This window comes from Nicotiana tabacum, chromosome 3 (assembly GCF_000715075.1).
Source record: "Nicotiana tabacum cultivar K326 chromosome 3, ASM71507v2, whole genome shotgun sequence".
NCBI lineage: Eukaryota > Viridiplantae > Streptophyta > Magnoliopsida > Solanales > Solanaceae > Nicotiana > Nicotiana tabacum.
Window position 1 is genome coordinate 53518918 of NC_134082.1, and position 72089 is coordinate 53591006.

At 38.3% G+C, this 72089-nt stretch overlaps 1 protein-coding gene and 2 pseudogenes across 1 annotated transcript; all 3 read right to left on the bottom strand.

The window, feature by feature from the left end:
* Nucleotides 1–23340: 23340 nt before the first annotated feature.
* On the bottom strand, nucleotides 23341–24089 carry LOC142179433 (putative F-box protein At5g55150; annotated as a pseudogene).
* On the bottom strand, nucleotides 23341–25204 carry LOC142179434 (F-box protein SKIP23-like; annotated as a pseudogene).
* Nucleotides 25205–36652: 11448 nt separating this feature from the next.
* Nucleotides 36653–37462, bottom strand: LOC142176336 (uncharacterized). The gene is made up of 3 exons (XM_075243521.1): nucleotides 37195–37462; nucleotides 36802–36978; nucleotides 36653–36684 (listed from the first exon to the last, which is right to left on the bottom strand). The coding sequence occupies exons 1-3, from the start codon at nucleotides 37460–37462 to the stop codon at nucleotides 36653–36655; spliced, it is 477 nt and encodes a 158-aa protein (XP_075099622.1).
* Between the last annotated feature and the right edge of the window lie 34627 nt (nucleotides 37463–72089).

Genomic DNA, 72089 nt, shown 5'->3' on the forward strand with positions numbered 1-72089 from the left:
CTTTCGTCCACTGGAACAGAGCACCCTTCTAGGTCAGTCTGGTCATAGGGGCTGCAATCGATGAAAACCCCTTCACAAAACGACGGTAGTAACCCGCCAAATCGAGGAAACTGCAGATCTATGTATCTGAGGATGGTTTGGGCCAACTCTGCACTGCCTCTACCTTCTTTGGATCCACCCGAATACCCTCACTCGATACCACATGGCCTAAGAATGCCACGAAATCCAACAAAAAACGGGTGTGTTTTCGGGTGGTTTCAGATCATTTCGGACTATTTTGCAATAGCTGATGTTAGTGTCTGGTATTGTTCTTCGCATTCGCGAGGATCCTCTCGCATTCGCGAAAAAGGATTTGGCTTCAGGAACTCCGTTCTTCGCGTTCGCGAAGAGATCCTCGCATTTGTGAAGAAGGAAATCTCTGTTGCACAGGTCTAACTTCGGAGGCTTATATCTCGTAATCTATAAGGAAATTGGAGATTATCCAAAAATGAAAACTATAGCCCTTTGTCTCTAGTTTTCAGGAAAATAAACCATTTAGTATTTGGATTTGTGTACAAAGAGTTATGGCTGGTACACTATAGGCTGTCCAGGAAGATGAAGAAGAAATTTGTATTGCAAAAGGCTAACTTTGGCAGCTTATATCTCAAAATCTATAAAGAATTGGCAGATGACAAAAACATAAAAGTTGTAGATCTTGGTTTCTAGTTTTCACATATTAAACTGTTTGTCATTTGGAGTTTTTTACAAAAAGTTATGGTCATTATACTAGAGGTTGTCTAAGAAGAGTTTGGATAATTATTTTTGGGAATTCTCTTCTTCGCGAACGCGATAGGGGTTTCACAAACATGAAGAAGAGTCGTATGGGCAGTGTATTGTAAATAAATAGGTTTGGCTCATTTCATCTCATTTCCTCCATAGGAGCCAACCTAGGAGCGATTTTGGAGCTCCATTTTCATCATCCATGTCAAGGTAAGTGATTCTCACCTATTGCAAGTTAATTACTTGGATTATATCTAGATTTTAACATGCAAAAAATATGTAAATTAGTAAAAATTTTGGGATTTTGAAGAAAACCTAGAAAATTTGTATTCTTGGATTTTAACCACGATTTTGGACATGAAATTGAGAGCCAATCATATATTTGAGTTCGTGAGGTTGTGGGTAAACTTTATCTTCAAAAAATTTCGAAATCCGGGCACGTGGGCCTAAGGGCGATTACGTCAACTTTTCGAGCAGAGTTGGGATTTTATATAAATTAATTGTTATGAGTATTAGGGTGTATTTTCATTAGTTTCCCATTATTTGGCTAGTTTTGGAGCGTTGGAGCATCAGTTTGAGTCATCCGAAGGGGCTTGGAAGCCGGTTATTGGACTTCGGAGTGAGGTAAGTCTCCTTTCTATCCTTATAAGAGGGAATTGTCCCCATAGGTAAAATAATTGGTTATGTGCTCCTATATTAGGGGGCTACGTACGCACGAGGTGACGAGAGTCCATACGTAGCTACTATTATGTTTAAGTCCGGGTAGTCTAGGACCCAAAAGCATGCTATACCTGAAATATTTGTAATCTTATTGACAACTGAAATTGCCTAAATCATATCGAATTTATAAAAGAATTTCTAAAAAGGGTTAAACCTCATTTTCTTAAATCGTTAAAAGAGAATTGAATTTTCCTTGGATAAATGTTTCTTGATGAATTCTTAATTGATTGTTTGAATGTGTGTATCTATGAGTACCTGCATCGCACGTATGATTCGCGAGCGAGGTAACTCTATTATTTATATTTGACCGCGTCGCACGTATAATTCGCGAGCGGGGTAATAGATGCATCTACGGTTCGCGACATTCGACCCTCTGACAGTGCACAATTTAAATATTTATTGGATCGGGCCGTACGACCTCGACATAATTTGCGCATGCTTGTAATGCTTTCTTGAGATTTACAAATTGATATTGCCTCCCTAGTCTGAGATATATTGATAAATAAATGATTATGAATTTGGAGACTTCTAAATATAAAAAAGAATGTTTACTTGTTTCTTGACTTACTTGAGTTTACTGCCGTTTTTAATAAATCCATGATTATTCGTATTATTAATATATTATTATTGGACCACTAGTAAGTATCGAAGTCGACCTCTCGTCTCTACTTCTTCGAGGTTAGACGGGATACTTACTGGGTACACGTTGTTTTTGTACTCATACTACACTTGTTGTGCATTTTTGTTGCACAGGCACATGTATGTTTAGTGGCCTAGTTGGGCGCAACGGCATGGTTGATACAGAGACTTAGGTGAGTTGCACCTCTCGAGACGACCCACAGCCAGCAGAGTCTCCTTCAGAGTATTGGTATCATATTTTCTTTTCTGTCCAATTTGTATGCCGGAAAGTTATTGAATTACGTTATTTCCTAGAAACTGCTCATGTACTTGTGACACCGGGTTTTAGGATGATTATGGGGTATTCTATATTAACTTCTAAATATTTTTTATTTATTTGTAAAGATTATCTTTTACTAGCCAAATTAAAGGAAAATCATAGTTTTCACAATTATTTAAACGAAAATTTAATTAAGTATTTATGGTTGGCTTGCCTGACATCAGTGTCTGGTGCCATCACGAACCTTAGTGGATTTTGGGTCGTGACAGTAGAATTGCTGAAAGCCACTTCAAGAATTGCTGCAGAATACAAAAGAAAGATGGATGCAGGAAAATATATTCTCATTTTTCTCCTATTTGAATAAGCTTTTCTGCACATATTGTAGAAAAAATAAACAAAGGGTGTTTGGGTATTTTTTTTTTAAAGGAAATACGCCTAAATTTGTCTTAGTGCTTTCTTAAATAGCATAATGACCTTTGAAGTTTATGGAGTAATAATTTTAATTTGTTCGTCTCTCGAATAACAAAATAGTTTTTTATATGATATATCAATATTTTGCTTGAGTTTCAATAAAATATTGAATTAGTAGAAATTAAAAGTTACAACGTACAAAATCTCATGTTTTTGCAAATTAGAAAACCTGCACGAAAAATAGTAATTAACATTTTTATAATCGTCCCAAAATTAGCTAAGCAGGAAAAGAAGTAATATACGCTAGAGAAATAGAAAGGATAAAATCTAAGTATCGATCGTATGATGTACTTAAAGAGTAATGATCATAGTATTAAACGAGTTCTTCATTACTTACTTAGCCTAATCTGTATTAGATTTTGATGAACCGAAGAGAAGTACTATAATATTCTGTAATAATCCGGCCGGTCGTTTCATGAGTTACCGCTTCGTTTCCCCCATTTTTGCTTCTTGTTACCTTGTTCAGCTGTATTATGTGTTATCGGGTTGGTTGGCTCGGGTTCGTACAGGTTTTGGTAAGATTTGAGACACTTAGTCTCTTTAGAGTGAGCTTAAGTTGGAAAAGTCAACCGGATATTGACTTATGTGATAAAGGGCTCGGATGTGAGTTTCGATGGTTCGGATAGCTTCGGGAGGTTATTTGGGACTTAGGAGCGTGATCGGAATGTGTTTTGGAGGTTCGGAGTAGATTTAGGCTTGAATTGGCGAAATTGAAATTTTGGCGTTTTCCGGCTGATAGGTGAGATTTTGATATAGGGGTCGGAATGGAACTTCGGAAGTTGGTGTAGGTCCGTTGTGTAATTTTTGACGTGTATGCAAAATTTCAGGTCATTTGGACGAGGTTTGATAGACTTTTTGATCGAAAGCAAATTTGGAAGTTTTTGGAATTCTTAAGCTTGAATCCGATGCAAATTTGGTGTTTTGATGTTGTTTTGAGCGTTCCGAAGGTTGGAACAAGTTTGAATGATGTTATGGGATATGTTGGCATGTTTGGTTGAGGTCCCAAGGGCCTCGGGTGATTAAACGGATCATTTCAAGTTGAAAAGATTGCAGAAAAACTGTTGTTGGTGTTGCAGGTATTTGACCTTCGCGTTCGCGATGCATGTCCTGCGTTCGCGAAGGGTTGAGATGTGAATCTGGGAAGTTTACCTTCGCATTAGCGAAGTTGGTCCCGCGTTCACGAGTTTCTTGCCGCATTCGCATAGAGGTAAGTGAGCAGATGGTGTCCTGAAGGGTTTGTTCTTCGCGTTCGCGTACGGGGAGTTGCGGTCGCGATGAAGGAAAAAGGGCTTGGGAATTGGAGATCTAAATCTAGGGATTTGAGGGGTCATTTGTGGTTGGATTTTGATGTATTTGATATGTATGAACTCGTGGGAAGACAAGAAGTCTATTGATGTAATTTTTATCGAATTCCCCGGGGATCGGGTTTGGTCAATTTCGGGATTTATGTTGTAATTTGATTACTTTTGAGTGGGCTTTGTTCCCTTAGCATATTTTGATAGTTATGTACTGATTTTGGTTAGATTTGGAGCATCCAGAGGCCGTTTCGAGAGGCAAAGGTATCGTGTGCTAGAGTTTGGACCGGATAGAGGTGAGTAATGATTGTAAATATTGTCTTGAGGGTATGAAACCCCAGATTTCACATTGTTGTGCTACTTTGAGGTGACGCACACGCTAGATGACGAGCGTGGGGTCGTGCACCATTGGAAATTGTGACTTAGTCCATCCCGTATGATTGTTAAACCGCGTATTTGATTGAAAACTATTTGATATCATTGTGTTTTGGAAAGTATTATCATGTTTTGGGATGAATACCATATATGGGCCTCGTGCCAACTGTTTTGGACCCTTAAGGGATTTTTACTACTATTCCTTACTGTTTTGACTTCATATTTGTACTCAGTCATGCTGTTTTCTACTGTTTTCATAACTCAGCCATATTTACTCTATTTTGATATTTTAAATGATATTTTTGGGCGGAGCATCATGTTATACTGTTGCCCGATTGGCATGAGAGATTTCTGACTGAGTGAGGTTAAGGGCCTATATTGTGAGGATATTATGGGATCGGGCTGCACGCCGCAGTAGTGTGGTATTGATTTATGATTGCGAGGCTGAGGGCCTGATTTGTTACGCCACGATGTGGCTTGATATGAGGCCGAGAGCCCGTTTGATTATGCCATGAGATGGCTTGTTATTGTGCTTGGGCCGTAAGGGGGCCCTCCCGGATTCTGTACACCCTCAGTGAGCGCGGGTACCCAGTATAAAATGTGTTATAGCCCGAGGTGCTGATGTTGTTCCATGCTATTGCCCGAGGGGCTGATACGAGTGATTGTGTGATAGCCCGAGGGGCTGATTCTGTTGATACTTTGCCCGAGGGGTTGGTTTTATGTGTTTATCTTTTTTCGCTGTTTTTCGTTCACTCGTTTAACTTCTAAAATATGTTTTAAAGAGGTTTCTACTAAACTAAGGTGTTTTGTACAAGTTTTCACTGTTTTATTGCATTGTATTGGTTTTATACTGCCTATTTGTAGCAGTTTGCTGTGTTTTCTTATCGCTCAGCTTCCTTTACTTTTATTACTCACTGAGTTGGCGTACTCACATTACTCCTTGCACCATGTGTGCAGATTCAGGAGCTTTGGGTCCCGCTAGCGAGGGCTGATTGCTTCCAACAGGCTGTTCAGAGTTTACTAGGTAGCTGCTCGGCGTTCGCAGCCTAGTGTTTCTCCTTCCTATCTTTATTTTCCTTGTACTAGATTATGTAGACTATTTGTACTCTTAAACGAATGTTTTCGATGCTCATGACTGGTGACATCCCAATGTCGGACTGTGTTTATTTCCGCAATTATTCTGTTTCACCTTATTTTGGAATTTATCACTTATTAATGACTTCAATTGAATTGTTATAACTATTTAAATGGATAGGGCATTTGTATCGGCCGTCCTTGTTTTACGATAGGCGCCATCACGGCCGAGTCCGGATTTAGGACCGTGACACATTCTATATTAGATTTTGATTAACCAAAAAGAAGCATTATAACTTTACCTATGATTTATCAAAAGAGTGCTTTTGTCTTAAGTAGTAGTAATAAAACATAATGCATCGGTTAGTAGTTGTTGGGCTAAATCGGCCCAAAGATACTCTTAACATGGTGTGATATTGTCCACTTTGGTCCAAGCCAGCATGATTTTCCCCAAAAAGCCTCACACTATTAAGAGATCCCTAAACCTTATATGTAGACTCTCAATCTTTTCAGCTACCAATATGGGACTCTGTTCACACATCCAACAATCTCCTCCTCGAACTAAGTTCCTCGTAGCCTAGTACCACGATTCACGGGTCAATTTTCAAGATTCACTGTGTGCCACCCACATTGTTAGAGTATTATGGCAACCGAAGCCCGCAACTAGCTTCTTCTTGTGTGTACACCGCCCTGCACTATCACTCCGCCATCGCCATACTCGTTTCGCTGAACCTGGGCTCTGATACCAATTATTGTGAAATATCGTGAGTTAACTAGTACACAATCACACACAAAGCAAATAGAGAAGAAAAATCAACATAAGGATTTAACGAGGTTCACTAAGCCTAATCCTCGGGGCAAAAGCAGAGAGAGTTTTCCACTATGAATGAGAAGAAAAGCACAATACAATCTATAGAATCCCCAACTACAATCCCTATATATAGATCCCAAAAGGTCCCAAATGTATACGAGAAAGGTTTTCCAATTTGACAAGGACTATAGGTTTTCCTTTCCCAAATCTATTAGGACAATGGGTTTTCCTAAACCTATAGAGACTATGAGTTTCCTAAAAATACAAGAAATAATTCAAGACACAAATAACAAATCTTCCCCTAGGCTTGAATTCTCTTCATCAACAGGAACAACGTTTCTTTACATTGCCCTCAGCCCTCGCAAGGGCTCTATTCATTGCCGCACACATCAACCAAAGTCTAGGCAACACCTAAACTTGTTAAGAGACTCAATCTCTTTAGCCATAACACTCATCCGTCGATTTGGTTCTGCACTCTGAATGGCTTCTGAATAGCTATAACACTCAAATGCATCAACGGTGTGTGCAACTGCCAAAGCAAATCCCACTGGATTCGTATATCCAAGAAGATTCCCATCAACTACGTTTGCAAATCTTTGCGGTCGGTTGATCACTCTCTTCTCTCTGCATGTTGCAATGCTATATGGTCGTTGTTGCGCATATGCATTAACATTATTATTTTGATCAATATTTTGCACCTCCTCCACTTTCTCTACTTTAGAACTACCGGGTTGAGCTAGTGGAGATTCAATTTCTAGCTCTATGCGGTCACTGACACGACGATCTGTTTCTGCTATTGCCTTCTCCCTCTGACTGTCCAGTAAGGTAGATTCATTGAATGTTACATCCCTACTGATAATTAGCTCTGGAGTCTTTTGATCTGTGCACCATAACCTATAACCTTTCACTCCAGTTGCATACCCTAGAATTATGCATTTTTTTGCCCTTGGCTCAAGTTTTCTATCCCTTACATGAGCATAAGCAGGACAACCAAATATCCTTAAATTTGAATAATCAGCAGGCGAACCGAACAACCTCAAAAGGAGTTTGAACTCAATAGCTATGAATGGAGATCTATTGACCAAATAACAAACTGTATTGATTACTTCAACCCAAAAATCTTTACTAATATATGAGTGTGAAAGCATGCTTCATGCCCTATCACAAAGTATTCTATTCATATGTTCTGCAACACCATTTTATTGTGGTGTTCTGACACAAGTGCGGTGTCTCACTATGCCCTCCCTGCTGCAGAAATTATCGAGCCCAGAATTGCAAAATTCCAACCCATTGTCAGTTCGAAGACGCTTAACTTTTCTTTCCATCTGCCTCTCAACCATCGTCTTCCATTTAACATGTCGAAAATGCCTCATCTTTTGTTTTCAGAAAATACACTCACACCATCCTTGAGTAATCATTAATCGAAGTCATAAAATACCTGGCACCACTCTTGGAGGGAACTCTGTTTGGACCCTACAATCCAGAGTGTATATAATCTAACTTGTCTCTGGTCTTGTGCTCGGCCTTCTTGATGAACTTTACCCTTGTCTGTTTACCAAACACACAATGCTCACAAAAATTCAAAACTTGATTTTTACCCATTCAACAAATTCTGCTTACTCAATAAAAACAATCCATTATCACTCATATGGCCAAGTCGCAAGTGCCAGAAGTGAGACCGATTCAGATCACTTTTCCTAGAAGCTACAACAGCTTCCCCTTCAAGCACACTGGCCTGAAGATGATACAATTTAGAATGTGGTTTACCTTTCATGAGTATCATGGAGCCTTTACACACTTTAAGTATTCCATTCTCATAGTGAAATTTATACCCTTGATCATCTAAAGTCGAAAGAGAAATCAAATTTCTCTTTATCCGAGGAACATGCCAACACTTAGTGTTTCTGATAATTCCGTTAAACATTCTCAATTTGATGTTATCAACCCCCTCTACTGGTAATGGATTATCATCTCCCATAAAGACAGTCCCACTCATTTGTTTGTAAGTTGCAAACCAATTCTTGTGTGGACACATGTGAAAAGCATCAGAATCAAGAACCCAAGAATTTTGCCCATGACTAGAACTCACAACACAAACTTCCCCTACATAGTCACTATCATCAGAATTATTGCCAGTGTCAACAATATTTGCCAAATTATCTATTTTCTGCTTCCCTCTTTTCTCCTTTAGCTTAGGACAATCTCTCTTGTAGTGACCTTTCTCCCCGCACTCATAATAGTGTTGTTTCCTTGCTCTATACTTTGATCTTGCAGTTGACTTTTTCCTGTTAAAGTTCTTTTGTTGTGTTCTTCCTCTAATCACAAGACCCTCGCCCTCAATTCTGTTGTCTAGAAAATTCTTTTTTAACTCTTTAGATTTGAGTGCATTACTAACATCATTTAGTGAAATGTTGTCTTTCTCATATAGCAGTTTATCGGCAAAAGTATCATAAGACTGTGGTAAGGAACATAACACAATCAAGGCCTGATCCTCACTCTCAATTTTGATATCCACATTCTTCAGGTCCATTATAATTGAATTAAACTCATCAAGGTGAGTTTTAACAGGTGTACCTTCGTTCATACGGAGACTGTATAACCTCTTTTTCAGGTAGAGGTGGTTTGTCAGCGATTTCTTAGAATACAGATCTTCCAGCTTCTTCCATACCGTTGTTGCATAAGTTTCTTCAGCAATTTCCCGAAGAACTCTATTTGTAACCCTCATGAAGATCGCACTCAAAGCCCTCTCCTTCAGGTCTTCCTTCTTTATCTCTTTCATATTTTCAGGAAAATCCTCATCAATTGCTTTCCATAATCCTTGTAACACCAGAGACGATTTCATCCTAATCTTCCATAGACTGAAACTAGAACCTCCATCAAATTTCTCTACTTCGTACTTTGTTGAAGTTGATGAAGACATCTTAACCCTAGATTATATGTAGAAACCCAAACCTTGCTCTGATACCATTTTTTGGGCTAAAACGGTCAAAGATACTCTTAACATGGTGTGATATTGTTCGCTTTGGGCCAAGCCCGCACGATTTTCCCCAAAAGGCCTCACACCATTAAAAGATCCCTACACCTTATATGTAGACTCTCAATCTTTTCAGCTAATAATGTGGGACTTTGTTCGCACACCCAACAGTAGTAATATAAATAGGATATCTAAGAATACAGATGAACCACGTCATGAAGGTGTAAAAGACGTAAGAATACAGATGAACCACGTCATGAAGGTGTAAAAGACGTAAGAATACAGATGAACCAATGATTCTATCGATATCCTCATCTGTAATAGTACTATCTTTGGAATACACCTAAACAAATGGTCCACTGTTTCATCTAGTTCTTCCCACGTGTCCCTGGGACAGTAACAAGAAATGATGGACTATTCATTTGTGGGTGGGCTTTGAAAATGCCTACAAAGTTCCTTTTATTTACCAAATTATTTGATGGCAACAAAAGTTATAGTACTGAAAAGCAAGGGCAAAAATATAAAAGTTTAAGCTGTTGGCGAAGTCCTGTCAGCTTCACCTCTTCCTAAGGCACTTCTTATATTATGTACTATATAGGAGAAAGAATGATGAAAGACTACGCACACATCCACAAAAGTAAGATAATCAGTTAAACTAATGAGATGGCGTGGCGCATAACAGAGCAGATATATGTAAATGCTTCCCACAACATCAAAGTGTGCTTTGGAAGTTTTAAAATGCTTTACATGAAATTAGAAGGAAGCAGGAATTAACTGTAAGTAAAGTACAACACGAATAGAATATAACCTGGTATCTATCTCCCAACGAAGCCACAGCAGAAGAGCTGGGAGCTATGCACTATTATCATTTCAAGAGTTGCAAGTGAGATTTAAAGCTCTCTTACAAAGTGGGACATGGTAATCTTAGATTTAAAATGATTGAAATCTACAACAGAGTTTCAGAGAAATAAAGGTAAATCAGGGGAGTATTCACGTCGGCTTACCACCATATTATCTAACAAGTACATTCTTCAACTAACTTTTTATCATAAATGCATGCATGCAGGTACAACTACTCAGGGACATTCTCCTTTATGAATTATCTTTGAATAAGCAAAGTTTTTCATAGTTTGAATCGCCTTCAATATTCATAGTTTGCTGATTTTCGTACTCTACAATTCCGGTCTATAATGCTATTGTGTCGCAGTAGCTAAATTTTAGTTTCTTATGCAATGTCAGTATAAAGAGAGGAATGAGTAAAGGGGTTTAGTTATTTTTCTTTTGAATTTCATTTTCCAGTGAGGGCAATGGAGCCATCTAAACTCCCAGAAGAATGCAGCAACAATCAGCCCAATTGGCGATGTTTACTGGTACAAAGAAGCTGGTAATTAAGAAACTTCAAGGAAGGGAAACTAGAATCTTGATTATGACAGCTACATGGTGGCCCTGATGACTCTATGAATTCAGGTGTGTCATCAGGTACAAGTTATCAAGGCGCATACAAAAGGACAAGGATTTAGTAAAGCCGTAGGGAATTAGTGCGAGTCCTGGCATGCAAAAAAGGACAGTAGGAAGAAGGAACAATAAAGAGTGGTGAAGAAGAAACTGTTTAAAAAGGCAAACACAACAACAGACTTAACAGTGACCTGTACTTAGATGAAGCAGAAGCAACAGCATAAATCTATAAGAGTGTCAACAGTATGTCTAACTGCCTTTCCTTTTGCTACTACTTTCTTATATTTCTAAGTAAAATATTATTTCTGGGTCATATGGAGGCAAAAATTAGAGATTAATAGGAAAGGAAAGTAAAACAACCGTCGACTTTTGAAGTTGCACGGTGTCATTGCAGCTGTTGACTTACTTTAGGAGGTTTATTCAAAAAGATGCGTAAAGATACAAACACGTATTCTGAACTGTTAGGGATATAATAGATATGTCTAGATCTAATATCATATTTGATGATTTAAACATATTTTTGTGAACTTTATTTGATATAAAAATATATGACATTCTTTTATCATAGTTATTATTAGCTGTTTGATTAATTTGATAAGGTCCTTGATTAAATTTTGAGATTTGTCATCGTGATAGAGATAATGATAATGAGAGTAAAGTCTCTTATAATTTAATCTAAATTTGTTTTTGATCGTAGGATTATTAATTTGGACATTAATAATCCGGCTAGATCAATATTTATGTGATCGTCTTTATTGGATAAAGATTAATTGATCTCATTAACTAAATCACATAGATAGATGATGCATATAGAGATATGATCATTGAACCGACTCATTGGATAATTCCTAATGGTTAGAATTACCATAATTGTCAATAGGATATTCTCTTGAAGAATGTGATGTAAAAATTTCCTTTGACCTAAGAACGACATAGTAATTGACAAGTTATTTATTGTGCTTTGATACCAGACACCTATGGCCCTAGGGCGACAATTGAAAGGATATTGGGTATGATTAAATGCTTGTAGAATGAGTGATTGATCAAGATGGAATCTGTCAACTCTTGGTAATGAGTTTAAGCTCCATGTTGTCATGAATTATAAACGACCAAATTAAGACTTTGGTCAGGGCAATTGAATGAAAGAAGAAAAGAGTTTCTTAGGTCATTCAATGGTCGATTATACTTGACATGAACACATAGTTGGTCGCCTATTAGGATTTGACAGTTGAACCATATCCTAGGGTGATCCAGAGCTATAAGGACAGAAGGAATTACTACATTATTCTTCTACTGGTTCTTGAGAGTAAATTGTATACTTCATTATATCCGGTCGTTAAGGAGTGTTGCTAGACACCACCCTGAATTAGTATATTGATGTGATCAATTTACTACCGGTTTAGTATTGAACCTATGGGGTCACACACTAACGAGTGTTCTGATCTTTGCTGAAGGATTAATTAACATATTATTTGATAATTAAATTAATGAATTTAATTAGTCAAATATATTCATTTATTAGTCCAAATAAAATATTATTATATTCTTTGCTAGCACAGAGGGTATAATTAATATGTGAACAAATTAAAGTTTTCTATTTGGAATAGAAAATTAAATTATCTCTTGGTTAAAATATATATGTGATATATATAATTAATACTTATTTTATATAAGATATGTTATATAAAATAGTACTAATATATTGATGGAAACTTGTGAAATCCAATGTTGAATTGGATTCATGTTAAAGTCCATCAAAGGACTAGCGGCCAACGTGCACATATAATTCCATTTAGAATGGTATATATTTTTTCAATGGAAATTTTTTACAAACTCTATTTTTGGAACTAGAATTGTACCCAAAGTAATTCACCACCTTAACCAATAGGAAATAGGTTTAGGTGATGTCATAAAAGGGGTTATGGGAAAGTGCCGCAGGTATTCCTTTAGAAACAAAACACTTTGCGAAAGCGTATGATTAAAAACAGTTCTTTGAAGAAACCAAAAACTAAGAGATATATTCTTGACAGGAAAATCAATTTTCTTGTCGCATTATTTGCTGGATTTTTGAGAAAATTTCAGCGCAAGTTTTACATTGAATTTGTTCGCAGTTTCATTAATCAAAGAGTTGATAGCAAGGGTCGGTCTCGGTGTGGATACACATAGACTCTTCGCATTATCGAAGAATTTGAAACGAGACTTTCTTCACCAGGTACGTATTAGATCCGATCTATTAACATGTAAATAAATTTAAACACGAAAAGATTTGCCAAGGATTGTTATTGTCTTTCGCTGCGTGTTACGAACACCTATATGCAATCCTTCAGTGGTATCAGAGCCGTGGTTTATTGTGTCTAAAATTTATTTATGAAATATTTTAATATTATATTTGAAGAGTTCAAACCATAATACATGTGTCTTGTGCAATGGTCAAATTGTTTGAATGTTGATATTATTTTATTGTGGATAAAATATGTATTCATATAACTATTAAGATAGTTCATAACTTGAATTTGAAATTTTGTATTAGATACGACGGGAATCTATAATAGGTTACATGATTCTATTATTATTATTTTAATTGTTATTAGTTCATGCGATGTTAATTAATAATGATATTCTAGCATGAATTACTTTTTTGTGATATATGTGATATTAGATAAACATGTTAGAAGAATGTTGAATTTTATTTTTATGTCAAGTGCTTGTTCATTACATATTTTTGAATTATTTATTACATGTGATGTAAAACAATTTAGGACTAAGCATGTAGACAATTTGAACTAAATTCACATGCTATAAAAGATTTGATCTTCATGTTATTAAAAACTGTTTTAGTAACAATTCCCTCTTACTAAAATTTGAGTTCTTAAATAATAAAATATAAGATGTTTTATTATAGAGCTATCCATCAAAGTAAATAGTTTTACTTATTTCTTGTTTATAAGGAGCGGCCTGACTACCAGGAGACTTATAGTTCAAGAATATATTAAAATTATTTATTGCATTAGATGCATGGATTGAAAGAGTTATTCAATTTTTTACTAGACGCCTGGACTACCCGGGGAGTATAAAATTTAATAAGTTCTTTGTTATCATGATAGTTGAACTCAACCATGCCAATAGAATCGACCTGATTACCAGGGGACTATTTGACATAGAGCAATTTAAGAAAATTGTATGGGGATACAATTGGTAAGAGTACCTATCTTTAAAATATATATGAGAAACAACTTGACTTCCAAGTCCTTTACTCCACTAACAGAAATAAAGATTTCGTAAACTATAATGAGGGTAAATAGTTTAAATAATTAGTGGAAATATCATTTAGATAAAAGTCCATGTCTTTATGATATATGCAAATATGTTCTTATATCGTTGCCTTTTCTTTTCTATATTTTAGATTTCTCAATATGTCTGTAATATTACTGCGTGAAATACTTGAGACGAATAAGCTGGTAGGACCAATCTTTGATGACTGGTATAGAAATTTGAGAATTGTTCCTATGCATGAAAAGCTCATTGATGTGATCGATAAGCCTGCAAAGATAATCCCACCAGAGAATGATGTTCAAGGCACCAAGGTTTATCAGAAACACTTGGAAGAATGCCTTGATATTAAACACATCATTCTCGCTTTTATGAGTTCTGAACTCCAGAGGAAACATCAGAATATGGATCCAACTGCAATCATTGAATATCTTAAGAAGATGGTTGATACACAGTTGGACATTGAAAATTCTCCAGTTGGACCCCTTGTCAATCATATGATTGTTCTTACCGAAGAACATGAAAAGTTGGGGTACAAGCTTGGTAAAGAGCTTTCTGAAGATTTGATCTTACAGTCAATATATGATGCTGAATGTTTTCATTATAAGAAGAAAGGGCATTGGAAGAGAAGCTGCAAGGAGTATCTTGCAACTCTAAAGGACAAGAAAGAAGGTGAGACATTAATGAAAAATGTTTTCAAGGTTTCTTTAGGTACTACTAATTCTTCACTATGGGTATTAGATACTGGCAGTGGCAATAACGTCTGCAATATATTGCAAAGGTTCAAGATAAGTAGGAGACTAAAGAAAGGAGAAGTTAATCTACAAGTTGGAAATAGTGCAAAAGTTGCGGTCGTAGCTGTAGGATCAATTTGTTTAATAATGCCTACGGGCAAAGTACTTATGTTGGATGATTGTTATTACGTTCCTAAATTTGTTTCGAACATAATATCAACTTCTATATTAGACAAACGTGGTTTTCGCATTAATATAGGCAATGATATTTGCTCTATTTATTATAGTGATAATTTATATGGGAATGACTATCTCCAACATGATATTATGTCTTACTTAATGTGAATGCTAATTCGATTATGCATGTTTCAAGTCTTAAGAGGACAAGAGATGATCAAGTAAATCATACATACCTTTGGCATTGTAGGCTTGATCATATTTGAGAGAAAAAAATTAACAAGTTGCACAAGGAAGAGTACCTTGACAAATATGATTTTGAATCATATACAACTTGTGAATCTTGTCTCAAAAGAAAAATAACCAAATCTCCATTTACTGGAAATAGAGAAAGAGCTTCTCAATTATTGGGACTAATTCATACAGATGTTTGTGGACCCATAAAAATTCAAGCTAGAGGTGGATATTCTTACTTCATCACCTTCACTGATGATATATCAAGATATGGATTTGTGTATCTTATGAAACACAAGTCTGAATCTTTTGAAATAATCAAAAGGTTCCGTAGTAAAATTGAGAAACGGACCGATAAAAGTATCAAAGTACTAAGGTTTGATAGAGGTGGAGAATATCTTAGTGAAGATTTACCATATATCTCAAAGAGAATGGGATTCTCTCACAGTGGACACCTCCAGGACCACCACAACATAATGGTGTGTCTGAAAGGAGAAATCGAACCTTATTAGATATGGTGAGATCTATGATGGGGTTCACTGATATTCCAATAAATTTATGGGGATATGCTTTGAAAGAAACAACATACTTACTTAATAAAGTTCCCACTAAGTTAGTCTTTACAACACCATATGATATATGGAAAGGATGTAAGCCTAACCTTAAACATATTAAAGTTTGGGGTTGTCCAGCTTATGTTAAGAGACTACAATCTGATAAACTTGACTCAAGATCTGATAAGTGTAGGTTCATTGGGTATTCCAAGGAAACAATGAGATATTAATTCTATTACCCTTCTGACCATAAAGTGTTTGTGGCCAGAAGAGCAATCTTTTTGGAAAGGGAATTTCTTTTAGAAGGAAATTATAATGGAGAAATAGAACTTGATGAAATTCAAGACACTAATGAATCAACACAATGTAAAGTCATGAGACCCAAGTTGAAGAACCTTTATTGGATGTTGAAGTTGCCAAGAAAGTTGCCATCTTCAACGGTTGAAGTTCAAGAACTAAATGAAGTTCAAAAATAGGTTAATAAACTAGTTCCAAACCAAATTGAACAACAACCAAATCCAGCACAAGGTGAACAGGTTGTACAAGTACCTCTTAGAAGGTCTACAAGAGAATGTCATGTACCAACTAGATTAAATTTAATGGTACAAGATGATGTATCAAATGAGGTTGATCATAATGATGATGACCCTAAGACCTATGAAGAGGCTATACAAAGTTCTGATTATGAGAAGTGGCAAAAGGCCATGGAATCTGAAATGAAATCTATGAAGGAAAATAAAGTATGGACTTTAGTTGAACTTTCAAAGGATATAAAACCTATAGGTTGTAAATGGGTTTTTAAGAAAAAGATTGGAGCAGACGGAAAGGTGGAAACCTACAAAGCCCGTCTTGTTGCCAATGGATATCGTCAGAAAGAAGGAGTCGACTACGACGAGACGTTCTGTCCCGTGGCAATGCTCAAATCTATTCGGATTTTGCTTGCTATAGCAGCATACTATGATTATGAAATATGGCAAATGGATGTGAAAACAACTTTCCTTAATGGTGAGCTAGAAGAGGATGTGTACATAACACAACCTAAAGGTTTTACATCTTCGTCGGATCATAATAAAATTTGCAAGCTACAAAGATCCACTTATGGACTAAAGTAAGCTTCTCGAAGTTGGAATATTCGTTTTAACAAGACAATTGAAAAGTTCAAATTTGTTAGATGCGAAGAAGAACTTTGTGTGTACAAAAAGATTAGTGGGAGCACAATTATATTCTTAGTGTTGTATGTTGATGATATATTGCTCATAGGGAATGACATACCGACATTGCAAAGTACCAAAGATTTAGCTATCTGAACAGTTCTACATGAAAGACTTGCGAGAAGCAGCTTATATATTAGGAATAAAGATCTATAGAGATAGATCGAGGAAGTTGTTTGGACTTTCCCAGTCTGTATTGATACCATTTTGAAAAAGTATAACATGGATAATTCCAAAATAGGCTATCTACTGATAGGCACTGGAATTACTCTAAGTAGGGAGGATTGTCCTAAAACACCTGAACAGAGAGAACACATGAGTAGGATCCCATACGCTAGTGCAGTGGGAGCTATCATGTATACCATGACATGTACACATCCTGATATGGCTTATGCACTTGGAGTGACTAGCCGATATTAGGCAAATCCTGGTGAGGAACACTTGAAGGTGGTGAAAACCATTCTTAAGTACTTAAGAATGACTAAAGACCAATTCCTCATTTATGGAGATTCTGAATTAAAACTTGAAGGTTATACTGTGCAAGTTTCTCTTCAGATAGATGATAGAAAATTTGTTTCTGGTTATGTATTCACCTTAAATGGTGATGTAGTGAGCTGGAAATTTTCCAAAGGGGCTATAGTAGTTGATTCAGTGACTGAAGCAAAATATATAGTAGCTAGTGAAGCTACTAAGAAAGCTATATGGATAGAAAAGTTCTTAACTGAACTTGGTGTGGTTCCTTCAATAGAAGGTGCAGTTCCATTGTTGTGTGACAACACTAGAGCCATTGCTCAAGCACAGAACGAAGATCACACCAAAATTCCAAACACGTTCTACGAAGGTATCACTTGATAAGAGAAATCATTAAACGTGGAGACATTGAGATTCAAAAGAATTATGGAAAGGAAAATATTGCAAACCTATTCACTAAATGCGCAAATGAGTTTGGCAAGAACAATTGGAAATTGGGAATGAAGTACAAGAGCTATTGGCTCTAGTGCAAGTGGGAGATTGTTAGGGATATAATAGGTCTGCCCTAGATCCAATATCATATTTAATGATTTGAACATATTTTTGTGAACGTTATTTGATATAAAAATATATGGCATTCTTTTATCATAGTTATTATTAATTATTTGATTAATTTGATAAGGTCCTTGATTAAATTTTGAGATTTGTCATCGTGATAGAGATCATGATAATGAGAGCAAAGTCTCTTATAATTTAATCTAAATTTGTTCTTGATCGTAGGATTATTAATTTGGACATTAGTAATCCGGTTAGATCAATATTTATATGATCATCTTTATTGGAGAAAGATTAGTTGATCACATTAACTAAATCACATAGATAGATGATGCATATAGAGATATGATCATTGAACCGACTCATTAGATAATTCCTAATGGTTAGAATTATCATAACTGTCAATAGGATATTCCCTTGTAGAATGTGATGTAAAAATTTCCTTTGACCTGAGATCGTCATAGTAATTAACAAGTTATCTATTGTGCTTTGATACCAGACACCTATGGCCCTAGGGCGATATTTGAAAGGATGTTGGGTATGATTAAATGCTTGTAGAATTAGTGATTGATCAAGATGGAATCTGTCAACTCTTGGTAATGAGTTTAACCTCCATGTTGTCATGAATTATAAACGACCAAATTAAGACCTTGGCCAGAGCAATTGAATGAAAGAAGAAAAGAGTTTCTTAGATCATTCAATGGTCGATTATACTTGACATGAACACATAGTCGGTCGCCTATTAGGATTTGATAGTTGAATCATATCATAAGGTGATCCAGAGCTATAAGAACATAAGGAATTACTACATTATTCTTCTACTTGTTCTTGAGAGTAAATTGTATACTTCATTCTATCCGGTCGTTAAGGAGTATTGCTAGACACCACCCTTGATTAGTATATTGATGTGATCAATTTACTACCGGTTTAGTATTGAACTTATGGGGTCACACACTAACGAGTGTTCTGATCTTTGCTAAATGATTAATTAACTTATTATTTGATAATTAAATTAATGAATTTAATTAGTCAAATAGATTCAGTTATTAGTCCAAATGAAATATTATTATATTCTTTGCTAGCACAGAGGGTATAATTAATATTGTGAACAAATTAAAGTTTTCTATTTGAAATAGAAAATTAAATTATCTTTTGGTTAAAATATATATGTGATATATATATAATTGATACTTATTTTACATAATATATGTTATATAAAATAGTAATAAAATATTGATGGAAACTTGTGAAATCCAACGTTGAATTGGATTCACGTTAAAATCCGTCAAAAGACTAGCTGACAGTGTGCACATATAATCCCATTTGGAATGGGATATATTTTTCCAATGGAAAACTTTTACAAAGTCTATTTTTGGAACTAGACTTGTACCCAAAGTAATTCACCACTTTAACTAATAGGAAATATGTGACGACCCAGCCGGTCGTCTTAAGAATTAACGCCCTGATCCCCTATTAACTGCTTTCCTCAAGTTTAATTATGCTATTTTGATTTGCCGGGATGTTCGATTTTTTAGTTTCGGAGAGTTTTGAGACACTTAGTCCCTAAATGAGAGCCTAAGTGTTGGAATGTTGACCATAGTCGGAACAGTATGAAGAGGGCCTCGTAATGGAAATTCGATGGTTCCGTTAGCTCCGTTGGGTGATTTCGGGTTTAGGAGCGTGTTCGAATTGTGTTTTGGAGGTCCGTAGCTAATTTAGGCTTGAAATGTAGAAGTTTTCGGTTCGACAGTGAGATTTTCATCCGAGGGTCGGAATGAAATTCCGAGAGTTGTAGTAGTTCTGTTATATCATTTGGGATGTGTGTACAAAATTTCAGGTTATTCGGACGTGTTTTGGTTGGGTTTTTGATCGAAAACGGAATTCAGAAGATTTTAGAAACTTAGGCTTGAATCCGATGTGTTTGGTTTGTTTTGACGTTGTTTGAAGTATTTTGAAGATTAGTACAAGTTTGAATAAGGTTTTAGGATATGCTGATGCCTTTGGTTGAGGTCCCGGGGGCCTCGAGATAAATTCGGATGGTTAACGGAGGAATTTTGGAGTTGAAGTTGCTGCAGCAGCTGGTCTTCTAGTATTTTCGCATCTGCGGTTTGGGGACCGCAGAAGCGGCTATTACACCGCAGAAGCGAAATTTTGGCCATCTCTCCAGTAACCGCAAATGCGGTATATTTTCCGCAGATGTGATACCGCACCTGCAGGTAAAGGGCCGCAGATGCGGAAAAGTCGCAGATGCGACAATTGTTCCGCAGAAGCGGGACCGCAGATGCAACATTTTTTCCGCAGAAGCGGGGCCACAGATGCGACATTTTTTCCGCAGATGCGAAAATTTCTAGACAGAATGTTTTAAGTTGTGAAAATGTTTTAAGTTCCATTTTTACAAATTTGGAGCTCGAGGAGAGGCGATTTTCGGGAGATTTTTAAGAGAAACAACGGGGTAAGTGTTCTTAACTTAATTTTGGTTAGATTACTCAAATCTATTACAAGTTTTGGCATTAAATATGTGAATTTAGTTGAAAAAGTTTAGAAACCCTCTCGGATAGATTTGAGGATTTGAGGGTTGAAATATTATGGGATTTGGATAATTTTGGTATGGTCAGACTCGTGAGAGTGCGAGGTTTCTGGAAATATAAATTTCACCCGATTTCGAGACATGGGCCAGAGGGACATTTTGGTCATTTTACCAAATTTCACATATTTGCTTAGAATTTAATTGTAGAATCAGTTACATTAAGTGTTATTTACATTGTGCAATTGAATTGAATAGATTTGGGCCATTTGGAGTCGAATACTCGTGGCAAGAACGTGGTTTCAGTTTGATTTTGAGTCGGTTCGAGGTAAGTGACTTGTCTAACCTTGTGTGAGGGACTTTCCCCTTAGGATTGGTATTGTGGTAATTGAAATGCCTTGTACGTGAGGTGACGAGCGCGTAATTGTGCTAATTGTTGAAAATCCTATTTTCATTGAAAATAGCCTTAATTGTATTTTTCCTTTCTTGTTTACACTACTTGGAATTTAAGCGTGTTGTTAGTCTAGAAAAGCATGTCTAATTGACTTAATTGATTTACTCGCTCAAAATGCCTTATTTGGATTATGTACAACATGCTAGGTTAGAAATACCTACTTTACTTTGATATGGAATTTGTATTTAATTGTGTATTCTTCGTGTTGTTGTTGTGTGTTTACTTTGGGACTACGAGACGGTATCACGGGAGATCCCCCTACACATTTACTTTGGGATTACGGGTTAGATTCCCGTGAGATCCCCCTACACATTTACTTTGGGACTACGTGTTAGATTCCTGGGAGATCTCCCAGCACATTTACTTTGGGACTACGGGTTAGATTCCCGGTAGATCCCCGCACACTATGAGTTGGACTACGGGATGAGATCCCGGGAGATCCATCGGATATGTACATATGGGACTACAGGACGGTATCCTGGGAGATCCCCGATTGTTATTGTTGGTGCTGAGCTGTATTTCGTTTCCCGTGTTTACCTTGCTGCTGCATAGTTGTTGTTGCTCGGTGCATCTTGTGTTAATTTTTACCCAACCGAGGTTAGGCTTGATACTTACTAAGTACCGCTGTGGTGTACTCATGCCCTTTCAGCGCATGTTTTTCATGTGCAGATCCAGGTACCGCTCCTCAGGCCTACCATTATTGAGGGAGGTGACTGCTATAGAGACTTCGAGGTACATCTGCCGCGTCTGCAGACCGAGGAGTCCCTTTCTATTCCTGCTTTAGTATTTAGCCCTTTTGTATTTTCTGTTCTATTTAGACATTCCGGAGTTAGAGCTATGTAGTACTTCTCAGCTTGTGATTCGTGGGTTTCCGGGTCTTGGTTTTAGATATTGATTTTGAGATTTACATATATGATGTATGCCGAGCGACACATCTAAACACTGTTATTACTTTATTCTGTTTTAAATTGTTTTACTTCCATAACTTCGGTTTTTCTTCCACAATTCAGGCTTACCTAGTCGTAGAGACTAGGTACTATCACGATGGTTCACGGAGGGCGAACCGGGGTCGTGACAAAATAGGTTTAGGTGATGTTATAAAAGGGGTTATGGGAAAGTGCCGTAGGTATTCCTTTAGAAACAAAACACTTTGCGAAAGTGTATGATTAAAAACAGTTTTTTGAAGAAACCAAAAACTAAGAGATATATTTTCTTGTCGCATGATTTGCTGGAGTTTTGAGAAAATTTCAGCGCAAGTTTTACATTGAATTTGTTCGCGGTTTCATTAATAAAAGAGTTGATAGCAAGAGTCGGTCTCGGTGTGGATACGCATAGATTCTTCGCATTATCGAAGAATTTGAAACGAGACTTTCTTCATCACGTACGTGTTAGATCTGATTTATTAACATATAAATAAATTTTAAACACGAAAAGATCTGCCTAGGATTGTTATTGTCTTCCGTTGCATGTTACGAACACCTATATGCAATCCTTCATCCTTCAAGAACCTCTCACCCTCCTATCATCTAATTCTAAGGGACACCCAGAACTAAAAAGATCTAAAGTTCTGCAACATTAAGCAACTATTAATAGCCACAATTTAATTCCTCTTTTATAGGTAAATATGAAATCAGGTATGATACATACTAATGTCTTGAGACAGGACAAATGCAAAGAACTGGAATTGACAAAGATTAAATTAGGGGTATATCAATAGAATATATATGCACAGACTCTTATATGCCATACATAGTCATGTATCTATTTCCATTGACGTGCTTCCCTGTTATACATTTCACATGTCTGTGTTAAACGGATTAACTGCTAGTTCAAAATTTTCATATGGTCGCCGTTCTGGTTCATAACGTGAATACTGAACTGGAAACTTTTAGCAGAAGGTATCTCGGCTTCTAATTCCCCACAAATTGTAGGGAAAAACTTCTTTTTACAATAACGCTACTTTGCAAATTGTGACAGTCTGACAGAGCAGTACTTGGATGGCGTGTCTGCGCTGTATGATCACTTAGAAGATGAATGGCCTTCCTGTTCTGTTCAATCAGCCTAAAAAGAAGACGCAAGAGGAAAAGTAGTTGTTTGCTTGGAGACGGAGCAAATGGTCTGTATGCCTTCGATTTTGAGTCTTTATATCACTACTATGTGTTACTTAGTGATATCGCAATGGTGACTGCACCTCAGTATTATTAGATCTTGATCAATTTCAAGTAACAAGTTTGAGAATAAGGACAATACTGATATAGAAAGAAGACAGGCAGTAATGCGTTCCAACATAACATACTTCGATGCAATGCAGTAAAACAACAGGGAAACAAGAAAGATACTTCAATCAAAATGACATGTTGTAATTATTTTGTAAAAGAAGTCTACTTTTATGGTAAAACAAGAACATATAGCATAATAAATGGAGTAAATAAAGAAGGTGTCTAACTCTAATACAGAGTTGGTGTGACCCAAATTGGAGGACAAAAACGACTGAGGGAGATGCCCTTGTAATGCGGCAGGATACTGCCATCTGCTAAGTTGAACACCCCATGTCCAACCCCCCTCCTTCTTCATAGTGGAGGTATGTTTCTCAATAGTCGTCTGTAAAATAAATATGATTGGGCTTGATTTCTGGAAATTGAGAAGCTTGGACCGAAAGAGAAGCATTAGCACCTAGAAAAAATGATCTGTCCCCTAATTCCCTGGTTTGCGTCACTTTGCCAGCAGCTAAATTGACCTGGAAAACTTGAAAATCTGTTGTCCCATATGTTAGCTCCGCCACAACACCTTCTACTGGGATGAAGGTCAGTGGAATTCAGTCACAATCATCTTTGACGTGCCTTGCTCGGCCACCAACGCGCACAACTACAAATAAGGATCCTAATGATTCTAGGATGTATAACTTATCTCGAGGGTCCCTAGGACCGAATGGTAGCTGAGCTACTATGTGACTCTTAGTGGGTTCAGGGCCATCAACATCACAAAAGAGGACGCGGCCAAAAAAATCAAACGCATAAAAATGGCCATTAAAGTATACCACATCACCAATTGTAGAGTGAGGGGTTTGTTCCATAATTCTCGTCCATCTCAAATCTCCGTAAAAATAGCACGGTATAGCCAGTTTTCGGACTGATCATTAAAAAATAACCAGGCTTATGAAGTCAATCAAAAATAGCCACTATTTTGTTGCAACAGAGACATAATATACTGGAGTTCGGTGCACCTGTGTATGAACTCCAGCATATTATGCTGGACCGATATACTTTGCTAACTCCAGTATAATATACTGGAGACCGGTGCACCTGTGTATGAACTCCAGCATATTATGCTGGACCGATATACTTTGCTAACTCCAATACTCCAGTATATTATACTGAACAATTATACTTGCTGAAACTCCAGTATATTATGCTGGAGTTCCAGCATACTTATCCTGGAACTCCACCATATTATGCTTGAGTTCCAGCATACTTATCCTGGAACTCCAGTATAAAATGCATGAGTTTCAGCATACTTATGCTAGAACTCTAGTACAATATACTGGCGTATTTTCCGGGTTTTGAACAGTGTTTTCACTCAGATTTATCTTTACATGAAAAGTTGCTAAATTTCGATTACTTTTGAAATTGAGCTATTTTTAAACGACCGGTTGGAAATCTGGCTATTTTTAAATTTCTCCCCAAATCTCCTGGTCTCCAAAAACTGAGATAGTCGATGTCTTCCTCGATCACCATGAGAATGTAGTCCGATGTATGAGAAGGACTAGCTGACAAAACTACTTTTTGGAAGAAGGTCATTGAGTGAAAGGTTGCGTGGTTATCATAATTCTCGGTGGTATTTTGATGCGGCAATTCGATCTCAACACCGGAAAAAGGATGTAGCAAATTAATTTCACCTTCGTCATCTCCAACAGTAATAAGCCATCCCATAGACTCCATACATCGTTTTCCGGTGGCCTTTGGAATCCGCTTATGCAAAATCATGCCATTATAGAGGCTGAAGAATTGCCTTCCTCGGCTAAATCAACCAAGGAACTCGGGGCAAGTTACTGGTAAAATTGTTCTTAGTGGCGGCAGAGTGCCAGGATTTACATACCGCACCAAAATTTAGATAGTCTTCAATCAAATTTCAACGCTTACCGACAAGAACCAGCAGATCGTGTTGAAGTTCCGACCACTCACGCGCCATTGGCGTACAAGAAGGAAATCTCAGGTTAAGGATGCACACGCCAACCCTCCTATATATATATATATATTCTGAGAGGAAAGTCCCACATAGATTCGAAATGGGGAATCCTATTTAATTTGCGCCGATTGTTTCTCACAAACCCTCTAATTATGTAATGTTTTAGGAAAGCTGAGGATTGTGTCGGTGAAGAAGAAATGAATCAGGAAAGTGAGAGTTTTTAGCCAATATGGTATTTTGGTCCCTTAAATATAAACCTTACCATATTTAGTCCTTAAGTATGGTAAAGCCATTTAGTCTCACTGACAAGAATCTGTCCAAGATCAATTACGGGATTGGTTTCGGCACTCACAGTCTTTTTAATTTACTTATCGAAAATATTTTATAAACCAACACCCACTAATAGTACAGAGCTGATAAATTTAAAAAATTACTCGTGGATCAATTTGGGCTAAAAATCAGCCCAACTTTAGATGGGTTGAGATGAGTTGGATCAAGATAGATTGAGTTCCACAAAGGGGTATTATCACTTTTAGCCTGCGCCAGAAACTATTTACATCTAGTAGCCGAAAAAGTGTATAAAATTTGTATAATTTTTATATATAACATACAAAATGTATATATATATATATACAAAAAATATATGAATTTTATATATTTTTCGACTATTTGTTACAACCAAAAAGGGTAAAAATGGCATGTAGTAGCCACTAATTAAGGGAGTCTTTAGTTTTGATCCACTAATTATAATGCTCAACAAAAATAGCCACTACTAATAGGAAAAAGATAATTTTACCCTTTCTTCAATTCTTGTATTCCCAAATCCTTGTTTTATTCATTCAGTTGAGGGAAAATTTGAGAGCGAATATTTCAGGATTTTCGTGTGTTCTCAGCATCTGTATCATGCTCGCATGCAAACGAGCTGCAGTTAATCTTTCTCCTTCTTCATCTTCTCTGGCATCTTCTCTGCATCGAACAATTGAACTAGTAATTTTTTTTTCTTTTATGCATTTTTGTTTTTGTATATGTGTAATCGCAATCAATGTTGTGTTAAGTATGTGTGAAATTTCAAAAATGATCATTATAAGTTGATTCAGTGTCGGAGAAGTAGCGTATTTTTGTGATGCTTTTATTCAGAACTTTTTGGTATTGAAATGTGAAATGTGTTTGTGGTTGAATCAATATATTTGATTATGTAAAGACATTTCATAAAACTAGTCGGAGGAATTCATAAGCTAACTGTGTTTATGAATTTTTAGTTAATTGTGTTCATAAAAGATAAGGACCAAACGACATTAACTTTTGAACATGGAATTCAAAGTTAAGGACTGAGTGTCCTTAACTTTTGAATTTGAAACTTGAAGTTAAGGACCAAGTGTCCTTAACTTTGGAACTTGAAAGTTGAATCTAGGACCAAGTGTCCTTAACTTTCCAACTTGAAACTATAAGTTAAGGACTGCCTGATTTTACTTTTTTAACTTGTAACTCTAAGTTAAAGACCAAATGTCCTTAACTTTTGAACATATAAGTCAAAGTTTAGGACTAAGTGTCCTTAACTTTTGAACTTGGAATTCAAAGTTAAGGACCATGTGTCCTTTAGTTTTGAACTTGAAACTTGAAGTTCAGGACCAAGTGTCCTTAACTTTTTAACATGAAACTATAAGTTAAGGACTACACGTCCTTAACTTTTTAACTTGAAACTTGAAGTTAAGGACCAAGTGTCCTTAAGTTTTGAACTTCAAATTTGAAGTTCAGGACCTATTGTCCTTAACTTTTCAACTTGTAACTTTAAGTTAACGACTGCTTGTCCTTAACATTTTTACTTGAAACTTGAAGTTAAGGACCAAGTCCTTACAATTAACTGTAAGTCATAATCTTTATTTTCTTTTTCCTTCTTTGTAGTGTGATAATGGAAGGAGATCGTGCGTTCGAGTTTGATGTTTGGCGTAATTTTATGATCTATTGGAATGGAGATTTATAGTATAAGGAAACAATCAAAAGTTTTTTGTCAAACAGGCAGTGGAAGAAGTTGAGGGATGGTATTTTCAGAAACCTTTTCCGATTACAAAGTGTGAAGTTCTGTGGTAAACTTATTCACTATGTATTGCTTTCAGAAATTGTAAATAATGACCCTGATTCGATGATATTCAAGGTTTTTAACAGTGAAATTAAGTTTACACGTGATGCATTTCATATAATTACTAGTTTGAAGTGTTATTCCTCATCGGACATCAAAGGTTTACATGAAAAAGAGAATAGGCTTTCGAAAGTCTATTTCCCCGGAAAGGATAGAGTTGAATTGAGTGATTTGTTTAATTTTATTACTAGTCACCCACATGGTACATCTGCATCATTTGTAGGCAGTGATGATGATGCTGTGAAGTTGGCAATAATTATTTTGTTGAATCTGTTTTGATAGGCAAGCGGAAGAATAGGAATGTGTCCGAGCAGATAATGAAAATTGTAGACGATGATGAACTCTGCTCTTCTTTCAACTGGGGATCTCTTTCTTATGAAACTTTATTAAAATCATTGAAGAGTTGTTTGAAGCTGAATGAGAATGAGAATGGGAAAGAGAAAGACAAAGATAAAGACAATGATAGCTGCACTATACTTAACTTTCCTTTTGCCTTTTGTGTTTGGATTATGGAAGTAATTCCTATTTTCCAGGAAAAACAATTTGTGAACTTCCAAGAATCTGGTTATCCTCGGATGTTATGTTATTCGGAAATGAAATCTCCACAGTATGATTCTCTGTGTAAAAAATACTTCCATAATAAAAATGTAAGTTAATCTAATTACTAGCTATTTTTTTTGTTTATTTGTTTTAGTTCTGAAAACTTATGTTTATTTTTTGTTATATTATAGTTGTATAAGTTAATCGAGGTGTCACCATTTATGCCTGTTCAAGAAGATACAGAGCCTATTAGTGTGGAAGAGCCAATTTCTCAAGATCAAAGCTCAATGCCTTCTTCCACACAATTTGATGAAGTCATGCTTAAGGAAATTGTTAAAGTAGGTTTTATGCCTTTGAATAGCATTACTTTTTATTTGATTATTTTTTTCTTACGAGACTTTTTTGTTTTTATGTTTTTTGATTCAGAGATTATCAGAGAGTTTTAAGAAGGATCTACAAACTGAAGTTACTAGAATAAATCAGAAAATAGCTGTATCGGAAAAAAGATTGAGAATGAAATCATGGTAATATCATTAATTTTAGTTAGTCTAAGTTCAGGACTTTGTGTCCTTAACTTTTGAACTTAAAACTATAAGTTAAGGACTGCATGTCCTTAACTTTTGAACTTAATACTTGAAGTTTAGGACCAAGAGTCCTTAACATTTGAACTTAAAACATGAAGTTTAGGACCAAGTGTCCTTAACTTTTGAACTTATAACTTGAAGTTTAGGACCAAGTGTCCTGAACTTTTGAACTTGAAACTTGAAGTGCAGGACCAAGTGTCCTTCACTTTTTAACTTGGAATTCAAAGTTAAGGACTGCATGTCCTTAACTTTTGAACTTGTTACTCTAAGTAAAGGACTGCCTGTCCTTAACTTCTTTACTTGTAACTTGAAGTTTAGGACTAGCTGTCCTTAACTTTCTAACTTAGTTTCTTTCTCAGGATTTAAAGAAAAGTCTAGGATCAAAGCTTGATACTTTGTTGAAGATTTATGTGAAACCTGATGAAAGGAGCATAGAGAGAGAATCTAGTGTTCAAAGTACTAAAGATCGAGTTGATGATCATTGTCGTGGTATAGAGCCTACTGTTACAATTAACAAAGATGCATATGGTGATGAACGTGATGATATGGATGTGCATGCAGAAGTTTAGTATGAAAGCGATTTTAGAGATGCACATCTAGATGATGAAACTGAGAATGTCACTGCTATTAGGAAAAGTTAGATATACATTTTGAATTTGTTTCATTGAAATTTATATTCAATAGCGTAATACATATAAAAATTTTTGTGATTACAAATATTTGTAGAATCTATTGGTGGAGTGAAAGTTCAAGATGTAGGAGAATGTCAAGACCAGGAAAATCCAAAAGAGATAGGAGTAACAGAATTTTTTTGTAAATGTGGATTGCAATCTCATGAGGATTTAGAAAGTTCATTGGGAACAAGTGTTAGTGAGATTGTATGCAAATGCTTAGAAGGAACATATGATCTGTCTACACCTCTGTCATATAAAGAGAAATTTGGAGTTCAAACTTGTGCCAATCAAGGTTAGATAAAATTTTCATTATATATTGAATGTTAGTTTTAGTGAATTATTGGAATGGGTATTAATTGCAAATGTTACAGAATCTTTTGAAGCTGCAAGGGAAGAAGCTGTAGTGGAGTATCAAGAGAAAAGTGGAGTACAATCTCAAAACATAGAAAATACTGAAGGAACAAGCAGAAGTGAGATTGTTTCCAAATGCATAGATGGAACATGTAATCTCTCTACACCTCCCTCTATTACCGACAATATTGGAACCCAAGAAAATGCTAGTGAAGATAATGATTTAATTGGGATGATCTTGACTATTGCAAATGGTTAGACAGTGTTTTTTAATTTTATACATGTTTGTTTTAATCAAAGATTAGTAACTCCAAGTACACAAATGAGAATTGATGGGGGTTTATTTATGGAGGTTGAAGGAAATGTTGAAGAAGAGCTTGGTCGAGGTAAAAGGAATAAGAAGCTTAGTTGGCAGTTGAAATCTCCTTTTGATCAGGAAAGAAAAATAGGAACATCGATGGCAGACAATCAAAATACTCCCAAGAGTTCAAGCTGGATAAAATCAACATATACTCATAGGTGTATTTTTCATTATGCTACAGATGATGCAAAATTATTGAAGAAATTCATTGTGTGGATGGGCAATGAGAAAAGGAGAGGTCGCAAAAAAGAGAAAGTTCCTTAATGTATTTTAGTATTGATATTGAAATTGCTAAAGTTAAGTGTCCTTAACTTCTATCATTGTAAGTGTAAGTTTAGGACCAAGTGTGCTTAACTTTTGAATTTGAAAATCAAAGTTAAGGAGCAAGTGTCCTTAACTTTTGATATTGTAAGTCAAAGTTCAGGACCATGTGTCCTTAACTTTCGAACCTGTAATTCAAAGTTAAGGACTGCCTGTCCTTAACTTTTGAACCTGCAAGTCAAACTTAAGGACTCATGTCCTTAACTTTTGAACTTGATACTCAAAGTTCAGGACAAACAGTCCTTAAGTTTTGAACTTTGAACTCAAAGTTAAGGGCATGAGTCCTTAACTTTTGAACTTGATACTCAAAGTTAAGGACAGACAGTCCTTAAGTTTTGAAATTTGAACTCAAAGTTATGGACAAAGTGTCGTAAACTTTTAAACTTGTAAGTCTAAATTCAGGAGCATGTGTCCTTAAATTTTGAACTTGAAACTCAAACTTCAGGACCAAGTGTCCTTAGCTTTTGAACCTGTAATTTAAATTTAAGGACTACCTGTCCTTAATATTTCAACTTGAAAGGCTAAGTTCAGGACTAACTTCTAACTTTGATATTTTCAAAATTTTCAAGGGACAAACTGATATATATGCTGATGATAATGGTGTGAAAAAGAATCCATACAAATTGTATCATCAAAAAATCAATAGCAAAATGTTCTTCCTTGAGCTTTCAGATAGCAGCTTTGTACTTGATGATAAGGTTAAATAATTCGCAAGACATTTATTTTCTTTATTCTTAATTTATTATTTTTTAATTGTTTTATGACTGATGGATTTGTTTTATTTTTTGCCTTTTTATGAAGCATATTGACATTGCCCTGTATTATCTGAGAAAGAATGAATGCTACCACCCTCGCGACCATCCTCTTCGTTGCACAACTACTGATATTCTTTTTGATAACTATATGGTGCTTGTGTATAAAGATTTCAGTAAAGATGCTACTGATGACTTTTGGAGTGCTGGTGATAATCAGTTGCTTGTGACACCATATGTGTGGGGGGACAGTCGTAGATGTGGAATTGCTTGGACAGAGGTTGACAAAATCTTTTTTCCATGTCAGTGTCATGTCCCTAACCCCGAACCCGGTCGTGATGGCGCCTCTCTTGAAGACAAGGCCAGCCAGTCTAACCCAATTCATCTTTTAAAGTAGTTAATTAACACAAATATAGATAATAAGGTGGAAGTCTAGCCCGACACAGCCCTAACCGAGGTGTCACAAGTCACGAGCATCTATAAGAATGAAATTTCCACTTTACATTCTAGAAATACACTGAACAAGAATAATGAATAACATAGAAAGACAGTGGTGCTGCAAACGCTGGCAGTCACCTCGCTAAAACCTCTACAACTCTGCCTCAACGCAGCCAATACCCGCTACCCGGTGAATAAATACCTGCAATTGCACGCGAGGTGCAGGGAGTAAAGTGAGTACTCCAACTCAGTGAGTAATAAAGGTAAATAATAACTGAGCAACAAGAAATCACGTAAAGCAACCAAAATGCTATATAGAAGCAGTGTAAAACTCCTTGAGAAAAATGAGTGAAACTGTGAATTCTTTAGAAAATACCTTGGCTCAGTTTTAAACCTCTTTTGAAAATGATCTTTTCAACAGTTGTGAAATAATTTCAAAACAACTAGTGCCGCTATGCACAGAAATCTGCCCCTCAGGCATAAATACCACAGTTAAACAAGTAAAAGACAAGTGAGTATGCAAAATGAACATATAAACCTCGCCCCTCGGGCAATCATATAGAATAGTACCAACCCCTCGGGCACAAATTAGTTCCTGGTCAGCCATTGTTACCTGACCTCACGGTGTTATTCCTGGTCAGTCATTGTTACCTGACCAAATTGCATCATACAGTGTCATTGTTACCACTGTCCTGGTCAGTCATTGTTACCTGACCAAATTGCATCATACAGAGTCATTGTTACCACTGTCTCAAATCGCAATAATAACATAAGTCCTGAAAGCCTTCTCACTTCACTCATAAGGCCTGAAAGCCTTCTCACATCACTCATAAGGCCTGAAAGCCTCCTGACATCACTCATAAGGCCTGAAAGCCTTCTCACATCACTCATGAGGCCTGAAAGCCTCCTCATATCACTCAAGACACCGTGTGGCATAAATAGTAACTCAGGCCCTCGGCCTCATATCACTCAGCATATCCTCACATATGGCCCTCAGCCTTACTTAGTCCGAAAATCATCACAAGCCCGTTGGCCCTTGGCCAATTGTAAAACAGTAGTTCTCAGCCCAAAATATCATTTAGAAATATCATTTGAGTTTCAAATCTGTATAAAAGTGGTTGAGTTTGTAAAACAATAATCATCAACAGGACTGAGTTTAAATATAAGTCAAAATAATGAGTAAATAGTGATAAAAATTCCCGAAGGATTCAAATAATTGGAACGAAGCCCAAATATGGCAAACAACCCAAATCATGATGATAACAAATCAGTTTCAATCAAATATGCAGTAAAATCATCAATACGAGATGAACCAAGTCACAATCCCCAGTAGTAAAGGACCTCGCGCTCATCATCCAGCGCGTGTCTCACCTCAATATAGCACTACGATGTGCAATCCGGGGTTTCAAACCCTCAGGACATCATTTACAATCATTACTCTCCTCGAACCGGCTAATTCTCTAGCTTGCGATGCCTTTGCCCCTCAAATTGACCTCTGAATGCCTCGAATCTAGCCATAACGATTCGATTCAGTTAATAAAAATTATAGGAATTAATTCCATATGGAATTCTACATTTTCCATCAAAAATCTGAAATTACACTCAAAATTCGCCCGTGGGGCCCACTTCTCGGAACCCGACAAAAATTACGGAATATGAACCCCCATCCAACCACGAGTCCAACCATACAAATTTTACCAAAATCCAACATCGGATTGACTTTCAAATCTTAAAAATTCATCTTTATGGAATTTTAGAAAATTCCTCCATTTCTCTTCAAATATCAATAATCTAATGCCAAAAATGAAGATTTATTCATGAAATATAAATACAAGGGAGTCAAGAACACTTACCCCAAGAATTTCCATGATTTCTCGCTCAAAATTGACCAAAACCCGAGCTTGGCAGTCAAAAAAATGTGAAGAAACCCGGACTGATTCTCCTATAATCTGTCCAGAATTCGGGGGTACTGTTCACATAATGTTACTGTTCACGGGGCACTGTACATGGCACTGTTCACAGGGTACTGTACACGGTACTGTTCACGAGATACTGTACATGATACTGTTCACGTGGTACTATTTATGCAATTTTCTGCAATTTTTCTAAGTCCAAAATCACTCTAAGACACCTCCGAAACACATCCGAGCCCTCGGGGCTCCTAACCAAACACATACACTAACTCAACAACATCGAACGAACTTAACCGTGCTATCAAATCGCCAAAATAATACCATATACCACGAATTAAGCTTTAAAATCCAAGAATTCTTTCAAATTTCATAAAACATCAAATTTTCCATTTCGAGTCCGAAACACGTCAAACGACGTCCGTTTTCAACCAAACTTTACAGAAAGTGCTTAAACCATATATAAGACCTATATCGGGCACCAGAACTAAAATACAGACCCGATATCATCACTTTCTAATCAAATTTCATTTCCATTTTCCTTAAATATTTTCAGAAAACAATTTTACTCAAAAATTTATTTCTCGGGCCTGGGACCTTGGAATTCAATAATTCTTGTTTCTATGGGTCACAAATAATGATACAAACATAGTCTTTCAGTCGAAACTCAATTCGGAGCTCATTTGCTCAATTCAATACCCATTTCACTCGTTAAACAATTAACTCATGTTTCGTGTGAAAAACCCAATCGCGACTTGATGAAATTAGACCAAACTTTCCAGATCAGTCCTATAATTCATTATCAAAATTCCGGAAGTCTTGAAATCAAATTTCGATCTCTAGAACTAATAATGGACCTTTGGATCATTACATGCTTATGCTCAAAATGGCAAAATCTTCCAAAAACTCTTCCAAAACTTATCCGAGCCTCATGGGACCCCGACCAAATATGCCAACACACCCCATAACATCATTCAAACCTTTTCCAATCAACAAAATACCTCAAACAACATCAAAACCATCAATTCACATCGAATTCAAGCCTAAGTTTTCCAAAAACTTCCGAAACACGCATTTGATCAAAAACTTGACCAAATCACCTCCGAATGACATAAAATTTTTCACACACATCCCAAATCACATAATGAAGCTAAAACAACTCTGATAATTCCATTCCGACCCTTGGATCAAAATCTCACCTATCAACCGAAATTCGCTAAAATACTACTTTTGCCATTTCAAGCCAAATCCCACACCGGACCTCCAAAACCAATTTCGATCGTGCTCCTAAGTCATAAATCACCTAATGGAGCTAGACAAATCATAAAAATTCTGATCTAAGATAATTTACACATAAGTCAACTCTTGGTCAAGCCTTTCAAATTCAAAGCATTCAACTGAGACTATTCTTCTAAATTCATTCTGAATAACTTGAAACCCAACACCAATGATTTACATAAGTCATAATACACCACACGGGTCAAGTATTGCCCAAGAACTGGCGAGCGAAGTGCAAAAGCTCAAAACGACCGGTCGGGTCGTTATAGTCGGCTCCCTTCAGAAGATGATAATGCTGTGACACACTTTCTTTTGGCGGTATTGGACTTGAATCAGAAAAAGATTGATGTATACGATTCCATATATAGTGAGCCATATGAGGTAGGAATGAATCACATGAAAATGTATGCACGCATGATCCCCCACTTGGTAAAGTTCTCACAGTTTGACAAACATCACAAGTCTTTTGGAAATACCTTCAACAAATTTGACATTCAGTGGCAAAGATCACCACACCAGACTGGATCGTACGTGTTGTTATTTGTTATATTATTTATATGTACTTTAGATTTATTGTTTAATTCACTACATATCTTACATTTTTCTTAGGATTGATTGTGGTGCATTCCTGATCAAATATGTGGAGTTGTTGATGATTGGAAAGGGTGTAGAGAAATTCCAACCTGAAGACATTAAAGACTTTAGAAAAGAACTTGTCACAAATCTTTGGGCACATGGTGAGTGGAAAAGAAATTTTGGTTATGATACACCACTAGAAAATGTTGGCGATGATTATGAGAGTGAAAATGAAACTTGCTGTCAAAAGGAGTTGTAGTTTAGTTGTAAAGAAAGTAAGTTGTGGTTGATCTTTTGTATTAAATTACTGTAAAGAATCCATATGAATTCTGCAAGTTCAGAAACTTCTTAAATATTCTGTAAATTCCTCAAAAGGCACTTATATTTTGTTTGCTTAGCATAATTTTTTGTCACAACTATGCAAAATTACAATTTCAGAAGTAATATCAAGGCATCATGTTATTAATTTCTTTGTTTCTCTCAAGTGTTGATTTGTCCATTGAGTTTGTTAGTATTAGTTCATGACTAAGTGTAATTGAACTTCAAATTCAAAGTTAAGGACCAAGTGTCCTTAACTTTTGAACTTTGAATACAATGTTAAGGACTGGTTGTCCTGAACTTCTGAATGTGTAATTCAAATTTAAAGACTGCTCGTCCTTAACTTTTGAACATGCATGTCAAACATAAGGACTCCTGTCCTTAACTTTTGAACGTGTAATTAAAACTTAAGGACTGTCTGTCCATAACTTTTTAACCTGCAAGTTAAACTTAAGGACTCATGTCCTTAACTTTTGAACTTCAAACTCAAAGTTAAGGACAAACAATCCTTAAGTTTTGAACTTTGAACTATAAGTTAAAAACTGCTTATCCTTAACTTTTGAACTTGAAACTTAAAGTTAAGGACATACAGTCCTTAAGTTTTGAACTTTGAACTATAAGTTAAGGATTGTCTGTCCTTAACTTTTGAACTCTCAACACAAAGTTAAGGACTGCCTGTCCTGAACTTTTGAACGTGTAATTCAAACTTAAGGACTGCCTGTCCTTAACCTTTGAACTTTGAACTTTGAACTCAAAGTTAAGGACTTCCTGGCCTTAACTTTTGAATGTGTAATTCAAACTTAAGGACTGTCTGTCCATAACTTTTTAACCTGCAAGTCAAACTTAAGGACTCCTATCCTTAACTTTTGAACTTGAAACTCAAAGTTAAGGACAAACAGTCCTTAAGTTTTGAACTTTGAACTATAAGTTAAGGTTTGAACTTTGAACTATAAGTTAAGGACTGCCTGTCCTTAACTTTTGAACTTGTAACTCAAAGTTAAGGAATGCCTGTCCTTAACTTTTGAACATGCAAGTCAAAGTTAAGGACTTTTGTCCTTAACTTTTAATCTTTGAACTCAAAAGAAACAAAAAGAAGGTAAGCAGAAAGAAATTTTGAAAATTCAGACTTCTGCTCAAATAAGAATAATCTAAATGAATCTAATTTATAGCAAAAACTTAAAAGAGTCGATAAACAAAAGTGGATATATTTACTATTCTCTATACTTTCTTGAAAATGGATGGACTGCAGGAAAATATATAAAAGGTGTTCTATTATGACCAATTCTTCTACAACGACCACATTTGAATGTTATTTTTGATGACTCGGTAGCTAGAATATGTCTTTTCTTCTGCCTTCTACCTGGCGGCACTTTGAAATCTGGAGGTTTAACAACTTGTGACTTAACACTCTCTGGTACAATCCAAGAATCATTATGTCCTATAGGATGTATTTGTCTTTCATATGTTTTCAGCCAAAATTCCTTTAAATACCAGTTCGAACAAAAGTTAAACTTCTTGATGTTTCTCTTCTCGATAGCTGCAATTGCATGTATGCATGGCAGTTCATCAAATTGAAACCGAAAACAATCACATGTTCTTTTGTTTAAGTCCACCAAGAAAGTTATTCCTTTTTCTTCAACTCTAGAACACCACGAATCAATAGGGAAGACCTTTAATGTTGAAAAATTATAAGTTAGTACATTATGTTAAATTATATTAAAATAATAAGCTAAGCATAGAACATAATAATTACATTCAAAGTAAATGCTAAATCTATCTTTTTTCTTCAATTCCTCCTCTACCCAACAAGAAACATCATAAAAAGTTCCTTTTGCTTCATTTCTTCTTTCATAAAACCAACGTTGTAGTTTCACTTGAATAAAATCCATCATTCTTAATATAGGAAGCTCCCTTGCTTCTAATAGGATAGAATTCATTGACTCAACTATGTTTGTTGTGAGAATGTCATATCTTCGTCGTGGACTACAAGAACGTGCCCACCTTTCCGGTGGTTCTTCCATTAAGTAGTCATAAGTCTTCTTATCTACTTTGCTATATCTAACATGTATAGGTCAAATTCTTTGCGCCTGTATACTCTTGCATCACTTTGGAAAAGTTTTATGACATCACTTTTCACCTTCCTTCGCTTTAGGTTCTACTCCAAATGCTAGATGCAAATCCCATGATGGCTTTCAGGATATACCTTTGCAATGCCATATGCAATAGCTTGATGCCTGTTTGATAAAAAAATTAAATTCTCACAGCTCCCAATTGCATTGCGAAGCTGACTAAAGTACCACTCATAGGAATTGTTATTTTCAGATTCTGCTATTCCAAAGGCTAGTGGGAAAATTTGGTTATTTGCATCCTGTAAAACTGAAATCATTAAAACACCACGAAATTTTGACTTCAAAAAAGTTGCATCAACAGCAATGACTGATCTACAATGATTCCAAACAGATATTGATGTTCCATATGCATAAAACATATAAAGAAACCTAAAACTACAATATAAAATAAGGTTAACAGAAGTTAAGGATAGGTAGTCCTGAACTTTAGATTATAAGGTTAAAAGTTAAAGACGGTCAGTCCTTAACTTAGAGTTTCAAGTTATAAAGTTAAGGACATGCAGTCCTTAACTTTGAGTTCAAAGTTCAAAATTTAAGGACAGACAGTCCTTAACTTTGAATTACAAGTTAAAAAGTTAAGGACAGCCAGTCCTGAACTTCTAGTTACAACTCAAAAGTTAACTAGTTAAAGACAACATGTCCTAAATTTTATAAAATACACTAATAAACTTTTTTTTGATTGTTTACCTGTTGTTGTCGTCTATCTTTATGTTAGTATAAGTTCCCGGGTTTTTACTTGTCATCATATACAAGTATGAAGACAATAATTCATAATTCTCTTCGGGAGTTCCTCTTATTAAAGCAGAAGCAAGTTGAATAGCACTCCACGCCTTGTGATATCCAATGTCTCATCCATGCAATTTTTGCATCTCTGCCATGACAAAAGCTGGTGTAACTTCAAACCTTGGGTCTCGAAGATTGTCAATAATGTAACCACTAATCAACTTTGAAGTTGCATGCCTTTGATCAGGTTTCATAGTGTTAACAGAGCAGTCATGCTTTTTCTCAATCTTTACTATATTGAACATTGTTGAATCTTTAATTATGAAAGCACGCACACACCAACCACACCTATCATCATTGCAATTCAACGAATACCTTGTTGATCTTGATCTAACAACCTTGAATTCAAAATGTCCTTTAATTGCTATGTTCAAAAAATAGTTAACTATACTCTTCTTTTTGTCAAATACTGATCCCACTTTTATTTTATCCAACAAAGCATTTTATCTTAATATCGTAGTTAGGGATTCATTTTGTTTCAAATTTGATCTTCGTCTAGTTAGTTGAGTAGAGGTTTTTCAGCAACTTCTTCGATTACCGATGCACTCTCTAAGACTTGAATACCCAAAGCTTATTCGTTGTCAATCTATAATGCTTTGTCCTTCTACTTGAATAGAATCAAATGTTTGAAGCACCTCTTCAGTTATTGGTTGAGCTTCAACCATATCTATTTCCATTATCTGTTGACATTTGTTTTGATTGTCATGTTGAGTTTCTCTGTTGACATGTGTTTGAAGCATCTCTTCAGTTATTGCTTGGGCTTCAACCATATCTATTTCCATTATTTGTTGGCATTTGTTTTGATTGTCATGTTGAGTTTCTGTGTTGATATGTTCGTTGCTTGTTGATCCAAAATTTCTTTCCAAAATATCAACAATGAAACGATAGCCCTTGAAGAGTGAATGAGTTTTTAGTAACTCTATACATGTGTGAAGATCTAAATCTTTGGATACAAGCATTCCCTTGCTTGTTCCAAGGTTGATACCAAACCATATCACTGCTTCAAACGTATGTCTATCCAATTCAATAACTTCAAAGATCTATTTAATGAAATCTTCAAACCGAATTGCCTCAGGTACTAGAACAAGCTTTGTTTGATGATCAAGATATTTATAGTCTTCAGTCTATCTACCATTAAAAGCAACTATAATACATATTTTTTCCATCCTGCAAGTCAAGAGAATGGGAAACTCAGGACATATTTTATAATGCAATCCTTGTATAATTAAGAACATGTACTGTAAGTTCAAGACCAAGTTAAGGACCAAGTGTCCTTAACATTGGACTTGGAATTCAAAGTTAAGGACTGCCTGTCCTTAACTTTTGAACCTGTAATTCAAACTTAAGGACTGTCTGTCCTTAACTTTTGAACCTGCAAGTCAAACTTAAGGACTCTTGTCCTTAAATTTTGAACTTGAAACCCAAAGTTAAGGACTACTGTCCTTAACTTTTAAACTTATAACTGTAAGTTAAGGACCAACTCTCCTTAAATATTGAAAATTCAGGACCAAGTATCCTGAACTTTTCAACTTGAAACTCAAACTTGTGGACCTAGTGTCCGTAACTTTTTCAAAACAATTTGCAAAACTATGACAGTATGTCCTTAATATACAGAACAACAACAACAAAGTTAAGGACATTGTGTCCTTAACTTTTTCAATTCAATTTGCAAAATCAGGACACTATGTCCTTAATATTATGTTCTCAATTTTTATAGAATTATCACAGGATGTGATGTCCTTAACTTTATAAATCCAGAAATTCAAAAGAAAATCAATTTTCTACTTACTGTATAAAAATCAATAGAAATCGGAAAAAGTATAACTATGTCAAAATAAAAATCAATAGAAACACATAAAAGTATAACTTGCTGTAAATCTATGTCAATTTTTGGATGAAAATGTTGAATTCTATAGTTTGAAATCGGAAGAAAATCTTCTGCAATTTTGACGATCGTGTATAAATCTTCTATAGTTTAGCGTTGCTACTGATCACGTAGGTATAAGTTATAGCAGAAGGGTATTTTCGTCAAGTCAGGTATAAGTTTATTAAACCAATGGCTAAAGACTAAAGACATTTAAAACATTGACTTTAAAATAAAGACATGTGCTGTTAGTGGCTATTTGTGCACATCGCCCCCGAATTGGGCACTAGACTTTTACCAGTAAATTCTGTTACTGCCTCTTCCTCTAACCTCTTCTCTTCTTCTATATTTCCCTAATTTCTTCCTCTTCCTAACTCGAATTCCTCCATTACAGGCGTACGTGAAGACCTTCAATGGAGAATTAGTTCGTATTTCTTTGTATTCATTTGAGCTCCACTACTGTAACCCATTCAAATAATAATAAAACTCCATGTTTGTTCAATTTTCCATTTGAGTACATTACACGTTACTGTCTCCCCTTTTACTTAGTTTTGCCTCATTTTTTTAAAAATTATTTTCCGGGGATATTTTGCTTTTGTAAAGAAAAATTATTCAGGAGTAATGATGCATGAAAAATGACTCTGCAAATGTCATGACCCAAAATCCACTAAGGGTCGTGATGGCGCCAGACACCATTGTCAGGCACGCCAATACTAAATAACTAGTAATTTTTTGTTTTAGATATTTCTAAATTCACTTCTTTTATACATTTAAACAATAAGGAATAAATTTCAATGAATAAATAATGATATCTTTAACAATCTCAAAATACTGACTACTCCCATAGACATCCCAGAACCTGGTGTCACAAGTGCATGGACATTTGCTAGGGAAGGAAATAAAATACAATAACTGTCCGGAATACAATTGGACAGAAATGAAAATACAGTACAATGCTGTGAAGGACACTCTGCTGGCTGCGGTCATCTCGATAAATGCAACTCACCTAAGTCTCCGCATCAACCATGCTGCTATGACACTAAGCCACACATAAACCTGTGCAACAAAAATGCACAGCAAGTGTAGTATGAGTACGAAAGCAACGTGTACCCAGAGAGTATCCCGTCCAATCTCGAAGAAGTAGAGACGAAATGTCGACTTCGATACTTACTAGTGGTACAATAGTAATATATTATTTATGCGAGAAACATGAATTTATTAAGAACGACAGTAATTTCAAATAAGTCACGAACAGGTAAAAGTTCCTTTTTATATTAAAAATCTCCAGATTCATAATCTATTAATTTTCAATTATCTCAAGTGAGGGAGAGCAAATATCAATAACAATAAATCTCAAGGCAAGAAATACAAGTATGCGCAAATCATGCCGAGGACGTATGACCCGATCAACAATATTTAAACTGTGCACTGCCAGAAGGTCGAATGGCGCGAACCATAGATGCATCTATTTAATCTACTGAGGCGTTCGGCTCGTTCCACAATAGATAGACACATTCAAACAGTCAAAACAATAATTCATTAAGGAGCAAATATTCAGGAAAAGACAAGTTTCTCTTTTAAAAGTCAAGAAATGACATCTAGCCTTTTAGAAATTCATTTATACATTCGATATGTTTTAATAATTTTTAAGTTTGTCAACAAGGTTGCAAGTATTATAAGTAAGCATGCTTTTTGGCCCTAAACTGCTCGGGCATAAGCATAATAGTAGCTACGCACGGACTCTCGTCACCTCGTACGCACGTATCCCCCACAAATAGGAGCACATAACCTATTAACTCACCTATGGGGACAATTCCCTCTTACAAGGTTAGAAAGGAGACCCACCTTGCTCCGAAGATCCATAACCGGCATTCCACGCCCTTCCGAAGACGCGAATCGATGCTAAATGCTCCAAAGCTAGCCATTAATTATGTAAATCCATTAATATATGCTCAATTACTCATTACAATCCAATTTATAACAATTCCTAACCCCGATCGAAAAGTTGACCAAATTGCCCTCGGGCCCACGCGCCCGGATTCCGAAGTTTTTCGAAGATAAATTTTACGCACAATCTCACGAACTCAAATATATAATTTACTCTCAATTTCATACTCAAAATCGTGGTCAAAATCTAAGAATATCAATTTTCTAGGTTTTCCCTCAAACCCCAAGTTTCTATCAATTTTCATGCTCAAATCCGCAACAAAACCATGTATCTAACTCACAGGGGATGAAATTAACTTACCTCATGTTTGATGATGAAATCCCTCTCTTGAAGCTCTCCAAAAATCGCCCAAATAAGAGTAAAATGGCCAAGACCCCCGATTTTAAAGAACCTTACTGCCGCCAGCAATTCCGCACCTGCGGTGACCTGACCGCTTCTGCGGTTCCGCAGGTACGAGCTACCATCCGCTTCTGCATCTGCGCTTCTCCTTCCGCAGGTGTGGTCACACATCTGCAACGAATCGACCGCATCTGCTGTCCCAGCCTGGCTAGCCTATTTCCGCTTCTACGACCCAAGGGCCACTTCTGCGGCTCCGCACCTGCGGCCCAAGCCTCGCAGGTGCGGTTACACCAGAAGGCAGCTGATCTCTTCTTCTTCCAATTCCAAAAATTGATCCGTTAACCATTCAGAATTCACCCGAGGCCCCCGGGACCCCAACCAATCATACCAACCAATCCCAAAACACATTACAAACTTGCTCAAGGCCTCAAATCATATCAAACAACCCTAAAATCACGAATCACACTCCATTTCAAACTTGAAGAACTTTAGAATTTCAAACTTCAATATTCGATGCCAAACCCGTCAAATCACGTCCGATTGACCTCAAATTTTGCAGACAAGTCATATTTGACATTACGGAATCAGAATCCGACCCCGATATCAAAAAGTCAACTCTTGGTCAAACTTCCCAAAAACCTTCAAATTTCTATCTTTAGCCAAATGACTCCAAGATGACCTACGGACCTCCGAATTTAGATCCGATCGCGCTCCCAATACCAGAACCACCATACAGAGCTATTCCTAGACTCGGAATCCCAAGCAGACATTGATAACACTGAAATGTAGTTCAACCCAAACTTATGAGATTTTTCCAAAATGCTATCTTCCACAATTGGCACCGAGACGTTCCCGGGTCTTCCAAAACCCAGTCTGGACATACGCCCAAGTCTAAAATCATCATACGAACCTGCTGGAACCTTCGAATCCCGATTTCGAGGTCGTTTACTCAAAACTCCAACCTTAATCAATTCTTTCAACTTAAAGCTTCTGAAATGAGAATTCTCTTTCTGAATCAACTCCGAACTTCCCAAAATTCAGTTCCGACCATGTGTACAAGTCATAATACCTGAAGTGAAGTTGCTCATGGCCTCAAACTGCTGAATGACACGCTAGAGTTCAAAACGACCGGTCGGGTTGTTACATTCTCTCCCACTTAAACATATGTTCGCCCTCGAACATGCTGAGAACTGCGCTGGAGCTGTCTGAAATCATTGCTTAATACCTCGAGCACCTAATCATACTACTACAATTCAGCTGGGCACCCTAGCTTATTCAATCTGAATATATTCTTTTTCACTTAAGCAAATAAGCCTTAGAGCCCAATTCCAACATCCAGAATTCTTTGCCAAGCCTGTTTCCAACATACGAACACTGTATCAATCACCACACGATGTACCAGAACATGACTGCATACCTTTGCTGAGTTCATACCTTGCACCGCTTTATTCACAGAACCACAATAACATTCTCTAAGCATAATAGTCGAAATTCCACGAACCTGATGCTCCCATTGCACCTCATGACATGCATAGCCTTGCTCTAACTCTTACAATACCGCCGCGTCGGAAGAGATGTGTAGAAATTCATAACCAACTGCCGAGTCAACAAATCATTGGGTCTATATTCCTGACAAGAACCACCACCTCATTCTGAATCAAATAATGGTCTCTGCTCTTTAATATACTTCATATAATCAGATTGCACTGATCCTAAATACAATGATCTCGTCTCACCCAGCACGAACTGCTCAGGCAAGAAGCCACCCCGGACATAATCAAAAGTCTTATATGATGCCACAATGTGCCAATAGGCTACCAATTCGAACGTGATACAAAAGGAAAACGAACTCTAGAAGGGACTACTCAACTCACACAGCTAATACATTTTTCTCAGAAAAATAGGAAACAAAACACATAAAAACAGATATAGGGAATTGTAATCAATATCACACTATTGCGGTGCGCAACTCGATCCAAACAACATACCCATGGTAGCGTGCCACCCGATCCACACATAAAATTCACATAAGGAGATACACACTGAGCTAGATTGCTGATTACAACAAAATACCGAATATCGGTCACAAGCACGCTAAGTGCATAATACCATCCCTGGGGAGACATATAGCACCATAAGCTACAAAACTCAAGCATAACTAAGGCATGATATACGATCTGAATCTCGAGATCCATCCTACTCATATAACATCATCTCTACGCGGAACCTCAACACATAAGGAATTCACCATGCCATCTCACAACTCATACGGCGCAATATATCATTACATGAAATAGCTGACGACGAAATAACACCCCGACTACTCTTCCATAAGGAGCACATTGCTGAAATGAACACATCTGGCATGATATAGAGCCCATATTCACATTTAAATCCATCCACAGACCTCAAGCTGATTCTGATCACACTGAACTAGGTTAATAACCTTTCAAAGGTCCATAATAGCCTACTTTTTCTCATAACACACAAGAACAACCATCATAACCTGAGTAATCCTCCATAGTCCACCACCCAATAAACCGAGTGCCCTCCAGGAATCAACTCTCAATCTAACGATATCACCACAATCTTCATATTTGGTTTAACTCTTTAATCAATAAAGTAACTCCATGCCACACTTATACAACCTTCCTGTGGGGCACGCTCCCATAACCTTCCGTAACAGATAACATGTCTGTATATCCAAACCACCGGCCGCACTAATGCTGAAAAGTGATCAAGAATCCTTAACCAGGGTGCAAAGCCTTTTTCATACAACACCGATCTCAGGTGATGCTGAAAACAATACCAACTTACTTTAAACATCGAAACTCCTTTCCTGCTCATCCGAGCTCGTGACATCCTTATCAACACCGAACTGCAACCTTGACCCTCACTTCAAATTCCATACCACTCACTGTACCCAACATGCCAATATACGATAGAACACAATTTTTTCACCATAACCCCAGAACTACTGACAGATTAACACTACATCATATAAGAACTTTTCACTTAACTCACTTCAGGAGAACCATAGAAAAACACAGGTGAATTCTCATAGCCGTAGAATATGCAAACCTCTAAGTAGTGGCCTAATCCACCATAACCCTTTTGGGATCTACCTACACATAACATGCCATAACGGTAGAATACTTCTGAATAACACCAATTACGGCGGCCACATGCCTCACATGTACCATCACAAATCACTTGCATAACTTGATCACACCGCAAGAACTGATCACTACCACCAATATGCCAATTCAACTATGGCTAACCAATCTATCTTCTTTCAATTTATCCTTGATTGCCTTAGAAATAACAATAACTCCATTCAACACATAACACACTCCATCCATATTTATCCCGAGTGACCTTGAATCACGAGACCATGCTGTCTCAAATTCCACGAACCATTTCATACCTCCCTTGTGCGCACATTCGCATCCTCAACTGGTATGCCCATGCTGATAATCCCTCTACGAATCCGAAGTCTTTTCTCATTTTCCTCCCAAATACTACACTGCAAGTCAAACATTATAGAACATTCTGGGCCTCTTCTCATAAGTTGCTACAAAAGCTTGATTCTTAACCATGCTTATAGGCCCGAAATCATTATGCACCACACTTTAACCTTTGAATCCACTATGACCGTTGTTGAGAGACACCCGCTCTGACATGGCCCCAAATATAATTAACTCCATGAATCTCCTAACATATGAATACCCTCTCGACAAAGCACCCGGCAGAATTACTTCCCTTGAGACCTATATCTACACAAGGCATAAATCCAGAATCCTTCCCCACGTTTGAACATGAGCCAATAAGGCCAACCATAGCACACCTTTAACAATTCCTTTGCTCAAATCACCTCTTATGTTACTCCCCCTTAGCTAAAATAACCCATCAATATGCTAATAACTGGAAATCTCATAATTAGACGACATCCAACCGTACGCGGTGGGATTCTCCCACTTAGCTTGAAGCTAGTATTACACAAATCTGGAACCCACCAAGATTATTTCTCTCCCGTTGACATGACTTTGTGCAATCAGACCGCCAGATTCCTTGAAATCCTTCCGTTAGCACTTATTGAACACTCTGAATCCCCATCGATAACCACATATTTGACCTCTTACCGGGTGACCAGTAAAATCCTTTGCAGAAGCTTCGCCAACCACGCGACCACTAACCTGCTCACAGGGAATAATCCACTTGTGGAAATCACTTTCTGATATCTTCCAACGTCGCTGCACGGGGTACAATCACTACGACCTCAATAACCCCCCCTAAGCCTGTGCTCCTTCACCAACTGCACAAGTCCATCCACTCCCCATGGACTTCATTTGAATGTGGGACTATATCTTTCCATTACAAGTCATGTTGTATTCCTCTTCATACCAAGCAACTCCCTTCCGTCATATCAAATCTCTCGCTGTATGCTAGCCAATATTTCAATTTACGCTCGTAGACCTAATCACTGCCCACTAAAATTCCCAAACCACTATAACTTTTCCTCAAGGTGCGCAGTTGTCCTACCACTGAACCCATATGCTATTCTACCACTCTCTCACTTTGGGCAAACCTGCTTCTTTAATCAACTACTCGACCTTCGCGTCTTATACTTGGACTTCTAGAAATTTTAACCACCGCCTGACACTCCTCACATGTCCTTCTTCACCCTTTGCTGCTCACCTTAAATAAAATCTATCTTTGTAGCACTCAAACCCACAAATCGCTACTAACTTTAAACATTTCCGAAGATCATCTTTCTCGAGCCGTCAACATTAGAAACTGTGACGACCCTAAACCTGAACTCGGTCATAATGGCACCTCTCGTGAAGACAAGGCCAACCAATTATACCAATTCACTTTTTAAACAGTTAAATATCATAAAAGCAGTCTAAAACATGATATAGCAAGACTAAGTAGCGGATGATGTCAATAAGGTGCGGAAGTACAACCCAACACAACCCTAACCAGGGTGTCACAAGTCACGAGCATCTACTAGGGTATACATACAACTGAAAGTTGGAGTGTACAAATACAGTCTAATGAAAAGAAGAGAGAGAAAAGCAGTGCAGCGAACGCCGGCAGCTACCTTGCTAAACTTTGATGACTCTGCCTCCGATCAGCCAAAACATACCTGAATGTACACACAAGGTGCATGGTGTAATGTGAGTACTCCGACTCAGTGAGTAATAATAATAAATAAAAACTGATGGCAAGAAATCACGTAAAACATATCAAGATGTTGTATAGAAGTAGTCCAAAACCATTAAGAAAGCACTGAAGCTGTAAAAATCTCACATCACAATGGGTACCCGCGCTTACTGGGGTGTGCAGACTCCGGGAGGGGCCCCTTACGGCCCAAACGCAATATCAAGCCATCTCGTGGCATTAAATCTAGGCCCTCGACCTCATATCAATCAACAAGCCACCTCGTGACGTACATATATCAGGCCCTCGGCCTCAAAATCAAATCAGTATCTCACTGCTTCGGCGAGCAGCCCAATCCAAAAGTATCCTCACAATACAGGCCCTCGACCTTACTCAATCAAAAATCACGTAAGCCACTCGGGCAACAGTAAAACATGATGCTCAGCCCAAAAATGTTGTTTGAAATATCATTTCAAGTGTTAAAGCAAAATAAAATTGGTTGAGTTTTGATAACAGTGGAAAATAACATGACTGAGTTCAACTATAAAATCAAAACAGTGAGGAAATATCAGCAACAATCCCCGAAGGGTTCAAATAGCTGGCACTAGGCCCAAATATGGCATTCAGCCCAAATAATGATGATAGCAATTAGTTTTCAGTCAAATACGCAGTAAAATCATCAATCGGGATGGACCAAGTCACAATCCCCAATAGTACACGACCCCACACTCGTCATCAAGTGTGTGCCTCACCTCAATATAGCACTACGATGTGCAATCCGGGATTTCAAACCCTCAGAACATCATTTACAATCATTACTCACCTCCATCTGGTCCGAACTCTAGCCCGCGATACCTTTGCTTCTCGAATCGGCCTCTGGATGCTCCAAATCTAGCCGAAATTAGTACAAAACCATCAAAATGTGCTAAGGGAATAAAGCCCACTCGAAAATAATTAAATTACCACAAAATTCCTGAAATTGGTCAAGCCCGACCCCCGGCCCACATCTCGAAATTTGACAAAATTCACAAAACTAAAATCCTTATACTCTCACGAGTCTAACCATGCAAAAATTATCCAATTCCGATACCATTTGGTCCTTCAAATCATCATTTTACATTTTTGAAAGATTTTACAATTTCTTCCCAAATTCCATCCCAAATCACGAATTAAATGATGAATTCAATGATAGATTCATGTACTCTAGCCAAATCTGAGTTAGAATCACTTACCCCGATGAATTTCTTGAAAAACCTTCGAAATATTGCCAAAATTCGAGCTCTCTAGGTCAAAATATCAAATAAAACCCAAAACCTCATATTTATAGAGTACCCCACAGATTTCCACCTCTACGGACAGCACAAAATTGACCGCGGTCCGCACAAAACTATTGCGGTCCGCACAAAAATGACCGCGGCCACACAGGCTTTCCTCTGCAGTATTTGGCTTTAGTATTTTAGCCATAACTTTCGCTACAGATTTCCAAATTGCAATATCTTTACCTTTCTGGAAATGAGACACAAAGGGCTACAACTTTCATTTTTTGAATCATCTCAAAATTCCTTGTAGATCAAAAGATATGAGCTTCCGAAGTAGGACTAGTGAAATGTCTCCCACCACGGCCGCACTTCATTTTGTGCGGTCAGAACAACGCATACCGTGGCCGCACTTCTTTTGTGCGGACCGCGCGGGTGGGTTCCGAGGCCTGCAACCCTTCTGGACCTGCTACAACTATGATATTCGGCCTAAAACATCCCGGAACTCTCGTAGCTTCAAACCAATTGTAACAACACATCCCAGGACATTGTTCAAACTTGTTCAAAACTTCGGAACGCTCACATCAACATCAAATCACCAATTTAACATAGGATTCAAGCCTAAGAACTCCAAGAACTCTTAAATTATGCTTTCTATCAAAAAGTCTATCAAATCTCGTGCGAATGACCTGAAATTTTGTACACACATCCCAAATGACACAACGAAGCTGCAACAACTCTCGGAATTCCATTCCGACCTCTATATCAAAATCTCACCTATCAACCGGAAAATGCCGAAATCTCAATTTTGCCAATTTAAGCCTAAACCTTCCACGGACCTTCAAAATGCGTTCCGATCATACCCCTAAGTCCCAAATCACCTAACAGAGATAACCAAATCATAAAAATTCCGATACGAGATCATATACAAACAAGTCAACTCTTGGTCAAGCCTTTCAAATTTAAGGCTTCAAACTGAGAGCTGTTCTTCCAAATTCATTCCGATTACCCTAAAAATCAAAACCAACGATTTACATAAGGCATAATATATCACACGGGGCAAGTCATGCCCGAGAACTGGTGAGCAAAGTGCAAAATCTCAAAATGACCGGTCAAGTCGTTACATTCACCCCCACTTAAACATACGTTCGTTCTCGAACGTGACCAGAGTTGTTCCAAAAGCCAACCAATCACTGAATAACCTTACCATGTATATACCCGGGGGTGATCCCGTGTCACCCTATCTCATATAGGTCCGATAACACAATGCAACAAAAATTTCACAATCCAACCTAGCCCATAAACCTTAGAACCCCATTTCCACTTCCGAAATCATCCACAAGATCAGAATCTCTCATCTATATTCAAAATAAGCCCGAACCAGCTGTAATAAACCATACCTGCAACCTCAGGTGCAATCACTTGATATACCACATAACTCAAACACTCGTAGTGATAACGTCTAATTACAGCAGTTGCACACCACACCCCAATACCGATAGAAAAACTCTAATTAACTAAAGTCTCACCCCGACACTTTCATATACTGCTAAAGATCACTAAAACACGCGGTAAGCCATAACCATTTCCCAGATCAACCCTTCAAGAAGCCACTTCTCCTTTGGCAAATACCACAACAAATTTTTGAGCCGAAGCTCGATATTATCCCTCCGATATGCTGAAATCGAACTCGTTCATATTCATTAATGATCCCAACGGTCTCCTCTAATCCAACATACTACTCTGGTGACATGACACATCAATACAGGCCTAAGCCACAACTTGCGCAACACACGCACCAATAAGCAACAGTCCGAACATACTCAAATCATGAAAATGACTCAAATGAAAGAGCTGTACCTCAAGCTCACCAGTACCACCACAACACAAGGTTGAGAACCCGTCTCACATCATTGGAATAGAACACACGAATCCAACCTGCAAGATCATACCTCCACATAACTTCGCTGCAACGCGCGATCCTATCCAAACACTACTCCACATGAAACACCTCAAGTCACTCTGCTCAAAATTGACGACCACGCACAATTGATATCTAGAACCAAAGTAAATCATCATAACCATGGTAAAGCAAATACATAACACCTCACAATTCGAAAAGACATAATCGATACGCCATCCACCGCGTAGTACCCAGTTACTCTCCCCGCTCGACTTCCACTATGAAACCCCAATAGAACCGCACCATATGTGTCTATAACCAACAAATCATAATGCCTAGAAACACGGAAGGTAACTCATAGATCTCCCCAGATTACTAATAAGCTCAATAACAATCGAATCAAGATATCCCTCAACAATACATTTCGTAGCCAACCAAGCCGACTCAAATTAGAACACGCATCCACATTGGCCTGCCAACGAACTCCTTATCAAGGAAATCCTGAAGTTTCTCCTTCCACTCCTTTAACTCTGCCAGTGCCATACAATACGGTGCCCAACATCAAATAAATACCGAAATCGACCACCATGCCCGGCAACATGCCCGACCACAAGAAACACATCCGAAAAGTCCATCACCACCGAAACTTAATCGATGGTAGAAGCCTCTACACTGACATTCATCATGAAAGCCCAAATAAGAAGGACAATCCTTCCCAGCCGTCCGCTGGGTCTTCGAAATATAAAACCACTCTATAGGACATAATCCGTCGAACCTCGCCACTCAATCCATGGCATTTTCGGCATAGCCAATAGCGCCGCCTTAGCACAATAGTCCAAAATGACACAACACAGAGACAACCAGTCTGAACCCAATATCACATCCCAAATCTAACATACCAAGCAACGAAATATCCGCTCTGGTCTCCAAACCCCCAATAATCACTAAACAGTGCTGATACACACGACTCACAATTATAATATAGCCTAAAAGTGAGAACTTCCCTAACTTTAAGTCCATTTGGCACATGACTCAACACAACTGATCCCAATCCCGTCGTCCGAATGCATACCACACCTCAAATACCCAATCATTCCATGGGAGATACTCTGAAATTCCTCGGTGCCACCAAGCAAACTCGAACACCAGCCGTCGATCTAACAAGAAGGTGCCGCAATACTATCAAAGTACCATCAACTTAATCACATTGCCTTTCCTAAAACATATACCCTCGTCAAGTCACTCCAACTAGAAATACCATTTCCTTAATCATCTGAAGATCATCCCCCTAATCATATGAAGCTCATTTCTCTAATTATATGAAACTGCCCGTGCTGCCTAAGAATTTTATGACTTTTCGCTCAAAACTGAATCGTAACCTTACACACGCAAATCTCGATCCTCCACACATGCCACATATACCATACCATCCTAGGATAAACATGAGAACTTCATATCCCTTCCGAACCACAAGCTACTATGCACTCAACCAAACAAGAACTTTCCATTGAGCCCAACCTGGAAGAAAATCACTATACATCCCCTACTCCTCACGCCGACAGAACTATACATCTCTAACCATGGTAGAAATTGACAAGAATTCTTCGACTCCCCTTTTCACAACAAGTCCATCAGGACTGAATCTTCCTAACTCAGCCAACCTATGCAAGCCACCAAAACCCAAGGGCATTGCCGTAAAATACCCATAAAAACTCATTACCTTCAACACCCCTAAGGAACTAATCATATCCTTACCATGCTGATCCGGCCTACTACCAAGCTACCCCATCTATCCGAGTTCCCTTCTGATTTACCTTCAGCTTGATATCCCTCCTTACTATATCATCACAATTCCTCAACCCAGACTTACCACACGGAACCCAAGCATAAAGCCACACCATCTAAGGCTCATAAGCCGCTGAATACTCTTTTAAGTGTTCCCCAAAGCCATTAACTTCTCTTTCCCGATACTAATATATAGAATCCCATAATTAATATAGAAAATACCACAAGTCTTGCCATCTTCCACTGAAAACTCAGTTTCTAGCCATAAGTACAATTTGAAAGCCTCCAATTATTGCATGTAGAGTTTTGAACACAATAGGACCATTCTCTAGAGCCATCCACTCTACTCAACCTGCAGTTAGATTGATTAAACGAACCGAATAACCTGTGCTTCACTAGCACTCCGACACTACAGAATGTGACCTCATTCCAATATAACCAAGTAACTTCCTGCCCTATGCACCGAGCATTCCTTACCAACCACAACTCAAATCATTCCCCGATTCTCGTACACCCATAAAGCATAACATAGCATTTATTGAAATTTCCTTTACTCAAGCCGTAACTGATTCACAAATATGCCTCGAGCTGGAACCATTAGAGCACATAACCGTGCAATCAACTATTCAATAGTGGGCTCCCCCACTTGGCTCGAAGCCATAGATCAAAACACGCACCATAACTCATAACACATACACTTTATTGTTGGCATAATACCATAGTGAGTTTAAACATCAATCCTTCATAAGCTCGTGGAACACAGACCATCTGGTACTTCATATCTTCTACAAATCTTGCATTTACTCTTGTAACAATTAAACCCACTCTCTTAAGCGACCCAAATTAAATTTACATATATATTTCACTTGTAAATGGGATCTTCTAATAGATAACATAAAGATCACACAACTCCAGAACACTTCGCAAGAGATAACCCACCTGCTTCGCCTTAAACTAACATTTATGTATACCTTCCACTGTCATAACCATTACGCAGTCACTTAGTCTTCCTAAGTCTGAACTCATACCGCAATATGAAATCTACTCCACTCCCAACTAGGAGACATGAAAAGATTCTTCACACGCCCATAACTCGGGCTATAACTCGAATCAAGATGGAAATCAAGCACCTAATAGTTCTTCTATCCTCCAGCATACCTTTTTCGTCACTTCCAAATCATACGAATACATCTCACAACACTAACATTCTCATTACATAGCCATCCAGTCATCACTTCTACTAATAGGGAAAAATACCGAACATATAAATTCAAAAGCACTAGCTCACACAATCAGCACCTCGGTGCTCAAGCTATAAGCAAAAATCCGGCCTCAAGTCCTCCAGATTGTCTCAACATCAACACACAGAGATCGTATCACACGCCCTCGATCAAGGAATCACAAGACATCGATGCATATCCGATACCGAGCGCTCATGCGCGCATACAAACGCGTGGAAGGAATTGAAAGAGTTACTTTTCAAGCTGAATCAAGGACGCACGATAAGAATTCAAGTTGTGAAATTTTTCCTAAAGGTTCTGCAGCCTCTTGAGGATAAGTACAGACGTCTTCGTACCGATCCGCGAGACTCTACTAAACCTGCTCATAACTCGTGAGACCTATGTAACCTAGGCTCTGATACCAACTTGTCATTACCCTAAACCCGAACCCAGTCGTGATGGCGCCTCTCGTGAAGACAAGGCCAGCCAATTATACCCAATTCACTTTTTAAATAGTTAAATATCATAAAAGCAGTCTAAAATATGATATAGCAATACTAAGTAGCGGATAATGTCAATAAGGTGCGGAAGTACAACCCAACACAACCCTAACCGGAGTGTCAGAAGTCACGAGCATCTACTAGGGTATAAATACAACTGAAAGCTTGGAGTGTACAAATACAGTCTAATGAAAAGAAGAGAGAGAAAAGTAGTGCTGCGAACGCCAGCAGCTACCTTGCTAAACTCTGATGACTCTGCCTCCGATCAACCAAAACATACCTGAATCTGCACACAAGGTGCATAGAGTAATGTGAGTACTCCGACTCAGTGAGTAATAATAATAAATAAAAACTAATGGCAAGAAATCACGTAAAACATATCAAGATGCTTTATAGAAGCAGTCCGAAACTAGTAAGAAAGCAGTGAAGCTGTAAAAATCTCTTAGCTCAGTTTAAAATTCTTTAAAAATGGCTTTTTTAGCAGATACGCAAACGAATGCGAACAATTAGTACAGATAAACATAGAAATCTGCCCCTCGGGCACAAATACACAATCAACAGGTAATGGCAGGCAATTAAGAAGATAAACACATAAAGGTTCGCCCCTTGGGCACAATCTCAGAATAGTACCACCCCCTCGAGCTATATCTTACATCACAATGGGTACCCGCGGTTACTGGGGTGTGCAGACTCCGGGAGGGGCCCCTTATGGCCCAAGCGCAATATCAAGCCATCTTATGGCATCAAATCTAGGCCCTCGGCCTCATATAAATCAACATGCCACCTCGTGGCGTACATATCTTAGGCCCTCAGCCTCAAAATCTAATCAGTATCTCAATGCTGCGGCATGCAACCCGATCCAAAAGTATCCTTACAATATAGGCCCTCGGCCTTACTCAGTCAAAAATCCCACAAGCCACTCGGGCAATAGTAAAACATGATGTTCAACCCAAAAATGTTTTTTGAAATATCATTTCAAGTGTTAAAGCAAAATAAATTTGGTTGCGTTTTGAAAAAAGTGGAAAATAATATGATTGAGTTCAACTATAAAATCAAAACAGTGAGGAAATATCAACAACAATCCCCGAAGGGTTCAAATAGTTGATACTAGGCCCAAATATGGCATTCGGCCCAAATAATGATGATAGCATTAGTTTTCAGTCAAATACTTGGTAAAATCATCAATCGGGACGGACTAAGTCACAATCCCCAATAGTACACGACCCCACGCTCGTCATCAAGCGTGTGCCTCACCTCAATATAGCACTACGATGTGCAATATGGGGTTTCAAACCCTCAGAACATCATTTACAATCATTACTCACTTCTATTCGGTCCGAACTCTAGCCCGCGATGCCTTTGCCTCTCGAAACGGCCTATGGATGCTCCAAATCTAGCCAAAATCAATACAAAACCATCAAAATGTGCTAAAGGAACAAAGCCCACTCGAAAATAATCAAATTACCACAAAATTCCCGAAATTGGTCAAACCCGACTCTTGGGCCCACATCTCAGAATTTGAAAAAATTCACAAAACTAAAATCCTTATACTCTCACGAGTCTAACCATACAAAAATTATCCAATTCTGATACCATTTGGTCCTTCAAATCATCATTTTACATTTTTGAAAGATTTTACAATTTCTTCCCAAATTCCATCCCAAATCATGAATTAAATGATAGATACATGTATTCTAGCCAAATCTGAGTTAGAATCACTTAACCCGATGAATTTCTTGAAAAACCTTCAAAAAATCGCCAAACTCCGAGCTCTCTAGGTCAAAATATCAAATAAAATCCAAAACATCGTATTTATAGAGTACCCCAAGATTTCCACCTCCACGGACCACACAAAATCGACCGCGGTCCGTACAAAACTATTGCGGTCCACACAAAAACGACCACGGACGAACAGGCTTTCCCCTGCAGTGATTGGCTTTAGTATTTTAGCCATCACTTTCGCTAAAGATTTCCAAATTGCAATATCTTTACTTTTCTGGAAACTAGACACAAATGGCTATAACTTTCATTTTTGAATCATCTCAAAATTCCTTGTAGATCAAAAGATATGAGCTTCCGAAGTAGGACCTGTGAAATGTCCCCCACCATGGCTGCACTTCATTTTGTGCGGTCCGAACAGCACATACTATGGCCGCACTTCTTTTTGTGCGGACGGCGCGGGTGGGTTCTGAGGCCTGCAACCCTTCTGGACCTGCTACAACTATGATATTCGGTCTAAAACATCCCAGAACCTACCCGGAACTCCCGTAGCTTCAAACCAATTGTAACACCACATCCCAGGACATTGTTCAAACTTGTTCAAAACGTAGGAATGCTCACAACAACATCAAATCACCAATTTAACATAGGATTCAAGCCTAAGAACTCCAAGAACTCTTAAATTATGCTTTCGATCAAAAAGCCTATCAAATCTCGTGCGAATGACCTGAAATTTTGTACACACATCCCAAATGACAAAACGAAGCTTTTGAAACTCTCGAAATTCCATTCCGACCTCTATATCAAAATCTCACATATCAACCGAAAAATGCCGAAATCTCAATTTTGCCAATTTAAGCCTAAACCTTCCACGGACCTCCAAAATGCATTCTGATCACGCCCCTAAGTCCCAAATCACCTAACGGAGTTAAAAAAATCATAAATATTCCGATCCGAGATCATATACAAACAAGTAAACTCCTAGTCAAACCTTTCAAATTTAAGGCGTCAAATTGAGAGCTATTCTTCAAAATTCATTCCGATTACCCTAAAAACCAAAACCAACGATTTGCATAAGGCATAATATATCACATGGGGCAAGTCATGCCCGAGAACTGGCGAGCAAAGTGCAATAGCTCAAAACGACCGATCGGGTTGTTACAGAAACACTGATTCAATCCTGAACCACCGCACCCCGCAATCTTTTACATCTATTTTTTTTCAATATTATTTCACAATACCCTGCCCCAAAGGAGGATTGAAGAAAACTATAACACCAGCGAACTTAACATATTCAATCACAGACGACGACACCATGTCGCAAATGAAAATCCCATCACACTTGAAATCAACAAGTCTTGTTACTCCATCACTCAAAATCTAGACATCCCCAGGCCAATTGATTTTCCTCTGTTGGAAATGAAGTATTAGATCTTTGAATCAGGCACTGCATAGACTTCTTTTCAAATCATTCACTACCCCAACACATAGGCAAGTATCCTACTATCAAATCTGTCGCACCCCCTTTTTCTCGCGAAATCGGGTTTATGACATTTGGGAGACAACTCGTTCCCTTTCGGGAATTGGGTTTTGAATTGAAGAGTCGCCACCTAATGAATAATGTGGATTAGGACACTAGGAGGGGTTTGTTTTGAGTAACCAGAGATTGGGTAAGGGCTTGAAATTATCCCAAGGTGAAGGTGTTAGGCACCCCTCAGGATCCACTAGTGTGATTCCCGGCCAAACTATTGTTGTGACTCAAGTGCAAATAACACATAGGCAAATAAAGGCTTCAAATAAGAGGGGATTTTCATGTAATGGTTACAAATAAACAAAAGTAAGAAAAAGGAACTAAAAAGAGTTGATTTTCTTAAAAGAAATAGTTTAAAAAGATTTAGAAGAAACAAAGAAAACAAAGGGAAGGGGGGGTCCTAGGTTTATTAGTAATATGGATCACCCCACACAACATCCGGTAATCACTCCTCAGTGAGGGGCTACACGTGATGTTATCGTGTGGTCATCATATTCATATCTACCATTTCTCACCCCGTTAAGGTATTAAAGCACTGAATGGTCTCGTTTACTTATTGCATGATATTACCCGCCCCAATCATGTCAGCCCCGGAGGCACTTGGGACTACTAATCCTAAAGGGAGGAGGTATTGGGCTTATTTGTGGTCTCAAAAGGTAAAATACTAAGGCGACAAACAAAACACATATAGCAAGTTTGGGGAAGTATATAAACAAATAGAAGGGCTCAAACAGACCTCCTTTAAACCAAACAAAGCACATAATGTAGCATGACTTACGTGTAGTGTTTAGGGTCTAATTAAAATTTAAAAGGTTGATGCAGACTGATTTATTACATAGTTTAGATAAGAAGCCCAAATCAGGCTTGCCTACCGGTTGTAGCTGATAATAAGTCTGATTCAATTTATAAACTTTTAACCTATGGCTTGCCTAAGTGTTAGACGAAGACCCTATAGGCATGATATCTACCGATTCCAGAAACAATGAAGTAAACATGAATATATACTGATTTAAGAAAAACAAATCATCTGTTATTAAAGAAAAGCGAGTTTTAGCAAAAGAGCATGCCTCACTGTTACTGGTTTTAGATTTAAAAGCGAGTGAAGCGGTTCAGATTCGATTAAAGCTCCTATAGGCATGCTTTCTATATGTTGTCGATTTTGGACACTTTTATAAACATAGTAAAAAATGCAGAAATCCTATAGGCATGGCATCTAGATGCTGAATTTTATATGAATATGATATCTAATTGTAGTTGATTATTTAAGACCTATAAACATGTTTGCCTAATGAGGAATGCATATGCAAGATTCAGAAAGAACCTATAGGTAGGATATCTATATGATGCGCAGAAAATTCAGAAATTCCTATAGGCAGGATATCTATATGATATGCAGAAATTCAGAAATAACCTATAGGCATGGTATCTATATGGGAATGCAAGATTGTTATAGACATGGTATCTATACATGAGAATGCACAAATTCTTAGAGGCATGGTATCTATATGAGAATGCAAGATCCCTATAGACATGGTGTTTATAAGAGAGTGCAGGAATTCATAAACTCCTATAGGCAGGTTATCTACCCCTTTTTGCATACATAGTTACCCTTCCCCTTTCACTAGCCATCCCGATAGTTTTATTACAAAGTTACTACATCCCAGAAAGAGTAAAATAAAGGAAAATACATCAGAAATTAAAAAGTACAACCGAAGGAGAGCCTGATTCAGACTTCCTGTCTGAAGTATGAGGTAAACCAACTCCAAGAGATCTTATTTCAAAGCCTTTCTCTCATTGGGATGTGTCAGAGTTCCCTAAGAGTTTCATAAGAACTCCGGGCAGTGCTTACACCCAAATGTATCACCAGATTAAGCCAAAAGGCAGTGTGGAAGGGCCAACCCTCAGGTGTCCAAGTGCAGAGGGAACTTAAGGTCCCAAGGCAAGGCTCACAAGAGGGGGCAGAACATAGGGACTAAGAGAGAGTGCAAGTGCAGAAGTAGGATTCTAAAAGGGGAAACGGAAAAAGGAAACAGCTTAAATCAGTACACATAAGGGTATAAGGAAATGGGGAAGTTGCAAAAGGCAAAAGAAAAGCAGGATGAAGGGCATACCTAGCAATGGGAGATGCTGGCACACCTTCCAGCCTGTTTTCTTAGAGATTAAGACCCCAACGGTTAAAACTTAATTCATGGACAACAACATAAATTTCCATGCCTTAAGTCACAACTCATAACACATAGGGGTGATAGGGGAATGAGGGTTCTTAACAAAACACACATAAGGAAATCAGCATGCCAATTTAAGTGTTGAGATATATAGAAACAGCAGGTGAACATGGATACAAAAGCAGTAAATACACATTGTTGTGGTGCTAAGAATTTAATCCGGACATACCAGTTTTCAGGGAAACAAGTAAAGAAAAGTAGTAGGTCTTGTAAAACAGGCCACAGTGCAGACAAGAAGAGAATATTATTATGAGAGAGTATGAGTTCAGAAGGATTCTGAAGTGTCTTGTTTGTGAAGAGGGTCATGCCTTTTATAGTGCAAAGTCAGGTAGAAATAAGGTAAGAAAATAGTTGAGGAACTGATTGTCAATCAATTACACAAGACTCCCTTTAATTAAGGGATTCAGATTCAAACGGGTAAAAACCATTTAAGGAAAGAAATTGAGTACGCACTTTGTGCACAACATGAAATTAGGGGCAAATACATAAAAGGTTATTTTAAGTACAGGGTTTTGAAGTACACGGTTGTACAAATAAGGTAAGAAAATCAATTAACAGCCAGTAAATCAAAGGTCAGGGATTTTTGTACGAATGAACCGAGTCAAGAAAGGCGAGAAAGGTTTTACTCAAGGGAAATCATCAATCAATGGAAATGAATCAATTAGACCATATTCAGAGGGAGGTATGAACTAATCACAAATTTAAAAACTACTTTAGGGGGAAGTTCGTCATATATAAGGAGCATACGAACATGTTAAGCATGAAAGAAGGTTATTGTGTCATTGTAAAATCAGTAGAAAAATCAAGTGTAGAAGAGTTTAGCAAAAAGCCAGAATCAAAAGATGTCCAAACTCAGTTCAGAGACCCGAAATTGCTCTGAAAGAATTAGGGGTTCTGAAATAAAACCCTCGTTCAAGCCAATCACATAACCAAACTTTGAAAAAACCAAAATTCTAGGGTTTCCACCATTAACCAAGTACATAAATGAGAAGGCAAGTGATCGAAACAAGCTCAGAGGTCTCAGAGAAGAACTGAGACCCCTTGCATGTTTCTTTCAGCAGCAGAAACTCATGGGAAAACAATGATAGCAAGTAACACACAGAACATAGTAGAAGAATTCAAAGAAAATAGAGTAGAAGAAGCTAATACGAAACATAATGGAAAAGACTGATAAGAACAGTAGAAGAAACTTAAACAGAGCTCAGTAGAAAGAACTTAATAAGGAAACTTAAGAATTGAAAAAATACAGTAGAAGAAACACAAGAACACAGGAGAAAAGAAATACTGTAGAAAAGCATGCGAGAACATAGTTTAGGAAAACACAGTAGGAGAAGCATACAAGAACATGGTAAAAGAGAAATACAAGACCATAGTAGAGGCAAATACACACAAAGGAAAAAGAAATAACGTCAGAGAAATATTTTCAGAAAACCCTAGATCGGAGAAGAAATGGTTTTGAAAGTAATTTTTGAAAGAAAAGCCAGAGAAATCGTTTGAAAACTCAGGGAAAGCATAGATACACAACAGATCTAAAGGAATCGGAGAAAATCTCAAAGGTTTAGGGTTTCAGAAGAACCCTAGAAATGAGAAAGGCTTTGAAAAGTCACCGATATGATTCGGAGAGGTCAGAATCAGGCTCAAACAACCATGGTACGGCGGAGCAAAGCCGGAGAAGACCATGAAACTTCGAATTGATAGAGGTTTGGATACGACCCTTCATGGTCAGGCCTTGAATCTTCAGAAATCAGGCGCGTGGGAGTCATAGGAGGCCGGTGTAGGGCTCTCATAGCCTTGGAAGCCATAGATTCTGCTGGCTTTCAGGGTGGAGATGGTATGAGGCGACTAGGGTTTGAGAAGGTTCGAGAGTGTTTGAGAGAGTGGAGGGTTCGGAGGCGGCTGGTAGGTGAAAATGATTTAGGGTTGGTGGGGTTGGCAAATTAAAAAAGGAAAGGAAGAAATGTGGTCGTTGATCATTTCGATCAACGACCTGGATTAAAAGGGGGACCGGGCAGGTCATCCAAACGGGCTGTGGGTTGGGTAATTTTTAGGAATTGGGCTGGGGTTCAATTGGGTTTAATTGGGGTAGAATTTGGGCTACAATTGAAATAAAATTTGACTAGATTTTAAATAGCCATTTTTCCCATTTATTTTATAAAAACAATAGCAAATTAAATTCTGGAAATAAATTGAAAGTACTAAAATGATTTATAACATATAATTATCAATTTAAAAATGCTGGACTTAATTTTTATAAATATAAATGCAATCAAATCATAAATGAGGCTAATATTGCAATTACATGCAGTTGAGCTTTAAAAATACTAAATAAATTTGTAAAAATATGCAAAAATTATCTGAGCTGTAGTTTAGCATAAATATGAGAATTTAACAAGTGAGTCACCAAAAATGATAATTTTGGACATTTATTGATTTTTTCTTGATAAAGTAAGGCAATAAAATTGATTTTAAAAGCCTTTAAAATTAAGGAAAAAATAATAAAAATATTTGTAAATACTTATATATGCATACATATGCTATTTTGAAAGCATTTTGCATATAAAAATATACAGGGAAAATTGGGTATCATTAGCTGCCCCTCTTTATCCGGGAATGATGAAAGAGTTGTTTGGTAAAGATATGATGGCCGATTTTGACCAAACGAAATGGTTTGAAGAGGTTGACCATGCTCTAGTTCCTGAGCTGCCTACATATCCCTGGTCTTACAGGAATCAGGCCATAAGTAGTTCAGGATCCGTTGGCGAAATATGTCGATGGATATTTTTCAAGACGGGCGTAATATTTGGGTTGGGATGGATGGTTAAAGTCTAACAGGGCTGCGGGAACTCGAGCGGGATTGCTCCTGTTTAGACGGCCGTTGCTCGCTGGTTTTCCTGCAAATAAGCAATACAAGTGTATATTGTTCGGAAATTTAAACGTGATGCAAGTTCCCGTCGGACCATGAATATTATCTTTGGACAGTTAGGATGACATCCTCAGACCATGACGTCCTGGGCCATGAAGCATATGATAAGGGATTCGCAGGCCATGAAATGATGCTCTCGGGCTATGAGAATGACGTCTCCAAACTATGACGCCTTTGAATAATGTTATACAATAAATAAAAGGGGCCCTCCGGCCATGGCATGGCGTTCTTGGGCTATGAAAATGGTGCCTCCGAACAATGATGACTTTGGATACATTGGCGATCTTTCAGCCCATGAGATGCAGAAGGTGGCGATCTTTCAGCCGATGCAAGATGTAAATGAAGTGGCGATATTTCAGCCATGCAAGATGTAGATGAATTAGCGATCTTTTAGCCGATGCAAGATGAAGTGGCAATCTTTCAGCCATGCATAATGTAAATAAAGTGGTGATCTTTTAGCCATGTAGAATGTAAATAAAGTGGCGATCTTTCAGCCATGCAGATGGAGACAAAGCTTAGTCTTGGAAGGAAAAATGGTAGCCTTATGCAATGCAGGGAATGCAGACGGAGACAGAGCTTAGTCTCGGAAGGCAGAATGGTAGCCTTATTCAATGCAAAGAATGCAGATGGAGATAGAGCTTAGTCTCAGAAGGCAGAATGGTAGCCTTATGCAATGCAGGAAATGCAGATGGAGACAAAGATTAGTCTCGAAAGGCAGAATGGTAGCCTTATGCATTGTAGAGAATGTAGATGGAGATATAGCTTAGTATCAGAAGCCAGAATGGTAGCCTTATGCAATGCAAGAAATGCAGATGGAGGTAGAGCTTAACCTCGGAAGGCAAAATGGTAACCTTATGCAATGCAGAGAATGCAGATGGAGACAGCGCTTAGTCTCGGAAGGCAGAATTGTAGCCTTATGCAATGCAGGGAATGCAGACGGAGACAAAGCTTAGTCTCGGAAGGCAGAATGGTAGCCTTATACAATGCATAGAATGCAGATGGAGATAGAGCTTAGTCTTGGAATGCAGAATGGTAGCCTTATGCAATGCAAAACGCGGATGGAGGTAGAGCTTAACCTCGGAAGGCAGAATGGTAGCCTTATGCAATGTAGAGAATGCAGATGGAGACAGTGCTTAGTCTCAAAAGGTAGAATGGTAGCCTTATGCAATGCAGGAAATGTAGATGGAGGCAGAGCTTAGTCTCAGAAGGCAGAATGGTAGCCTTATACAATGCAGGAAATGTAGATGGAGGTAAAGCTTAACCTCGGAAGGCAGAATGGTAGCCTTATGCAATGCAAAATGCAGAAGGAGGTAGAGCTTAACCTCGAAAGGCAGAATGGTAGCCTTATGCAATGCAGAGAATGCAGATGGAGACAGTGCTTAGTCTCGGAAGGAAGAATGGTAGCCTTATGCAATGCAGAGAATGCAGATGGAGACAGTGCTTAGTCTCGGAAGGCAGAATGGTAGCCTTATGCAATGCAAAATGCAGATGGAGGTAGAGCTCAACCTTGGAAGGCAGAATGGTAGCCTTATGCAAGAAATAAAAGACAGGTGGTAGTAGAGTTTTCTTAGCTGATATCTAATTTTGATATTGTGGCTGCTAGGGATATTGTGTGCATATAGCAAATGTGAATTGGTGACGGTTCTGAGAGTTGTATTCCTGATCAGTATGAGTGTATAGTATATTTGATGATTTTTCAACTCAGGTGCCTGCATCTAAAGAAAAATCGTGAGTTTTGTAAAGGGGAAAGGTTAGTTCGTATCCCCGCTGACTTTGCTTGACCTGCTCGGCTCTATTTCGGTGATACTGTGTGTATCATTGGGGTAGCATTGCTAAACAAAGCAATTTTGGTAACAGACATGCATGATTTAGTAAAAATATAACATAAATACATAATCGAGAATAGTTTTCTTTAGATGAACTGACGACCGCGACGTGGTCCAAGACATTGCAACCTTCCTTGTTACGGAATTTTGAGGGTCCTTCTCAAAATTCTACCCCATTTTACTGGGTTGCTGCTTCTGACTGTTGCTAGCAATAATTGGTTGAAATCGACTTTGGAATTTTGAGGGTTCTTCTCAAAATTCTGCCCCAGTTTCCAATCGCAGGGGGAAAATGAAAATTTTATTGAATTGTGACCGAACCCATAGGGCTTCCTACGTATCCCCTCTTAAACGGGAATCAGGTTAGTCTTAGTTCAATTTACATCATATGAGGGAAGCATAAAGATTACACATAGTAACGCTTGACTGCATCTGAATTGATTGGCTTCGGCCAGACTTCTCCATCACGTATGTAGTTCGGGATCCGTCGGCGGAATATGCTGATGGAGATTTCTCAAGATGGGAGAGAATTTCCCTTTGGCTTCATCTTGATGCCGAAAAATTTTCTTTAACACCAGCTACCCCCGTGTGAATTGTCTCGGCTTGACTCTTTTGTTGAAGACTCTGAACATTCTGTTCTGATAGAGCTGACCATGACAAACTGCATTCATTCTCTTTCTATTCTAGGTGCTCGTAACGACTTTTCACCCATTTTGCGTCATCGAGCTCTGCTTCCTGTATGATCCTTAAGGAAGGAATTTCCACCTCAGCGGGAATGACTGCTTCTGTACCGTAAACCAGCATATAGGGGGTTGCCCCAGTTGATGTGCGGACTGTGGTGTGGTACCCTAATAAAGCAAATGATAACTTGTCGTGCCACTATTTATGCTTCTCTATCATTTTCCTCAATATCTTCTTGATATTCTTATTGGCGGCTTCTACGGCTCTGTTCATCTGAGGTCTGTAGGTTGTAGAATTTTTGTGTTTGATCTTGAAGGTTTCACATATGGCTTTTATCAGGTCACTGTTGAGTTTGGAACCATTATCAGTGACAATTGACTCCGGGATCCCGAACCGGTTAACGATACGGTCGCGGACGAAATCTGCCACGACTTTCTTAGTCATTGCTCTGTAAGATGTTGCTTCAACCCATTTGGTGAAATAATCAATTGCTACTAGGATAAACTTGTGCCCGTTTAATGCGGTAGGTTCGATTGGTCCGATAACATCCATTCCTCAGGTGGCAAACGGCCACGATGAGCTTGTTGCATTAAGCTCATTTGGAGGCACCTTTATCATGTCTACATGTATCTGGAAGCAGTGGCACTTTCAGACATACTTGATGCAGTCTATTTCCATAGTCATCCAAAAGTAACCAGCTCGGAGTATTTTTTTTTGCTAAGACAAAAACCATTCATATGTGGACCGCAAGTCCCTGCATGAATTTCCTCTAATATCCTGGATGCTTCCTTTTGCATCGACACACCTTAGTAATCCCAAATCAGGAGTCCTCCTGTAAATGATTCCTCCGATATGAAAGAAATTGTTCGATAACCTCTGAACCGTGCGCTTCTAAGTAGCGTTTGCGAGTTCTGGGTATTCTCCTTTTGCCAAGTATTCCTTGATATCACGAAACCAAGGCTTTCCGTCTGCTTTTTCTTCGACATAAGCATAGTAAGCTGGCTGATCATGGATCTTTACTGGAATGGGATCAATGAAATTTTTGTCTGGATGTTGTATCATGGATGATAGGGTAGCTAGTGTATCGGCGAATTCATTTTGGACCCTGGGAACATGTTGGAATTCTGTCTTTGTGAACCTCTTTCTGAACTCCTGTACATGATGCAGATAAGGGAGTATCTTGGAGTTCTTGGTCGCCTATTCTTCTCGGACCTGATGTATAAGCAAGTCTGAATCCCCAATTACTAGCAACTCTTAGATGTTCATGTCAAGGCCATCTTGAGCCCTAAGATGCAGGCTTCATACTCATCCATGTTGTTGGTGCACGGGAACCTGAGCTTGGCAGATACCGGATAATGCTGACCGGTTTTTGATACTAGGACTGCTCCTATGCCAACTCCTTTGAAATTTGCTACTCTATCGAAAAACATTCTCCAACCGTCATAGAATTCTACAATGTCTTCTCCTATGAATGATACCTCTTCGTCAGGAAAATACGTTTTTAGGGGTTCATATTCTCCGTCTACGGGATTTTCAACAAGGTGATCTACTAGTGCCTGTCCCTTGATTGCCTTCTGAGTTACATAGAAAATGTCAAATTCACTCAACAGGATTTGCCACTTGGCTAGCTTTCCAGTAGGCATTGGCTTCTGGAAGATGTACTTCAAAGGATCCATCCTTGATATGAGATCTCTGGTATAGGCACAGAAATAGTGCTTCAGCTTCTACGCCACCCAAGTCAAAGCAAACAGGTGTGCTCTAATAGAGAATATCGGGCCTCGTATGGGGTGAACTTCTTACTGAGGTAATAGATGGCCTGATCCTTCCTCCTCGTTTCATCATGCTGCCCTAGAACACAACCGAACGCTCCATCCAGTACTGCGAGGTAGAGAAATAGAGGTCTATCGGGCTCGGGCGGGATCAAAACCGATGGTGTTAACATGTACTCATTGATTCGGTCGAAGGCCTTTTGGCAGTCATCAGTCCATTTGGTAGCGACATCCTTCTTCTACATCTTATAGATTGGCTCACAGATAACTATAGATTGTGCTATGAAGCGGATGATATAGTTAAGTCTCCCCAAGAAACTCATTACGTCCTTCTTGTTCTTTGGCGGTGGCAATTCTTGAATAGCTTTGACCTTTGATGGATCCAGTTCTATTCCTCGGCGACTTACAATGAACCCACGTAGTTTTCCGGCAGGAACCCTAAATGTGCACTTCGCGGGAGTCAGTTTCAGGTTGTACCTTCTCAGTCTGTTAAAGAACTTCCTCAAATCCTCCATGTGATCAGTGGCTTTCTTGGACTTTATGATGACATCATCTACATACACCTCAATCTCTTTGTGTATAATATCATGGAAAATAGTAGTCATGGCCCTCATGTAGGTAGCCCCTGCATTCTTTAACCCGAATGGCATCATCTTGTAGCAGTACATTCCCCACGGCGTAATGAATACCGTTTTCTCAGCATCTTCTTCGTCCATCCAGATCTGATTATATCCAGCGAAATAGTCTACAAACGATTGCAACTCATGCTTGGCGCAATTGTCGATCAGGATGTGTATGTTCGACAAGGGGAAGTCGTCCTTTGGACTGGCCCGGTTGAGATCCCGGTAGTCGACACATACTCTAACCTTCCCATCCTTCTTTGGTACTGGCACAATGTTGGCTAACCATGTCGGATATTCTACTATCCTGAGAACCTTAGCTTTGACCTGCTTAGTGACTTCTTCCTTAATTTTTAGACTCATGTCGGGTATAAACTTTCTGAGCATCTGTTTTACCGGTGGACATGTCGAATCAGTTGGTAGTTTGTGCGCCACAATAGATGTACTCAAACCAGTCATGTCATCATATGACAAGGCAAATATGTCCTCATATTCCTTCAGAAATTTTGTGTATTCTTCCTTTTCTGACGGTGACAAATGAACGCTGATCCGAGTTTCTTTGACATTTTTTGCACCTCCCAAGTTAACAATCTTGGTCTCGTCCAGGTTGGACTTAGGTCTGTTCTCAAAATTCTCAACCTCTTTAACAATCTCTTCCGGTATATCGTCTTCCTCTGAATCTATGTCTGTTTGTTACGTTGTCTCGTTGCATGCCACAGTCATTGGTTCATCAAGACAAGTGATAGTAATGCTGCATAAATAAAGTAATGATAGAAAATAATAAAAGTAAGATTTGTAAGGAAACCGAAATGATTTGATAACTTTCATAACTGTTTTGAATATTAGAAGATCTTATTGCGAAAATTCAAAATGCGAAAGGAAAATCAACTAGTAAAAATAAAAGATAGTGCATGATGCTTTGTTCATCCTTGCTACCCAGAGGCTTTTTGGGCTCTAGTGGTTCTGATGGTCCAATTGTTGAGGCATGATCCTCGGCTTACATCCTGTATGGAATGGCCTTCCTCCCCCTCCTCCTCGAAGATAACACAACAATCCATGTCATCATCTTCTAGGAACAAATTCCTCACTGCTACCAGTGCTTCCTCTTCTTCCGACCCATAGATAATATCGGTTGGATGGAAAGTCTGCTCCAAATGTGGTATTGGCTGCTCCAGCGGGTAGTATGGACCTCGCCATGGTGGCGACTAGTTGTTGAATTCCTCCCAAGTATACTCGTATCCCAGACTGAAAGTGGTGCCATGTTTCTTCAGTTTGATAGGCTTGGCAATTCCTTAGAGGTTCTTGCCAAGTCCCTTGCCAGGTTCATATCCACTCCAGTTCAATATGCTTTCAATTTTATTGTCCCACCATTTATCTTTGTCAATGGCGTTGACTCTCTTGATGTGGTGATAGGTTCCCCCGCCTATATTTCTTCTTCCTCCGATTGCTGGGATGGTCTGGCGACTGTATATAGGATTGCTACCGTCGCCGTGAATGATCACCTCTTGGTGATTCCACTCAAACTTCACTGCATGATGTAGTGTTGACGCTACAGCCCCAGCGGCATAAATACATGGCCGTACCAACAACAAGTTGTAAGATGCCGACACATCTATTACTTGGAAATCGACATCGAACTAGGTAGGCCCCATTTGCAAGTACAAACTAATTTTGCCAATAGTGGACCTTTTGGAACCGTCGAAAGCTTTGACATTGATGGCCTCGTCCTTGATCTCATGCAGCCCCTTCCCCAATGTTTTGAGTGTTACCAACGGACATATATTGAGGCTGGACCCTCCATCAATCAGGATCTTAGTGATAAAATAATCTTCGTATTGCACGGTGATGTGCAATGCTTTATTGTGACTCAACCCTTCTGGTGGCAGCTCATCTTCATGAAAAGTGATCTTGTGACTTTCCAATACCTGCCCTACCATGTTTGCCATTTCTCCTCTGGTGATGTTGCTTGGTACATATGCCTCACTCAGCACCTTCAACAAGGCATTCTTATGTGCATCAGAACTTTGCAGCAAAGCTAGGATAGAAATCTGTGTCGGTGTTTTGTTCAGCTGATCAATGATTGAGTATTCCTTGGCTTGTATATTTCTCCAAAGATTATCGGGCTTGATTTCAGTGATGGTCGGCCTCCCAGAGGCCTGCTTACTTGTCTCAGCTAAATGCTCCGGAGTATAAACTCTGCCGGTTCTTGTCATACCCTGTGCCGCAACTATTTCCCCGAACTTGGATTTCCCTTTCCTTCTCGCCTCAGCTGTGTAATCCCAAGGTATGGCATTTGTATGGAATGGTGTTATAGTAGACATTGCTACAGGAATCGGTGCAAGCACCTTTAATCCGAACGGAGCATGTACTTTGGAAGGTAACACAACAACTTCAAATGGTATAAGTGCATTTGCTAGAGACCCAATCTCGACCTCAATCAGTGTGGGCATATTTGCCGAGGATGGTGCTTCAAACTCAAGTGGTATGGACATGTTTACCTCGGCATCCCCAAAAGGCTGAATCTGGACTACGATTGGATTGAGGGTGACTATTGGCTTCTTTGGTTCGTCGCCTTTTGTGATCAAACCGATTGATCCCTTGGGGTCCCAATCATCCTCTATTGCAATCATGTGAACACTTCCACCCTTATGGTCTGGCAGAGGGTTGTTGCGGATATTCGGAGTAGGCTCCTTTGCCACAATGATCTTGTTATCAATCAAAGTTTGGATCTTGTCGTTTAGAGAGTGGCATTCATCAGTGGTATGCCCTTTCATGCCGGAATAGTATGCACATGATTTATTTGGATTGACCCATTGATAAGGGTTTTCAAGGGTTATAGCAGGGATAGGGGTGACATAACCAGCAGCTTTGAGCCTTTCGTACAGCTGGTCAATTGGCTCAGCAATGGCGGTATACTGTTTGGGGGGTCTACGGTCAAAATTTAGTCGAGGTCTAGGAAAGTTTTGGCGTGAGGGAGGTGATTGATAGTGGGATAGTTGAGTATTGTAGGCTTAATAGACATGTGCAGGTTGGGAGTATTTGGGTGAAACAGGTTGATATGTGAAAGGTGGGGGTGATTGGTAAGTAGGTGGGGGTGATTGGTTAGTAGGTGGTGGAGTTTGATAAGAGGGTGAGGGTGCTTGGTAAATTCGGGGTAGGCTGATATGTGAGTGGAGGTATCGGATAGGCTTGGTATTTGATAGGGGATTTAGCTCTTTGTGCAACCGTTACGGCACCTACGTCCCTTTTCTTGGACGTACCACTAGACTGTAAAGCCTTATTGGTAGCTTGCAAAGCTTCAAAGTTTGTAACCATACCACTTTTGATGCCTTCCTCGATCCTTTCCCCTAGCTTGACGATGTCAGAAAATTTTGGCTCTCAATCAACATCAGCCTTTCATAGTACTGCGGGTATTGAGCCCGAATGAAAAACTTGTTCATTTGTTCTTCTTCTAAAGCCGGTCTGACCTTAGCGGCTTCTGATCTCCAATGAGTAGCGTACTCGCGGAATGTTTCCGTGGGCTTCTTCTTTATATTCTGGATGTAGAACACATCTGGCGCATTTTCTGTGTTGAACATGAACCTGTCCATAAAGTCAGATGCCATACACACCCAGTTCGACCATTTCTTCGGGTATTGGCTAATGTACCAAGACAGAGCATCTCCTCTCAGACTCCTCATGAAAAGCTTCATGTGAATCCTTTCGTCCTTCCCTACTCCGACCAGCTTGTCGCAGTATGTTCTCAAGTGGACTCTCAGATCCCCTTTACCATCAAACATCTTGAACTTAGGAGGTTTGTACCCCTGGGGTAGTTCAACATCCGGTTGTATGCAAAGGTCTTGAGTTCCGCATCCAGGTTCCTGATGAGTGAGTCTTTATCATCAGACTCGGGTGTGCTTGAGATGGGTTGGGTGGAGTGTGGCATGGTCTCCACAGAGATGGGGGTGTTATGGTGGGCGTGGAAATGGTCATTTGTGGAATTCAAAAGTTCAGGGATGAGCAGTGGAGTATTGTTGGATGTGTGGCAAGTATTGCAGTGGTGGTGAGGAGGGGGGTGATTTTGTGGTTTTGGGATGTTTTGTGGAGGCTTGGGGTTCCGAGCGTTTGGAAAATTGATATCTAGAGTGGTAAGGGAAAATGACAAGTTTGCCAGATTCCGAACCTGATCAAGTTCCTCCTGAAATTTCAACAATTTTTGCTCGAGTTGGGGCGCACTTTCTTTGGAGACCTGAGTACCATGAGTGACCTCTACCCGTTCAGTTGAGCTTTCCTTTCTGGTGTTGTTCAAATCTTCCATCTTTCCTTTGTTCCTACTTCTGATAGGACTAGGAGGAGGAGTGGGTGGAGGGCCCTTTGATCTTGTGGAATATGATGACGATGCCAGAGTGCACGAACTAACCATTGGGGTGGGGAATAAATAAAACAAAAAGTAAAAACAAAAAGGTAACAGGTCAGTACGAATTATAA

What these genes read in the sequence shown, in the direction of transcription:
- LOC142176336 (XM_075243521.1), bottom strand. Translation starts at nt 37,462, where the DNA reads ATGGAAGAACCACCGGAAAGGTGGGCACGTTCTTGTAGTCCACGACGA. An exon ending in ATTTAGCATTTACTTTGAAT is followed by an intron (nt 36,979 to 37,194) that starts GTAATTATTATG and finishes ATGCAATTGCAG; the next exon opens with CTATCGAGAAGAGAAACATC. An exon ending in AGATTTCAAAGTGCCGCCAG is followed by an intron (nt 36,685 to 36,801) that starts GTAGAAGGCAGA and finishes ATTTTCCTGCAG; the next exon opens with TCCATCCATTTTCAAGAAAG.